This window comes from Bacillus rossius (assembly GCF_032445375.1).
Source record: "Bacillus rossius redtenbacheri isolate Brsri chromosome 9 unlocalized genomic scaffold, Brsri_v3 Brsri_v3_scf9_2, whole genome shotgun sequence".
Lineage (NCBI taxonomy): Eukaryota > Metazoa > Arthropoda > Insecta > Phasmatodea > Bacillidae > Bacillus > Bacillus rossius.
The window spans coordinates 30,915,978-30,988,066 of record NW_026962013.1 but is presented as its reverse complement, the minus strand read 5'-3'; the positions used below and the strand labels follow the sequence as shown (position 1 = coordinate 30,988,066).

Here is a 72,089-nt window from a genome sequence, read left to right as displayed (position 1 = left end):
CTTAACGAAAGTACATATGTAATATCACACGATAAACAATGGTTATTGGACAAAACAGGTAGAAACAACAATAGCGTCTTGTGTTCCTTTCTCTCTACTTCTCTAGCAGATAGAGAAGCATGTGAACCTGTTGAAACCAAGATGGCGTCTTGTGATCCTTTCTCTCTACTTCTCTAGCAGATACAGAAGCCCGTGAACCTGTTGAAACCAAGATGGCGTCTTGTGTTCCTTTCTATCTACTCTTCTAGCAGATACAGAAGCACGTGAACCTGTTGAAACCAAGATGGCGTCTTGTGTTCCTTTTCTCTCTACTTCTCTAGCAGCGACAGAAGCAGGTGATGCACGGTGCTCGATTGTGCTGTTGCAGGCCGGGACACAAGCACGGCACGGTGCTGCTGTCGAGGTTCGGCGGCGGCGACGACGAAGGGAGTCCGTCCTCGGTCGGCGGCAGCGGCACCTCCTCGGGCAAGGGCGTGTTCTCGTCGTCCAGCTCCGCCATAGACAACTCCGGCAAGGTGTCGTACAGCGCCCACGCCGGCAAGATACCGTAGGCTCGCCGCGTCCCAGTCCCCGCGTGCCAAGCGCTGAGAGAAAAAAAAAATGCACGCTCGGTGGAACCAAAAACTCTGAGCCAACAACACCTTCCGAGACCTACGTCTGACGTACGTTTCACGTAATGCAACTCATGGAACTGTTTAAAAAAAAAAAAAAAACTGCAGAACTTTTTGCAGGCGATACTGAGTTTTAGTTAGTATACTGCTCACGTAAACCCGTTTCAAAATCGTGTTCTGTGGTATTTCCTCCCTGCTTATTTTTCTCAGTGCACTACGGGTTTTCGGGAGCGGTTTTTACAGTGGAGAAGGATCATTTGGTGCTATACATGCTAATTATCAGCTTATATTATTCCTTCATAACTTAAAAAAATAATAATACACCTCTGGGTGTGAAAAAAAGAGAAGAAATCCCGGAGGCAAAGAAAACATTTTGAAGAGGATTAAGAGAATGGACGAAATCGTTCCTGGAGCTATCAATAGCTCGCATCTGCTTATGCATTGTAAATATTACAGAAATTATTAGTGTCAGGAATTGTGGTAAACGCCATACATTTATCTTGCTTGCTTGTTGTTCTTATTGTTTTTCTGAACACTTATTAATTGAGTATAGTTTTTAAATTGCATTTAGTAGAAATATAAATGTATTTCTCAAAAACATCTCCATCACCAGTCATCGGGGCGGCGTTTGCATGCCAATGCGAATAGCATGAGCGCCAACATCCGTCACGAAGACAGCGAGGGAGTGAAGATTTTAATCCACCATTATTTAGTGAACGATTACGTCGTTACGAACCCACTCGACGAGATCACTTGGTTTCACAAATCAATCTTCGTTGATTCGTTTGAAACAATGCTCTTGAAGCCATGTACTAACTGCTTTGCAATTTACTATGTCGTGCCTTTATGAAATGTGCTATGAAATAAACCAAAGTTCACCCAAACATTTGAGTAATATTTGTCTGATTTTCCTTCCCATTACAATTTGTGTTATGATGCATTAAGTTTTACCTTTCACTCTACGACACTTTTAATTCTTGTTAATTATTCATTATTTCAGTTAATAAAGCAGTAAAATATTAAACGTCTCATCCTGGTAAAAAAAAAAAACAAAAAAAAAAACAAAGTTAATTTCGAATTTTTATCTGTCGTTAGCATAAATGACTGTCTGAAGAATATTACAAAATGTTCAGATTAACTTCCATTAATTGTACCTTATATAATTATGATTCACAGGCATAAATAAAGTAGTTAACCAGGTCAAATTTCAGACTTTATAATGTGCATGTAAAAGCATACTTCATGACATTAATTCTGCTCTTTATAGCTGACAGTATTCAATGCTGTTACTAAATGTATGTACTTTATATTTATTTAAGTACAAATAATAAAAAAATACAGTTTAGTTTTGACTTAAGTCAAGTTTGTACTTTATTATACAGTTTACTGCATAATGCTATTGAGCTATCGAGATGTGGGAAGGGATTTGGTAGAGAAAATGGATCTACATGCTGTTCGGAAGAAAATTTTATCAAAATATTACTGGCGAATATGTTTATATCTATATTAAAACTCCAAAACTAATATTTATAATACAAAATTAATTATATGAGTAGACATTTATCTCCAATTTAACATCAAATACAGATAGAGCTAATACATTTATTGTAAAAAAAAAAAACGGCCACCATATTGGCTTTACACCCCCCCCCCCCTCCTCGCGAAAAAGGAATCGAATCGGAATTTATACTCCATCTGTAAATTTACCTAATCTCTGGTTCTTCGTTATATTCGAAAAAATGATAAATATAATATACACTTTTATTTTATTTGCATAAAATATTTTATAAAGATTCAATTTCTTTAATATTGAGCAAATAATAATTATTTCTGGTATATATTATACATATACACATATTTTATAGAAATAATTTACATATATACATATATACACATATATATATATTTAAAAAATAATTCTTTAATTTTTTGTTAAATTCATCATTTTTTAACGGGCGCCTTAGGCGCCTTACAATTAACTAGTATGAATATAGTAACGGTCGACCACGCATTTTTCTTGTGAACTTCGATTCGCGCCAATCGCCACGGATGGCAGCTCCGTTCCTTGAGTTCCGTCTTATTCGTGAAATTACGCCCACCAAAATCCACACACCGACCGCTGAGACGTTACACGTAGAAAAACAAAGAAATAACGGACTGCTCAGAGCTGGAAATTTTTTTAATTTTTTTTAAATTTTAAAACCAAATTTTTTCACGAAGGTGTTTGTTCATTTCCAGGATCGGCGACGTTGCACGGCCGTGCGTGTGGACCAGGCACGCGCGTGCGTGTGAGCCAGGCACGCGCGTGTGTGTGAGCCAGGCACGCGCGTGCGTGTGAGCCAGGCACGCGCGTGCGTGTGAACCAGCACTCGCGCGCAACTAGATGCCAGCGGGGCGCGGGCACAGCACGCGAGGTGTGATCTTCAGACCGTCGCAGCTGCCGCTAACCCCGGCCTGTTCGGCCGCGTGTCGCCCTGCAACGAGCGTATTGTGCCTGAACGGGAACACACACGGCGCGGCGTGCCGAACCTTCTGAACATTCCACGGGATTTGAAAACTGCTCGAGACATCCGAGTGGTGCCTGTTCACGAAAACCATTCAAGAATTCGCCGAGGGCCGTTGAGTAGTTTTGTTTTTCCGGAGATTAAGATTTTAAACTGTGTTTTTTGAAGAGTGAAAATGGCTAAAAGGCGTGTTTTCAGAGAAAATTTTAGGCATACAACAACCTGTACAGATTCTTGAAAGCACTTAAGGGACTTGAATTACACCTTTATCTTTATCTCTCCGCCATATGTTACGGTCACCGCTCAAATTTTATAGTTGTCCTATGCACGACGAGTACACTGCTCGCCAGTTCAGAGCCTTGCGCTCAGAGGCGATACCGCGATAGAAGCACCAGCGAGCGTCGCACTTATCATCTCGCCTCACCAACTCAAAAACACCCCTGATTAGGCGGGCGCCTTAACTGTGTACAAAAAAAAAATGATTGGGTAATATTCCTGTACATTTAATGGAGGTTAAAATCTGTAAATTTTATGGGATATTTCCTATTGATTTAATTTCTACCTGAACAAATATAGCAGTATATAGTATTTCGTTCTGTTGTTTCTTGTAACTAGAGACCTGAGAAATTAGCTATAATATTTCGAGAGGCTAGAATGCATACCATTATACACTTCAACTGCGTTCTCATTGGGCCAAGTGTATTTGTGACACGTCTCGAAAGACTATAAACCAGCGTCAACATTAAATTATTCCAATTACATGAAATCCGGCAGCAGCCAATGGATAATAGACACCGACTTATTTGTATGCAAGAGTGTAAATATTATCCAAAGTGCAAGAAAAATAACGCGAATTTTGCAGAACTCCACTTATGACTAGGGACTGGAGAAATTCGCGTTTTCAATCACCTCTCGGATAGACTCCACGATACTGTGTATACTTGTGTGAATTACACCTGATCATTGGCTACTAGCTCGAGACACCTGCTAATCGGGATGCCTGTGATTCGGTAATTCTTTTGTTCGGGGTTTTTCATCGGCTCAGAGTCCTTCAGGTGTATTTTTGTCCAATCACTGAACCAGAATGAATGTTAACGAGCTTGGATTCTAGCCTATCTCGAAATGAATCCGCGAATTTTTCCGGTCTCTACTTATGACTAAAAAACGAAAAAAAATTCACGATTTCTCTGACCTGTACGATAGACATCACAATCTCTTGTACACTATGGTAAAATACGCCTGATCATTGGCTGCTGACTTGAGACGTATGCACTATGAGCCAATAGCAGAAGTACACAAGTACACGTATTCGAGTTTTAAACTATCGTAAAATGAATCCAGTCTCAGTTTCTACTTAATAGGCCTACATCTGGTCATTAGCTTAAATAATTTTAAAAATATTTACACAAATCTTAAAGAGTGCATCTTTTTTTTTTTTGAGAATTTTCTCTCTCTCTCTCTCTCTCTCTCTCTCTCCCCCCCCCCCCCCCCCCCCTTTTCACCCTTTTTGACAAAGATCATTTTTCCATTACTTGAGAATGTTGCTGCTCTTACATTATTCAATGACATGGTGCTGCAAAAATCATCATATATATTATTTCTCAAAGGTGTTTTTTTTTGTGGCAACGCCATATCCACCTTAATTCTTCATAAAAATTAATTATTCAAATTCAAACATCATTTTAAAGCTTATGTTCCCTGCTATTGATGAAAAATAGACAAATAGTTTTAAATTAATGTTTTCGTAAAAAAATTATTAAAAAATTTATTATAAAAAGGATATTTTCATTAGGAAAATGTTGATCGCATTCCTGACTCTACCTATCCTATTCTTCCTCCGCCGTCGACACCTATGATATGTGAAATAATAGGGTGAGCTGGAGCCAAATGATCTGTGAGAGAGGTGGCTGTCTCTTCATATACAATGAAGAGAAATCTAGCGCACACGAGGGAAGTGAATATATTTCAATGGGAGCAGACAAGACTTGTTTGGTGACAAGTAATTGCTGAGGTATTACATTACTTCGTAATTATCTAGATAAGTGAATCGTCATGGAGACGTACCGTAAGACTCAATTAAAATTAAAAAAAAAACTAGATTGATGATGATGTGTAACGAACTTGATATGATTCTTTAAGATGATAAATAAAGAATATTTTGCATAACTAGGTGTAGCAGTTGCAAATTTATTGCAAACACACAATATCATTTTTAAAAAGTAAAATCGCATTCGGTTTCAAACTTAAAAACGTTCGGTAAAATAAAATAAAAAATAAAACTGAAACCAAGAGGACAAATTGTTCTTACAACTTTATCATACGAATAGATAATATAAATATTTAGTATAAAATGAACCTCACATTTCTAGAGAGCTAGTCAATATGATTAAAAAAAAAAAGTTTCCAATTGTGTGAGACCTGAATGTTCAATTCTGAGCGTGGTAATTCAAGATGTGCTCCTGAAAAAGTGATTCCGCAGAGGGTTGCCGTTGCCTTCCACACTGTGGATGTGGAGGACGAAACAACACCCGTGCTTAATTCGGGAAGGAAATCTTTCTCAAGTGAAATGTCCCGAACCCAGCCGGGAATCTAACCCGGGACTTTCATCCCACCAGCAAAGAATCCTCAACTCTAGACCAAACAGCTGGACGTAGATGACGGGTTCATGAACTTCGCAAGGGAAGCGACAGCGCAAGGACTCACCACGCTAAAGAACGCAGCAAATATACGATAGTTTATATAAAAAAAAATCACGCTAGTCGCAAGACATCGCTTATCCTACAAATTTGAAACTGTAGAAAAATTTTTCTCTTCGTTGGGCGTTTTTCCATGATTATTATTTTTTTTCACGAAAACATGTGAAATTCTTAATAATTCGTTATAAAAGCGTATTATATATACTATATATAAACACATTACGTCTGCATCTTCAAAAGTTTTCGGAACACTTCACTTCTTACATAGAAAGCGGAAACGCAAGCCGAAACGCAAGAAGATGAAATTTGGTCGATGCTTGAGTTGCGTTTTAACGTCTTTAATAATATATTATTAACGGGCCTTTAAAACATATATATATTTTTTTACTTTTTGTGCCTTGCGTTAATCTCCTTCTTGCATTTTGCTGCGTAGTTTATAAACACGACTTACTGTTATATACGTACCCGAAAAATGTGTATCTCTATTGTCGGACGAGTACTGCACACACTCGCGGTGACAGTTAGCCATGCTTTGTAGTAACTGTTGAAATTTTACTGGTGTTAAATGCCCCGACATGTTTCTCAATAACTCTAAAACACGATCCGAAGATTATTTGCTTAAAATCAAGCGACGTTTGAAAAAAAAAAATGCAGTAATTCTGCAATCGTGAAACTCTAACAAAAATTTCTCATAAAGAGCGCACATGTAGTCATAGAATCCACACTTGGCAGTAGCAACGGGCTTTGTTGAACGATTAAAACAGATTGTTGCCAAATTGCACAGTTTTAGGCCTATTTATTTCTATATTAATACAATAATAATGGTCTATCTTACAAGCACTAGCACACTGGAATCATAATATCCAGACTACATTGGTGACGTTTTGAAAAATGTCTGGTAGAATTCGCTGGTACTTACATTTATTATTACATAAATGTTACAACTATTTCCTTTCCCCTGGGGAAAAAATAAAGACTTTTGGATCCTGCACAAGAATAGAAAAAAAATATATTTTTAACTAACGAGGATGGATAAATTAAAATTAAAAGCTAGAATGGGAAAGCTGTTTTATGACGAGGGACTGAACAAGCATCATAGTTGTGCACAAGTCAAGGTTAAAATAAAGTAGCTAAAGTGATGGTGCTGCGAAGGTAACAGTTCTTTGCATAAACTGTACACAGCTTGCGTCGTTCTCGGAACCAGCTCATACACGATGCGGGGAAAGAATCCGCAGTTATGAGACCTAGAACTCATGGCAGTACTACGAAGAAAACATTCCATGACATCAAAACGTACTGTTGAAGCCAAATACTCTTTAACTTTAATTACGACATAACCATTAAACAGTACTAAAGGTGAAATCTTCTCAAGCCATAAATGATTACTATCATTTTAGTTTCGAACAATTACTGGTTACGCAAAGCATCGTTTTATAAAGCCATACACTGTGGAAAATTTCCATTTAAATTTTCGAAGAATACGTTGGTAAAACTTTATCAAGTATATTCGCAAACTTTCAAATAATGCCTTTAATTTATAGGAACTGAGTTTTTTTTTGAAGCTGCTGACTAGAACCATCTTGGAGTTTTAATAAAACCTTCGAAAACTCGTCACGACTACAGCAAACACACTCTTCGTTCTGCCGCGTGTATGTTTACCGAGTTTCATCGGAACAAGGCCATCGTGAGGGAGGGTCAGATGAGGCTTAATCTCCACGACCCGGTCATCAAGGGGGAAGGATTCAGTTTCAAAATTGTTTTTATTAATAATTTTATCCTGAGAATAGGACGACAATTAAAATATCTTGCTAATATCATTAATTAATATCCTACAAGTTATGCAATACACTCAGGTAGAGGTGGGTTGCAGAGTATCAATAAGATACTTTATAACTGATACACACCTGTATCAGGTACTGCAAACGAGTACACTATTCATGTATCAAGTACTTTAGTATCAGTTTAGAATTCACCTGGAACAACACCACGGCCAATGTGCGCAGAACCCGATCGCAGATGACGGTCACTTGGGCGGAGCTTGTGAAAGAGGAGGGAGCGGCACGACGAATAGGGAAAAAGAAGGGAAAAATGTAGGGGAGGGGGAAGCCTAAGATGTACATCAAGTTCTGTCCCTGTCCGAACACGCCCGAATATTCACCTTCGGCCAACCTCGGGTTTATTTACTTATATTTATATTTCTCTGTTTATTTTAATGTAGCTATACTAACCTAACTAACCGTCCATAGTGTTTTAAAGTGTTTTAATGTAGCTAACCTAACCGACGACTTTTAATATTTGAATTCATTTTTCCTGCGCAAAAATAAAAAAAAATCCCGAGGTTGGCCGAAGGTGAATATTCGGGCGTGTTCGGGCAGGGACAGAGCTTGATGTACATCTTAGACTTCTCATCAAAGTAAACTCAGTGCATAGTGCGTGCTCCTTGCAAAGATTGAAGACTCCGATTACGAAAGGCGTGGAAAGAGAACACCGATACCTTTTTTCGACTACGAAGAATGTAGAATGAGAAAACTGATACCTTTTTACGAAGAACGTGGAAAGAGAAAACTGATACCTTTTTAAGCTGGTGATGACGGCACGGAGGATGTGTAACCTGTAACGAGAATGCTGATACCTTGTTGCTTCCTGGGACCGCTACTGCTGTAGCTGATACAGAAGTATCAGCTACTTGTAACCAGTACAATACTGTAACAGTAACAGGTTGTAACAGATACCGAAAATTGCTGTAACAACCCACCTCTACACTCAGGTCACATTTACAGTTATGGTAGGTAACTGCAACGTGCACAGTCTTTAGATATATTATTATAGTAGTATAGGAAAGTATGTCCGAGATCAGGATGCAGGATGTGGTGCCGGTGCCGGTGTCCGCCATCTTAGATTTGTGACGTCACAGCGGCAAAAAATCCTCAAAATTCCTCCAAAATGACTCAAAATGACTCAAAATTTCCCGTTCTAAGAAAAAAATTCCCGTTTTCGAGGGAAAAACTCCCGTTTCGAAGGAAAATTTCCCGTTTTATTCCTTAAAAATCACAGCGGCTGAAAATTCCTAAAACTGGCTTAAGCATCCTTAACTCAAGCCAACGTTAAGCCATTTATAGGATTATGACGTCACCGTTGCAGTTTCCGTTACGCCCGCCATCTTTAACTTTTTTATTTATTATCCGATTTTAATATTTTTTTTTAAAAAATTAAAAAAAATTCAATTAATAAAATTTTAATAAATTTCTTATAAAGATATACTTTTACGACACGGAGTTCGGAGTCCTCGATTCGACCCCGACGAGGGCAAAAAAAATTAAAAATAGCGACAAGCTCCTTCCTCAATGGTGGATGCAGGCAGACTGACTCCTACCACTTTTTTTTCCAAAGCATGTATATCGTCAGCTGGTATGACGACACGTCCGCCATCTTGTCTTCGTCCGCTGGAGATCGCCATCTTGTTTTCGTCCACTAGAGTGTGCTGATACCATGTTAGTATAATTATCTGGTCACCACACCTTTGAACTTGACCTTGAACTTTTACCTTGACCTTTGACCTTGACCTTGATGTTTGACCTTGACCTTTGAACTTGACCTTGAACTTTGACCTTAACCTTGAAATTTGCCCTTGACCTTGAAATTTGACTTTGACCTCGAAATTTGAACTTGACCTCGAAATTTGACCTTGACCTTGAACTTTGACGACCTTGAACTTTGACGACCTTGAAATTTGACCTTGACCTTGAAATTTGACTTTGACCTTGACCTTGAAATATGAACTTGTACTTGAATTTGACCTTTACCTTGAAATTTGACCTTGACCTTGAAATTTGACTTTGTCCTTGAAATTTGACTTTGTCCTTGACGACCATCATGGATCCGACATTTTATGTTCAGTACATGCTACCAGGAGCTACCACCTGCTGGAGTACGACATATTGTGTGTGTGTACTTGTATTAGAGAGTACATTTCCATCTGGATAATTTTATTCTAACCCGATACAGTGCAGTTATCATTTATTATTGAGGTGCCCCCCGCCAACTTGAAATTCTGCCGGCATCTTGAAATCATGTAATAATGTAGCTAGAAAAGCGGGAAAAAATCCAAAATTCATTAAATAAATTTGTAATCCATATAATGATTGATTGGATCGACTAAGGTCCTTGGTTCGATCCCTGGCCGATACAAAACAACTTTAATTTTAAAAAAAACTAAAAAAGTGTTAGGTTTGAGAAAATAAAAACACCACAAGTTCTTTTAAAAAAAAATTATTACATAAATTCAATACACTACTACAAGTACAAAAAAAAACACTGACAAATTAACAAAGCCTTTTAGATTCCTCGATTCAAACAGTCTTCTTATTGTACGGACTAAGCCTTTTACATGACTTTAAATGTCTATCCGATCCGTTCATCACCACAGCCAGAGACGGACTGAAGTTCATAGCACTTATATAGTCTCATTAGCCGGTACAACACATGAGTCAAATCATTAACCATGTTCATTATACGTCTCGGAGCATTTTTTATAATGACGATGTAAGCTATCGAGACGTGAAATTAGTTTATTGCACTTATTGCACTGAAATTGTATTCTTTGAACATTATTAGAACAACCGCTTCTTTCATGTCTGCGAGCATTTGAGGTGATAGTAAATGATGCACCACAGTCTTTGCACTGATGCGAAGTACGCTCTTCATTAATTGAAGTATTCAATGCTGATGAAACTTCAGCTGATGGTGGAACAGCACATATCGAAGTCTCCTCCAGTGTTGTCAGAGACTTTGCCAACGGGATCTGCTCCAACATCGTCGGCGCCGACGTCATGATTCCCGTAGTCGATGGTATATCCTCCATCGTGTACGACATTAAAGTCGGTAAAGACGCCATCGAAGTCTCAAGAACAGACAATTACACGACTTATGCACCAGAAGAAACAAACTAGGTGATCCGTACACCGTCGACGGCAGTAACAAACTGAGCGTCCTGATGTCTAGGACTCGTTTATATACATTAACCGGGTTGAATAATACGCTAGTAAAATCAAGAACAATTTACTAAAGTACTAGAGTCAAAACAACATTAAAAAAATAGAAGCACCATCAACAAAAAAGGAAGTACATATGGAAGCACCTTCAAAAAAGGAAAAACAATAGGAAGCACCGACTACGAAAAGGCAGCACATTTAGAAGCACCGACAACGAAAAGGCAGCACATTTGACAGCACCGACAACGAAAAGGCAGCACATTTGGAAGCACCGACTACGAAAAGGCAGCACATTTGGAAGCACCGACTACGAAAAAGCAGCACATTTGGAAGCACCGACTACGAAAAGGCAGTACATTTGGAAGCACCGACGGCGAAAAGACAGCACATTTGGCAGCACCGACAACGAAAAGGCAGCACATTTGGCAGCACCAACAACGAAAAGGCAGCACATTTGGAAGCGCCGACAACGAAAAGGCAGCACATTTGGAAGCACCGACAACGAAATGGCAGCACATTTGGAAGCACCGACAACGAAAAGGCAGCACATTTGGAAGCACCGACTACGAAAAGGCAGCACATTTGGAAGCACCGACTACGAAAAGGCAGCGCATTTGGAAGCACCGTCATCGAAAAGGCAGCACATATGGAAGCACCGACTACGAAAAGGCACCACATTTGGAAGCACCGAAAACGAAAAAGGCAGCACATTTGGCAGCACCAACAACGAAAAGGCAGCACATTTGGAAGCACCGACTACGAAAAGGCAGCACATTTGGAAGCACCGACAACGAAAAGGCAGCACATTTGGAAGCACCGACAACGAAATGGCAGCACATTTGGAAGCACCGACTACGAAAAGGCAGCACATTTGGCAGCACCGACAAAGAAAAGGCAGCACATTTGGAAGCACCGACTACGAAAAGGCAGCACATTTGGAAGCACCGACAACGAAAAGGCAGCACATTTGGAAGCACCGACAACGAAAAGGCAGCACATTTGGAAGCACCGTCATCGAAAAGGCAGCACATTTGGCAGCACCATCAACAAAAAAAAGGCAAAAAGGAAGCACAAGTTACGAGATCTAAGTCTTAGTTAGAAATCAGAATACAATAAATAAAAACATTAAATTCTTATAATTTGAATTATTTATTTTATTGCTTTACATTATACAAATGCAAGTAAAACAAGCCATTATTGTATGTAGCCAGCATTCCTCAGTTCCTTGAGTAGGAAGGATATTTCTTTGATGCACGAATAGTTTCCTGCACAAAGCGAACCATGTAGAAGACTTAGCCGGTCAACCTATATGTTTGGATCTTTCCATGATGTGTAATCATTCTCTTCTACCACCATCTTCCTTGCACCTTTATAATAAATATTATGATCTCTGGTGTCTTCCGTTTTACCACCAACCTCAGGGTAACTTTCATGTTTGAGACGGTGATCATCACACGCTTGAACAGATTTATTTAATATATCACGTAGTTTCCACCGTTTCGGTCTCAGGACACCGCCACATTCTTCGATCTTGGCAGATTTAGGTGCTTCATCATAGTCTATGTCTTTGTCAACAGCCTCAGAGTCACTGTAACAATCACCGTAGAAGGAATCGTCTTCACCCAATTTACCGCAAGAATTCGATGTTGATGATGTTGAAGTGTCTTCATCGTCTTCATGCTTCCTTTTTAGGAGTCCATCATTTTTACAAAGTAGGAAAGATGTACTTGAATTCGGCTGGAATATATTCTCACTTTTCACGTTAAGGATTCTTCCATTGTCTTCATTCTTCCGTAAATCATCAACCTCCTTCAATTTAAGTTCTTTGTCGAGATCGGAAGAGCCAAGAAAATTATTGTCGTAATGCAGATCACTCTTCCTTAGGCTAGTAGATTCATCGTTGTCCTCTAGCTTGTACGCAGGCTTGGCGCTACAAGTTCTGCCATGTCTTTTTAGGCTCTCTCTCCGCGTAAACGACTTGCTACATTGAACACAACTTATCATATTGCGCAGTGGATTTTTAACACAGTCATTCTTCTCGTGTTGTCTTTTATTCTTTCTCAAGATAAACTCTTTACCACAAAACTTACACCTATGTTCTTTCGATACAGCGTCAGATCCCAAATCGGAATTCATATTAGTTACTGAGACTAATGCCAGATACCAATTGAGTGTTTTAAATTAGATCCAATACTTAAATAAAAAATTTTTCATATTTCATCAGCGAGAATTAATATATCTCATGCAAAAGTACTTTATGCATGTAGTTCTGCTTTTCAACAACAGATGTCGCCACATGTTGCTTGCAGATAAATAATATTTAGTTCCTTTATGCGGGATGCGGGATGCTCACTAACGATCGCAAAAGAAGGATGGCTTCGCTAGACTCCAAGGAAAAGGAAGTTCGTCTTGCATGTTGGTGCTCCACAGATGTCTCATGGCGTAATATTAATTTGACTGAGTAATGATATTTGTTAATTCCACCTGATAAAAATATTGCAAGTTTTGATTTAGTAGCAGAAATTATCGAATTAAATGTAACTCCAAATTAAATGACATGTCTCAATAGACCAAAAAAAATCCATGCAGAGAGCGGTTTCTCAGAATAGTCAGAAACACTTGAAGAAACCACAGGAATGATTGGAAGCACGCGGAAAAAACCTTCAAAATATTGACAAGAATAATCAGGAGCACACGGAGAAAACCATCATAATATTGACCAGATTAATCAGAAGTACTCGGAGAAAACCACCACATGTTTTATTTGATATCATAAAATTACAGGAAAAAATATTTAAAAATAAAAATAACAAAATAAATAAAAATAATTAGTAAAAAAATAAAATAAATAAATAAAATGCATATATTTCTGGCTTGTACAAGAACTCTATCTTTGCTCAACAATGATAAGTTTACAAGCTAGCAGAAACTGTTTATGCATTTTATTTATTTTATTTTTTTATTAATTATTTTTATTTTTTTTTATTATTTTTATTTTTAAATATTTTTTCCTGTAATTTTATGATATCAAATAAAACATGTGGTGGTTTTCTCCGAGTACTTCTGATTAATCTGGTCAATATTATGATGGTTTTCTCCGTGTGCTCCTGATTATTCTTGTCAATATTTTGATGGTTTTTTCCGTGTGCTTGCAATCATTCCTGTGGTTTCTTCAAGTGTTTCTGACTATTCTGAGAAACCGCTCTCTGCATGGATTTTTTTTGGTCTATTGAGACATGTCATTTTTTTTGGAGTTACATTTAATTCGATAATTTCTGCTACTAAATCAAAACTTGCAATATTTTTATCAGGTGGAATTAACAAATATCATTACTCAGTCAAATTAATATTACGCCATGAGACATCTGTGGAGCACCAACTTGCAAGACGAACTTCCTTTTCCTTGGAGTCTAGGGAAGCCATCCTTCTTTTGCGATCGTTAGTGAGCATCCCGCATCCCGCATAAAAGAACTAAATATTATTTATCTGCAAGCAACATGTGGCGACATCTGTTGTTGAAAAGCAGAACTACATGCATAAAGTACTTTTGCATGAGATATATTAATTCTCGCTGATGAAATATGAAAATTTTTTTATTTAAGTATTGGATCTAATTTAAAACACTCAATTGGTATCTGGCATTAGTCTCAGTAACTAATAAGAATTCCGATTTGGGATCTGACGCTGTATCAAAAGAACATAGGTGTAAGTTTTGTAGTAAAGAGTTTATCTTGAGAAAGAATAAAAGACAACACGAGAAGAATGACTGTGTTAAAAATCCACTGCGCAATATGATAAGTTGTGTTCGATGTAGCAAGTCGTTTACGCGGAGAGAGAGCCTAAAAAAAATAGAAGAACTTGTAGCGCCAAGCCTGCGTACAAGCTAGAGGACAACGATGAATCTACTAGCCTAAGGAAGAGTGATCTGCATTACGACAATAATTTTCTTGGCTCTTCCGATCTCGACAAAGAACTTAAATTGAAGGAGGAGGATGATTTACGGAAGAATGAAGACAATGGAAGAATCCTTAACGTGAAAAGTGAGAATATATTCCAGCCGAATTCAAGTAGATCTTTCCTACTTTGTAAAAATGATGGACTCCTAAAAAGGAAGCATGAAGACGATAAAGACACTTCAACATCATCAACATCGAATTCTTGCGGTAAATTGGGTGAAGACGATTCCTTCTACGGTGATTGTTTTAGTGACTCTGAGGCTGTTGACAAAGACATAGACTATGATGAAGCACCTAAATCTGCCAGATCGAAGAATGTGGCGGTGTCCTGAGACCGAAACGGTGGAAACGACGTGATATATTAAATAAATCTGTTCAAGCGTGTGATGATCACCGTCTCAAACATGAAAGTTACCCTGAGGTTGGTGGTAAAACGGAAGACACCAGAGATCATAATATTTATTATAAAGGTGCAAGGAAGATGGTGGTAGAAGAGAATGATTACACATCATGGAAAGATCCAAACATATTGGTTGACCGGCTAAGACTTCTACATGGTTCGCTTTGTGCAGGAAACTATTCGTGCATCAAAGAAATATCCTTCCTACTCAAGGAACTGAGGAATGCTGGCTACATACAATAATGGCTTGTTTTACTTGCATTTGTATAATGTAAAGCAATAAAATAAATAATTTAAATTATAAGAATTTAATGTTTTTATTTATTGTATTCTGATTTCTAACTAAGACTTAGATCTCGTAACTTGTGCTTCCTTTTTGCCTTTTTTTTGTTGATGGTGCTGCCAAATGTGCTGCCTTTTCGATGACGGTGCTTCCAAATGTGCTGCCTTTTCGTTGTCGGTGCTTCCAAATGTGCTGCCTTTTCGTTGTCGGTGCTTCCAAATGTGCTGCCTTTTCGTAGTCAGTGCTTCCAAATATGCTGCCTTTTCTTTGTCGGTGCTGCCAAATGTGCTGCCTTATCGTAGTCGGTGCTTCCAAATGTGCTGCCATTTCGTTGTCGGTGCTTCCAAATGTGCTGCCTTTTCGTTGTCGGTACTTCCAAATGTGCTGCCTTTTCGTAGTCGGTGCTTCCAAATGTGCTGCCTTTTCGTTGTCGGTGCTGCCAAATGTGCTGCCTTTTTCGTTGTCGGTGCTTCCAAATGTGCTGCCTTTTCGTAGTCGGTGCTTCCATATGTGCTGCCTTTTCGATGACGGTGCTTCCAAATGCGCTGCCTTTTCGTAGTCGGTGCTTCCAAATGTGCTGCCTTTTCGTAGTCGGTGCTTCCAAATGTGCTGCCTTTTCGTTGTCGGTGCTTCCAAATGTGCTGCCATTTCGTTGTCGGTGCTTCCAAATGTGCTGCCTTTTCGTTGTCGGCGCTTCCAAATGTGCTGCCTTTTCGTTGTCGGTGCTGCCAAATGTGCTGCCTTTTCGTTGTCGGTGCTGCCAAATGTGCTGCCTTTTCGCAGTCGGTGCTTCCAAATGTGCTGCCTTTTCGTAGTCGGTGCTTCCAAATGTGCTGCTTTTTCGTAGTCGGTGCTTCCAAATGTGCTGCCTTTTCGTAGTCGGTGCTTCCAAATGTGCTGCCTTTTAGTTGTCGGTGCTGTCGAATGTGCTGCCTTTTCGTTGTCGGTGCTTCCAAATGTGCTGCCTTTTCGTAGTCGGTGCTTTCTATTGTTTTTCCTTTTTTGAAGGTGCTTCCAAATGTGCTTCCTTTTTTGTTGATGGTGCTTCCAAATGTGCTTCCTTTTTTGTTGATGGTGCTTCTATTTTTTTAATGTTTTTTTGACTCTAGTATTTTAGTAAATTGTTCTTGATTTTACTAGCGTATTATTCAAACCGGTTAATGTATATAAACGAGTCCTAGACATCAGGACGCTCAGTTTGTTACTGCCGTCGACGGTGTACGGATCACCTAGTTTGTTTCTTCTGGTGCATAAGTCGTGTAATTGCCTGTTCTTGAGACTTCGATGGCGTCTTTACCGACTTTAACGTCGTACTCGATGGAGGATGTACCATCGACTACGGGAATCATGACGTCGGCGCCGACGATGTTGGAGCAGATCCCGTTGGCAACGTCTCTGACAACACTGGAGGAGACTTCGATATGTGCTGTTCCACCATCAGCTGAAGTTTCATCAGCATTGAATACTTCAATTAATGAAGAGCGTACTTCGCATCAGTGCAAATACTGTGGTGCATCATTTACTATCACCTTAAATGCTCGCATACATGAAAGAAGCGGTTGTTCTAATAATGTTCAAAGAATACAATTTCAGTGCAATAAGTGCAATAAACTAATTTCACGTCTCGATAGCTTACATCGTCATTATAAAAAATGCTCCGAGACGTATAATGAACATGGTTATTGATTTGACTCATGTGTTGTACCGGCTAATGAGACTATATAAGTGCTATGAACTTCAGTCCGTCTCTGGCTGTGGTGATGAACGGATCGGATAGACATTTAAAGTCATGTAAAAGGCTTAGTCCGTACAATAAGAAGACTGTTTGAATCGAGGAATCTAAAAGGCTTTGTTAATTTGTCAGTGTTTTTTTTGTACTTGTAGTAGTGTATTGAATTTATGTAATAATTTTTTTTTAAAAGAACTTGTGGTGTTTTTATTTTCTCAAACCTAACACTTTTTTAGTTTTTTTTTTAAATTAAAGTTGTTTTGTATCGGCCAGGGATCGAACCAAGGACCTTAGTCGATCCAATCAATCATTATATGGATTACAAATTTATTTAATGAATTTTGGATTTTTTCCCGCTTTTCTAGCTACATTATTACATGATTTCAAGATGCCGGCAGAATTTCAAGTTGGCGGGGGGCACCTCAATAATAAATGATAACTGCACTGTATCGGGTTAGAATAAAATTATCCAGATGGAAATGTACTCTGTAATACAAGTACACACACACAATATGGCGTACTCCAGCAGGTGGTAGCTCCTGGTAGCATGTACTGAACATAAAATGTCGGATCCATGATGGTCGTCAAGGACAAAGTCAAATTTCAAGGACAAAGTCAAATTTCAAGGTCAAGGTCAAATTTCAAGGTAAAGGTCAAATTCAAGTTCAAGGTCAAATTTCAAGGTCAAGGTCAAATTTCAAGGTCGTCAAAGTTCAAGGTCAGGTCAAATTACGAGGTCAAGATCAAATTTCAAGGTCAAGGTCAAAGTTTAAGGTCAAATTTCAAGGTCAAGGTCAAAGGTCAAGGTCAAAGTTCAAGGTCAAGGTAAAAGTTCAAGGTCAAGGTCAAAGGTGTGGTGATCAGATAATTATACTAACATGGTATCAGCACACTCTAGTGGACGAAAACAAGATGGTGATCTCCAGCGGACGAAGACAAGATGGCGGACGTGTCGTCATACCAGCTGACGATAAATATGCTTTGGAAAAAAAAGTGGTAGGAGTCAGTCTGCCTGCATCCACCATTGAGGAAAGAGCTTGTCGCTATTTTTAATTTTTTTTTGCCCTCGTCGGGGTCGAATCGAGGACTCCGAACTCCGTGTCGTAAAAATATATTTTTTATAAAAAATTTATTAAAATTTTATTAATTGAATTTTTTTTATAATTTTTAAAAAAATTTCATTAAAATCGGATAATAAATAAAAAAGTTAAAGATGGCGGGCGTAACAGAAACTGCAACGGTGACGTCATAATCCTATAAATGGCTTAACGTTGGCTTGAGTTAAGGATGCTTAAGCCAGTTTTAGGAATTTTCAGCCGCTGGGATTTTTAAGGAATAAACGGGAAATTTTCCCTCGAAACCGGAATTTTTCCCTCGAAAACGGGAAATTTTTTCTTAAAACGGGAAATTTTGAGTCATTTTGAGTCATTTTGAAGGAATTTTGAGGAATGTTTGCCGCCGTGACGTCACAAATCCAAGATGGCGGACACCGGCACCGGCACCACATCCTGCATCCTGATCTCGGACATACTTTCCTATACTACTTATTATTTTTTAAAATGTGGTGTTCGAAATTTTTTACACTTAATGAGGAAGGGGTCCGATATAATTATTTTCCCCAGGGCCCTTGGTTTATTTTGATGGTACTGCATCGAAACACAGAACCAGAAAAATCCATTTCAGCAAAGCCTACAGGCGCAGATATTTCTTCAAGAAGATTCTGGGAACTAAATACTAGAATTCCCAGAATCTTCTGGAACTAAATACTATTCAATATTACAAGATTGTTAACTAAACATCCACTCATATATCATGCTGCAAAATTGTTTAGAATAATTCTAATCAAACACATTCAGCATTGAAGAACTTAGCCACTAATTTCATACTATGCATACTAAGAAGTTGTGAATTTTTGGCCTTCAAATACTATGTTCCATACCTTGCACTAACATGTGGGTGGGTATCTTGGAGTAAATATAACTCTGGCAAAGATTCGTTAGCACTACTACTGGTTGAGGTCCTATCAGTATGGATAGGCTTGTTCTAAACAATGTTACACTTGTTCAGCAAGAAAAGGGCCACAGTACTGTAGTTATGGAAAACTGAGGTCCTACAATGTTGGAGTTCCATTTGAGCGGTTAGCATTGACATTGCTGAGCCATTTCCCAAAACTAAAGATGGTAACCAGTATATGGTCAGAGGCTTATGTTATTCCTAACCAGGAAGCCACCCCTACAGTGAACACACTTGTCAAGAACCTCATCTGCAGATTAAAAGTATCAATGGAGCTACACTCAGACCAAGGCCATAATTTTGAATCGACTATATTCCAGGAAGTTTGTCAGTTACCGGGAATAAATAAAACCAGGAATACAGTCAACATCCTCAGTTTGATGGCATAGTGCAAAGGTTCTTCAGGACCCTAGATGAACGATTATCAAAGGTTGTGGCTGACCACCAACAAGATTGGGATCAACACATCCAATTGTTCCGATGGCATATAGGGCTGCCATTCATGACTAGACTAGACAGGCTCCTGCAAGTATTCTGTTTAGACAGTTTAGACAATAAGTATGGCTGTTCTCACCAAGAATCAACAGCACCATCGATTACACCTATCTTCTGGAGGAGCATATAACACACATACATGATGAGGTCCATAAAAACTTTGATAATTATGAACTGATTGAAGACAAGGTATGATCTGAAGACTAATTTAACCAAAATTCAGGAAGAGAACTTGGTTTGGCTATACAATCTGCAACGACATGCAGACACCCATATGAAATGTTGAAAAAACTAGGTGATGTGGTCTACCATATTCAAAGAGGAAAGAGGGGACGAATGAATGTGATACATTTCGACTAATTGAGGGATTGATTGCTGAAAGAGATGTGTAACCTGTTCGGGTCTACAGCATATTTCTTGTCACTTTAACATATGTCTCATATATGATTTTTTAATATAATTTTAAATAAAGCTATGTTAGTCATGGACTGGTAGCATTGAGAGATTTTGTTAAATTATTCCCTCTTTGTAAGATGGCTTTGGGTAAAAGGGACTCTTTGGACTAGTTATGATAGGTTCAAAGAGGAGCACTGTCGCGAGGCTGCTACAGACAAGGCTTGCTCGGCACGCTCCAATGAGGGAACCCTGGAGGGACCCACCTCCTCTTTCTATTCTGGAGCAGGTGCAATGGAGGTACAACGAATATCCATTAATGTGGCCACTACCCCATTATTTTCCCTTCCCTGGTGCTTTTCCATAGACTCTAAGAGATTATCCGTGTGTCTCGAGGTTTTGGTCCGATCCCACAGCCTTGTCCATACAAAGTGGCATAACTAGGATGCAAGAGTTTTCACAGATTCGAGAGTTAAATCTAAGGATTATTGACAACACGAGACTTCGAAAGGCTATGAGACTTTTCCAGGGTGGTACTGAGAGGTATATAAACAGGGAGACCGACCTATGATGACAGTGAAGTGAAGGAGGCTAGTGAACCCTTAGCAAGTGATAAGCAAGTGATGAGCAACGAGTTTCACGTGCAAAGATTGGTCATCGGGTTTGGTTTTGCAGCACAGATGAGTGAGTAGCATGAATCAGTGTGTGAGACCGAATAGCTTGGCAAGAGATGAGCAGTAGAGAGAGCCACTGTCGAACCGAGCTCCAGTAGGGAGAGTAAAATGTGTAGACTGTCAAGGGTTTGATTGATTTGTGGACTGGCATTTAAAATGTAATTTAATCAATAGTGTAGACCTGTTTCCTCACTTGTAACATTACTATACTTGATAATTAACAGTACAAAAATGTGGCATCCTGTCAAAACAGCAGAAAACCAGGATAATATAATGAGCAATTGAAATGTAAAAATTTTGTTTGTGTGGGGAGAGATTTTAACATGTTCTCTTTACCCCAAAATTAGACTAAACTTGTTAGTTTGGCACACAAAAACCACAAAACATTCTCTAAACGATGATCTAGTTAATGTTACGATATTTTTTATGCAGAAAGCAGGTTAATGGAGCCATTAAAGACACAAGTTTAAATGTATCTTCTATTACAGTTCCTCCCTTCGGTAGTATCCTTTGGGACTCGCTCCGAGCCTCACCGACCTTCCCAGGAACCAACCATAGGGACATGCTCCTTCTTTCTCTCACGAAGCGACCTTCGGGACATACTCCTTTTCTCTCCCAGGTAGCTACCTTAGGAACATAGGTACTCCTTTTCTCCCCCAGGAAGTGACCTTCGGGCTCACTCCTACCTCCTCCCCTACTCCAGACTCCTGACAGAAATCTCAGGACATGTCAGTATCACCAATTTAAGGCTCACAGAAGCTTGTTAATGACTATAAGACTGCTCATCAGTTCGGTGCATTATGTGTAAAGGTCAAGTGATGAGCAAGGCAGTGTCGCACTTACCACAGCCTAGCTTATACACCTCGAGAGTTGAACCTCTTCAATATTCTTCGATAATCACTTGAAATGGAAAACCAATCAGAATGGGAAAAAGTCTCGGTCCTGTCCATAACATACTGACATTTAAAATTCTTTTCTTTTTTAATTCGGTCTCGAATATGCTATAATCTTAAAGATGTTTGGAGAACCACAGGATCGAGTTGCAGCTGAGGCCATGTCACTGCACTGGCTACTTAATTTAACCTATAAATGGTAGTTTCTCAGAATCCAGATCAAATGCTGTTTCCAGAGTAAATAAAGAATAGGCTGTGGCATTGGAAAACATCACTTTCGAAATTATATTGTTTTATATACGAAAAAGCAGCTATTCTTACAATATACTACTGAAGAAAGGAGAAATTTGACATTGACGCCAAACTAAAATGTATAATCTTTTGGCACTTGCATCATGCATTAAAATATGGACAAAACTAACCACATGGAGTAAAGAAAGTATAACTTGCTACCTTTACAGTTATGTGTTACCAGTGTTTTCGGCAAAGATTGCAAGCATTATCATGACAGTTGTTTCACAAGTTTATTTCAATGTTTCTTCTCTCGCTTCTCTTATCTATGGTATTGTCCGCAACTTTTTTTAGTTATTTGTGCTGCCATCTATGTGGCGTGTTCCTAACGTTTAGTTAATCCAAATACCAAGTTGCAATTGGTTAGCGGAATTTCACTTGAGATGGATAACCAATGAACGTGCTGGATACAGTTTCTCCAGTTCTAAACCTGAAATACAGAACGCATGAGCCAAACCCGAGTGACGTATGTAACCTCCGCAAAATTTCCCAGGGATTTTACCAGCTACTTCAGGGAAACTGAAGCGACTAGTCGCGCTCAACGCTTGCCATTCGTTAGAGTACGTCAGGTGGTTGTTTGTGTTGCGGGACGACGAGTTTCGAACGCAAACAAATTACATCTCTCGAAATAAAAAATGAGTGGAGTGGACAGTATTTTGAACTTTACGAGGAGTGGAGATGAAGATTATTATGCGATCTTAGGATGTGACGAATCTGCGACTGTAAGTACCACCATTATTTGCTGTGCTAGTATTGATTTCTTGACATTTCATCCGTTAACCATCATATATGTAGTAAATTGTTATTATTTTAAGAGTTTTATTTGTTGGCATAGCGCATTGTATCATAATATGATATAATATTATTGTGGAATTAACTTGGGTAAAGTTATCAACAATGATCAACAATGATTTCCATTAAACATTTTTTTCCCTTAAAACAGTTTTTTATAAAAAATAAATTACGAATATAAACTTAACAACTCTACTCCTAATTATAATAGAAAATGGGTCAGGATTAGCATGTTTTACATAAGAAATTTAACGCGACCTAAGTCATATTAAATTTCTAACTTTCATGTACTTACCTACTTCAGGCTTCAGTATTTTACTGTGTTATTTATTACTTACTTAGAAGACTTATAATTTACCAGTTTTAATGCATGCATTTAGAATTGAAAATAGGATATTGAGCCCACGACTTTTTCAATATTTTTGAGAAGTTAAATATTTCAGGCAGTAGACCAACCGTGTATTGTTGTGCAAGCGCATGTCATTTTTTAACCATTATTTTGCAGTATGATTAGTGGGTATAGTAAGTTTGCGTCACAGTGGTAAGAAGTGGTAGTGATGAAGTAATTAATTGAATTTTAAATGCCTATGTAAAATGTTGCTATTTTTAATACTAAACTTATATACCTACTGTTTGTTGGAAAATGCTGCTTCTATGTTGTGCAATTATTGAGTGCTGAAGGACAGTAAAATAAAATATTAAAATTAAAAGAAAATGTCAATACTGTTTATAAAAAAAATTATGGGCAATGTGCATAGAATATAAGTAAGTGTTCTAAAAATGTTATTTTTTTTGTGTACATGCAAATTTAAATATTTTTACAAATAGCCTAATAAAAAAAATTCTCCTGTTCTTAGTTTTGAAGGTAGATAAAAAATATTTATGATACCCATTTAATGTGTGGAGCTACTTAACAATACCTTGATTGGGAATATTTTACTAATGCATTACCATGGAGTTCATTACCATACTCTGATAAACTTTGACGTGTAAAATATTTAATTTGGGTTATTGTTTGGAATTGGAACTCATTTATATGGGGGGAAAATCACAAAAGTTATTTCTATTGTTCATCGTAGTAATTTGTGTAGCATCATTTGTTCCCAGGGCAGGGCCGTAGCTAGGATTTTGTGTTGGAGGGAGACCAGTGAATCCATTTTATAATTCTTTATGAGTAGATTTTCTTTATAATTAAATTTTAAAATAAAATTGATTGTCAGTAACAGTAGGTAGGTAGTGCTTACAAGATTTGACTGCCATGTTTTCGAACCTACTCAATTCACAATACTGCATAGAATGGTTGTGTGCATGGGAGAGAGGTGCGCATATTAGGGAAATTAATATATTTTATTTCTGTTACGACGCATGGCGCAACAACCAATGATAGAGTAGGAAGCCATTTTGGCAGAACTGGAGAACTGTTTATATTTTATCAATCGTATTGTGTAATAAATTGTCGAGATATTACAATGCTCATGTGTAATTACTGCTTTAAAAATTAATTAATGTTATTACTTACAGGTCACTAGCAAAAATTGTAAAAAAAAAATGGGTCATTAGAATGTTTAACTAAAAATTTTATATTACCCTTTTTTTTATGTTGAAAAATTGTGCTCACAGATTGCTGATCAGTTGTTACGGTATAATCATTTGGCCAGTGTTGCCAATGCAGCTGCTAATTTTCATCCTTACGTTAAAGCCAAAATACCAGCTCAAAAATAAAATTAAAATAGTATACTTTTATGCCAGGCAAAAGAAAATAGCCATTTCTTGGTGATATAACTTAATGATTGCTTAATGCAAATAAAAGAGTGGAAAATTATCTGTACACTATGTAACTTGTGACACTGTTTTGTTAGTTTTATAAGAACTGGAAGCTGTCAACGTCAAAATGTTAGTTAAAATAGCTAAAGGTTAAGAAGTTCAGTCATAGATATTTTTATTTAAATGATTACCACCTATGTTGAAATTTCAAACAATGCACATTGAACAAGGTTAGATCTGGAACATATACTTCCAGTGGTTATAGCAAAAACAGTTCTTAGTTTCTAATTTCAAAAGTGTTATTTATTGTGGTACAAAAATACTTTCTTTTACACGAAACCAAATAATCCTTGCAGTAGTATAAAATACCAGAAATTTAGAAATTACCCACAAATTGGCAACACTGTATTTGGTAGTTAATATAGTTACTAACACTGCCAACAGATATTGGATACATCTCGAAATTTCATTGGCTGAAATTAACAGTAAGATATCAATTGTGAATAAGGATTAGATTAGATTAAAAATACACCTGCAATTGGGCTACCACATAATATGTTATATGGATGTATCAGACTTTTGATTAATTGTTTGAAACCGATAAATTATCGGCTTGAAAATAGTGATAGTTTCTATTTATCACACTATTATAATATACAACTTTTTATCCATGCTTTAACTACTATAAAATCATTAGTATATGTTACATTGAGCTTTTGACAGAAGGAATTACGTAATACAAATGTAGCTTTTTCTGACAAAAGTAAATTAAATTAAATTAGATTTATTATTTTATAATTATTAAAAAAACCTCTATATTATTTATTAATAGTTTTTTCTTCAACTCTTTTTAATTTTAAGTAAATTGTATGGATTGTTTTTTATATAGACTTATGAAGATGTTAAGCAAAAAAGAAGCCAACAAATGTGTAGAAAAGAGAATATTGAACAATAAAAATTGGAAAAATTCCTTAGTTATATTTAATTTTGCTGGTAGGAGCAAAACCTGCTGTAGATAATTGAATTATAATTATCTGAAACCAGCATAAATATATTCATATATTTTGTCAAACTTAGAAGCATATGTTTCAGTTATATAAGCTTTTCTTCTTATTTTAACTTAACTATGGGCTCTGCAGGTTTATTTGCACACATACATATACTTATAAAGACATAGGTACATTTAATAATAACAGCTAAAATTGAATACCTCATTGATGACTCCAACAAAATACAACTTAAACTTATTGGAAAATAATGCATACAGAGAAAATCCTATTTAAACTTTGAGAAAGAAAAAAAAATGGGAAGAACTGCTTCCAATATTTTGATGATATTCCATTTAAAAATAAAAGTTTGGACAATAGCTTTCCACTCAGGCGGTTTCTTTTTTTTCCATGATAGTTTCCCTGCCTTAGAAACAAGTTTTTCAGCAGGGACTGAGGTGGCAAAAGGTCTTGTCTTGCTAAAAGGTACATTTTTGGATAAACATTTTTTAGATCCTTCCAAATTTCTAAAGGGTTGGCTTTAAGGTTGGTTGCAACTGGTGTGGACAAGTACAGTGATATTTTGGAGTCCAAATCAATAGGTGTCAACTGGGTTGCAGTAATTTCCTTTGCACTCTTCAATTCTAGGTTCTTATGATGTGACCATACCGTCACAGCAAACAACACTGAATAAAAAATTACTCCACCACATTACAACACCGAAAACACTGAAGAATGTGAATATAAAATCAGTTCCTAGACATATGTCCACATTTCTATTTTTCACTTCACCGACAACCGCCCTTATTACCAACAGTCACCCTGTCAGGAATTGAAATGCTTAAACTTACCAACCTATGAAATGAAATTCCCTACTATGAACTCCAACATTCCCCTTTGTTTTCTCCTTTTACACAATAATTTGTTCTTTCCGAAGCTTTCGGTCCGCTATTTTATGATTATTTTTGCCAAATTTATTTACAGATAATTTTAATAACTTTTTACTTTTAAAAATTTAATGTATTCAGAACAAAACACGTACAGATATAGAAAAATATTGACATTAAAATATTGGTGCTAAATTATCAATATTTTGAAAATGAAATATTGATATATTGACATATCGTTGCCATCCCTAATTGTGAACCGGCTTCGCACAGGTCATGCGCATAGTTGTGCGCGTGGTCTGCTATGCATTCGCTTATTTTTTAATTGGGAACCCAGACTTACACTTAACTTCAGTACTACGAAACTACAAAATATTAAATACTTCATTAACTTGTAATACTAACCTAACCAAACCTAATATCTTAAGAATTAATTAAAATTCAGACATTTTTGCACTGCTGAAGAACGTAAACTAACATAAGTATTCAAGTGTACTATAACACAAACTTTACATTGAGCACAGCTGCTGCTGCCACCATCTGTGTTCTTGACAAGTGTTTTTATGGATAAAATATGATAAATACATAAATTCTTGTTCCACATTTCGTTACTTCCTGAGTGTTTTTACTGTGATGACATCATCACCTCTACTTACCCTTAGTACTGGATGTAAAGAATTTTTGCTTCAAGGAAAAAATTGCGAAGGTACTTGCTGGATTGCAGAGAAAAACACCTGAGCATTATGCCACTTTACTTGGTTGTACCCTATAAGCCAAGATAGGTTTAATGATTTCTTTCTTTCTTTTACAAGGAGGAGCAAATCAATGCAGAGTACAAAGCAAAAGCACTTCTGTTCCATCCAGACAAGAATGAAGGTGACAAAGAAGCAGAAGCAAAATTCCAACAGCTGAAAGTAAGTTTTCCATTTTAATATATCCAATTGGGAAATAATTTTATTAATGTAATTAATTCTCACTTTAGGAGCTCTTCCTTCACCTAAATACATATCTTCAGGCATTCTAATGAGGAAGAATTTACTTCAAGTTATGTCTTTCTAGCAGCATATTCACCAGTGTAACTCCATTTATGATGAATTAAACATGTGAAAAAGAGCTATATACTCTCCTTTCATTTACAAGCAGATATTTGGAGATTCATGTAAATGCTAGAAAAAACCTGAAATAATGTGTTATTATTTAACATTTCAAAATAAGACATGATGTGGAAAATTATTTCAGACATTGATGACTTTATAAATACTATTTAAGATTAATGAACCATAAGTTAACAGATATTCTGTCATCTGTAAACTTTTTTCAAATAAGTAGTACCTATTATTTATATCTCTTTTCAAATTATTTCTTAGTTTTTTCACAATGTTAGTAGGTTTCTTCTCTCTTTGCTGTCTTTCACCAATGGTTACAAAATAGTATCAGAAATTTATATATTGTGCTAAAACTGAATTTATATATACCTATAATATATATATATATATTTACTATATTTCAAAATCCTTAAAGTGAACACCAATAGTTGCCAATCTGTATGTCTTTGTAAATAAATTTTTCTTGACCCGTCTGGCAAATGCTAGTAAAGCCACAACTGCTTTCTGGAGGGAAATTAGGTCTAGTCACAAAATTGCATATGCTGGATGAACTTAAAAACCATATTCTTTAAATAAAAATATATTCTCATAGTATTTGCTTTTAATGTAAAAAAGTTTGAAAATATGCCACAGATAAACAGTAGGTAATGAAGTGCTTAACTGTTTATTCAAACGTCTTAAAGTCGCTCAACAAATGATGTAAAGTTGGTTGACTTACAATTTATATTTACTTCACGATCAAATTGTAATTTTTTCATTTTTTTCCTTGAAAACCATGCAGAGTTCTTGATAAGTTGTTTAGAAATAGAATATGTTGTTGGGTTCATGTTCACTTCTGCCAAAATACTTAAAAATGAAAAATTTCTTCAGTTTAGCAATCAATACTTTGATTGATTTACTATTGGTGTTTACTGTTTTTAAATGTTGCTTTTAAGAATTAAAATATATATACTAAGCTCATCTATCCTGTGTAAGGAATATCATTAATGTGCATCAAAGAAATTAATTTTCCATTCGATTTGGGTTATGTTCACAATGTGTTCATGGTGTGTAGAAAATTGCTGAACTTAAAGGTAAATTTTTTCTTTGAAGAGTGCTGTTTTCTGCCCTCATCCAATTGGCAAATACTGCTTGACTACATAGAAATTTGTATTATTAAAGATAAATGAGAAAAAATCTCTACTCACGTAACTTAATATTGTTTTGTGCTTGCATTTCAAAGCTGCAAGGGGAAAATTGTATAATACAGCATTTATTTTAATTTGTTTAAAACTTTAGTTTACTTAACAGCATACTTTAGTTTATATAAACATAACATTATGCAATGACTTATCCACAGAAAGCCATTAATAATTAATTAAAACTAGAAGATATTTATCTATTGTTCTAGCATCTTTTTGCTTTGAACACATAGCCAATAACTAGGGGCGCAACAACTACATTTCCAAAGGGGGGGGGGGGGGGTGCAATATACCTTTTTATAAAGAATGATCAATCCCCCCCCTATTGAAGCGGGGGGTCCGGGGGTCCTCCCCCGGGAAAATTTGTATTTTAAGGTGGAAGATGGTGCTATTTAAGCAGTTTTATTATCTAAAAATTGATTACACAGCACTTTCTTTGCCCTCGTTTGCTCCCACTTCAAGGTTTCAGAGGGGGGGGGGGGGGGGCAAAATACCCTTCCCCCCCCTGTTGTTGCACCCCTGCCAATAACAGTATGGTGCACACACTTGTGTGCTTCTTTCGTAATAGTTACGTAAAACTGCGGCACAGCAATGTGGTATTAACTACCATAACTGGCATGTGCTGGGGGAACGTCTTATCATTCTAACCAACAAAAGGAAAGAATTTGAAAGCGAACGGCAGGCAGACAGGTTTTATAACCCCTCCTCCCCCAAAATGAAATTCTCGTATGCTTCTGATCTCATATGACGTCATAGATTGCTCGCAGGATATGTGGATGCATGCATGCACATGAAGGCATTGCAGTGAACATGGGTGTGAGAGTTTTATGTTAATAGTTTTCATGACATGCTGTTGGTTTTGAATAAGGATTTTAGGCAGTGAGTAGTTTTACTAGATGAGTTAGGTACTGTAAAAGGGGTCTTTCATAATTTATTTATTTATCAGTTTTGTTTATTGAGCAATAGGTACTTGTTAAAAAATGGGTCCACATGGTACATCTGCTTTTGGCAATCTAAAGACAGAGAACAAAGCCAATAAACTCTGGACAAACATTTAATGATGATATCACAACAAAACAGTTAGGTTATGCAAAAGCATAATGCAGTAAACTCTTTAAGTGACCATGACTGTTGCTCAGAAAGCAAATTGTCTTGAAACAGTAAAAATGGTGATTGTTTGGTCTTCATTAACTTGCACATTGGTGTTAAAATATTCCTATTGAATGTTATTCAAAAAAATTTCAGTATGCACCACTGAAAACATAGAAAATAAATATGTATTTGGATTTTTGCGTAAAACGTTTTTCATATAATAGCCGACAAAATTCAAACATTTTTGCAGTGAAATTATTGACAGTAGTTAATGTGAGGAAAAGCAATTGGAATGTTTTCTAAACCACTTGGAGCATTGCAGGTCCCCTCCCCAGTTTTGCAGAGCATTTCTAAGACAGAATATTTTTCGGTAAGGCTGGATGATCAGCTGATTATATCATCCAAGGTTATGGTGACAGAGGTATTCATACTTTTAATAATATTAATATTCTTGTAACTAATCTTGATATTTAATTATTTTGTTTAGAAGCCATTTAACTTTAATTTTACTTGTTTTTCACTATGTAAGTGTGTTTTTCAAGGTTTTATTTCATTTAAATGTCCTTTTCATAGCTGTAATTTTTATGATTCATAATGTGTTTGTGACTTTCTAGAATGTAGGACAGTGGATTCTGTGAATGGAAAGAGAGATGTGTCTGCCTGAGGCACCAAAATGATAAGATGATACTTTATCGCTTCCTGTGTTAGAGACAGAGTTGTTTGCCAGAACCGTGGAAGAGTTCTCTGACTGGGGAATCTGAAAATAATAGTTGTAAGAATAATATTTGTGGCCAATAGGAAGTCTCCAGTTGGTTTGTTTTTCTGTGTTTTTTATTGTGCCTCATTTCATCAGTCGATGGTCAAGTACTGTGCCGAAAGACATGTGGGGTGGTGGCTCCTAAACAATATATAAGATTGTAAGGGTAGAGAATTTTACTTATGGGGTCAGACTCATGCTGCAATTATGTATTTAAAACTTCATTTTCATAATTTTTCTGATGTTTTATTTAGAAATTAGGCCTCAGATGTGCAGTGTAGGCCCAGGTGGTTTGCCAGGATTTTTTTCCCCATGTATCTTCGTACTTAGATGATTAAGTTGCTAGGGACATTATTTCATTAAGACACAGCACTAGGAGTAACGATAGGCAAAAGTGAATGTTTTCTGTCCGCACCTGTTTTGTAAAGAACATGCAAATTTGCGATGTGAGAAAAATAACTTAAAGTTTATTTAAATTTCTATTTATTTCAATTATAGCACTAACATTCATCCAAAAATATCATAATCATTAACAAATTTTACACCAAACTACCTGTTATCTTCAACGAGAGAATTTGTTAGTGTTTCTTTTGTATGAGCAACAAAATATTCTTCTTAGCGGGCACGATTGTGACTGTTAACACACTGTTTTGTGTGTGACTATAGAGTCAAATTCTGTGCTATGCACATATAGTTGTAATGTTTGTGTTGTGTATCTGCTATTTTGAATGTAGTCCATGCTTTTCCATCAAATTGTCTGTGTTGAACTTATTTATATGTTTGTTAAAATAAGTAAAGTGCTTAATTTTTAAAACTTACTATGCAGGGAATTATCTTAGTTCAGATTTTATTAAGAGGGTTTACTGTAATTGTTTATGTCAAAATGTAGCTGCATAGCTGTGATTCTAGTTGACTAATTTTTGTCTAATTTTAGGGTTTTGTAATTGAACTTGAAAGATGATGGGAAGATGGGATCTGTACTTGAAGATGCCTGCTGCAATGAATGTTGAAATATTTGTTTTCTCATTAAATCCTGTGTAATGTTACTACCCTTTGAAATGCAAGATACTCATCCATATCCCTGGTAGAACTGCATCAGGCTATTGCTTGATATGAATTAATATTTGTTGGTCTTAATGAGTAAGTGCCTTGAAGACTTAATTCCAGAAAACCAACAACCACACACTTTTAGGAAGAACATGTTTTTGAAGCTTGTTTTTTTAGGTCTTTAGACTGACTTATTGAAATCAAAATTTGTATTGTTTTAGGAAGCGAAAGAAATACTTTGCGACCCTGAAAAGAGGAGCAACTACGACAAGTGGCGAAACAGTGGAATAGCAATAAGTTATAAGCAATGGGTTGGCATGAAGGAACATGTACATTCGGTAAGTAGTATGAAACTGATCATGTTAAGCCAATCTGGTTTACACTTTATATTAGGATATTCCTGTCCAGTAACAATTTAGTTATTATTTTGTTAATACATATTGTACTTACAAAAAATATTTGGGCGTAGTTATAAAAGTCTTTAGCAAAAAATATGTTGTTCATCCTATTTTGATTTTTAATTTTTAAAATAAATTTATATGAAATAATAATATTTTTAAAAATTGCTTTTAAGTTTAAGTGTTCATTTTCAAATGTATGCTGTTCTGGGTTCTATAAAACGGTAAAATATTTGTATACTTTTTAAATCTTAAACTAACAATGTGGCGTGGAAACTTGCTGATTTGTATTTTGCGTCAAGAGGTGAGATGGGGCCGGGAAAGGGTGGGAAGGGTCTCGTTCGAAAGTGCAGTCCATGACGTGTTGTCACCCGCCTAGTCAGTTGCTGCCATGCGTTGGACCAACGAGCAGCGCGCGTTTGCTGTCGAGGCTTACTTTTCTAATGGCCGTTCCATTATCGCCACTCAACGAGTGTTCCGTATTCGGTTCAATATTCGTCCTGCAGGTCCAGTGTCTGGTCGGCAATCGATTGTTACGTGGGTGGACACATTAGGGCGGGTGGAAGTGAGATGAAAAGTGGGACAGGAGGTCCGCGGACTGTCACCACCCCCGAAAACATTGAGAGAGTGAGGCAGTCATTTTTGCGCTCTCCACGGCGTTCAGCACGTAAACACGCTGCTGCTCTGGGGATTTCGGATCGCAGTGTGAGACAAATTCTTCATAATGAACTCAACTTTCATCCCTACAAAATGGTTGTGACACAAGTGCTTAATGAATGCGATTTTATTGCTCGCCGAAATGCATGTGAAGTGCTCCGTGAAAACTTGCCTCATGACGCACTCGTGCTATTCAGTTATGAGACTCGCTTTCACATTTCAGGTAGTGTAAACAAGCAAAACATGCGTTATTGGAGTTTTAACAATCCGCCTGAACTTCATCAGCGGACACTTCACTGTGAACGAGTAACTGTGTGGTGTGCAATGTCAAGAATGGGGATAATTGGTCCTTATTTTTTTGAGGAAAATGAACGCGCAGTCACGGTGACTGCGGCTCGTTACACACAAAGATTGAAAGATTTTGTCTGCCTGCACTCGCAGAAATGAATGTTGGGGATGTCTGGTTCCACCAGGATGGAGCCACGGCATACACCATGTGGTGTTCAATGGATCTTTTGAATCAACATTTCGCAGAGCGCCTTATCTCATTGAGATGTGACCTTGTTTGGTCTGCTTATTCCCTCGATTTGGCTCTGTGTGACGTTTTTATGGGGTTATCTGAAATCAATTGTTTACAATGACCATCCAAGGACCCTACCTCATCTGAAAAACAACATACGCTAAGCTATCGCCAACATACCCGTCAATATGCTTGAAAGAGTTGCACAGAACTTAAGAAATCGGGTAACTCAATGCATTGAAAATGGGGGCCATCATTTGATGGATGTCATCTTTAAAACTATATAATGAAAAAATTTCAGTGTGTGTGTGTGTGTGTGTGTTTGTGTGTGTGTGTGTGTAACAAGAAAAATTAAATTATATTTATATATCTACTACTTTATTTTTTATTGGCCTTTCAAATCAGCAAGTTTCCGCACCACACCCTGTATTACTGATTGAAACGTCCAGATGTTTTTTATTTTTTATTGAAATGGAGAAACTTAAAGACCTCAGAAATGTGGTGCATCTATCAGGGTTTTATATTATAAATCTCATTTATATATCCAGTTGGCTGTTTGCTGCGTGTATGGCACAATACATTTTGTAATATCTAGTTGGGTTGAAACCAGTTCAGTTTATAGCTTATTAGGTGTCCTGTACAAACAGATTTACTCTGAAAGAAATTTTAGTAGCCAAACCTAAACTTAAATATAAATTCTGATAATTATTTTTGTTTTTCTTAATATTAAGTGTATTTAGTGGATGGATTAGATCATTACAAAATTTTAATTAGAGTACATTATATTTATGTTCATTTTTTTTGTGGAGTAATTTATTTGGTGTAAACTTTATCACGGTTGCTTTACTGAGTTTTATTGTATTAAAAATAGTGTTTTTCTGTTGAGTGTGGCTGGAATTTAGCAGTGTGGAATGAGCTGAACACATTGTTATGCAAGTAAGAAGGATATTGGTTTTATTCCATCGTGAATTTGATGCTACGTGCCGCCAGCCAGTCGTCAGTAGCCCACCATTGGGCTGGTTGCTTGCTTTTCATGAAGCTTGTTCGAGACTCGAGGGAGCAGAACAAGGAAAGTGTGGTTGGCTAGTCGAGGTGATGTCGTTTGTCCAATGCCTTTGTTCTGAATTGAGAGCTCTAGCAGCCTAGATGAAAAAAGGCATTCATTAGCCTGGAGTCAAGTCCGCTCTATTGTAAACATTGATGGATATTGATGAGATCGTCTGAAAATGTAATTTTTCTCCTCTGAAAGTTACAATTGTAAAATAGTGGTGGTAGGAGTGGGGGGAAGGGCTTTAGCCCTTCAAGACCCTTCCCCTTCATCTCTTGGATTCACCATTGAAGGTAACACAGTAAGAACTACTAGTTACTCCCAGCAAATCCACTTGTTGTGAACAAACTCTTAGTCTTACTCGAGGTGACTAGTTAACATATACTGCCTGCTTTGCTCCGGCGAGTGAATCCAAAGACCGTCCTTCTTTGCTCACTACTTGCTTATCATTGCTCTGATTTGATTGGTCATTGAAATCTTATATTAAAAAAAAAATTAAAAGTTCTTATTGTTTCATATTGTTGCGAGTGGGGAAAACGGGTTTGTAAGGATAGCCCAATTAATTTTATCCAGTTTTATTTGCTACTAATATTTACATTACTAGTTAAATAACCACACTGAATGTCTGTTCACAAATCACTAAGTATCCAGTCCACAGTTCGCACTAGTCACTGGAGCTAGGCTCAACAGTGGTTCACGCCTTACCCCGCACCTGTTTTGCACCACTCGGTCACACACGCACTGTCCCGTCGTTCCGCATCGTGCAGCTCGCAAAGGAGGGTCTCTCGTCCTCGCCACTTCACTCAGCTCACCTCTTGGCACTCCTGCGGAGGCCGGCATCTTCGCTTTTATACACGTTGGCCGGCTTGCTGGAACTGACTGGAGTGGTTGTGATGTGTCGCGTCATCCCGGGCCGACCCGACACTTGTGTCCAGAACAGCGGCGATATCCACGCTGTGGCCTCAGTAAGCTCATGGAATTCCCAGGCCACTAAAGGATATATCAGTGGCGGATTTACCAGCAGGCTGAGTAGGCTTGCGCCTAGGGCGGCAGATTTTTGGGGCGGCAAATTTGGGGACAGAATTTTTTTTTGCTACCTCATAGAAATAAAAAACATTTCTGCATGACGGTTTTCTGTTTTCTGATGTTTTACAGATAGAAGTCTGCTACAAATTTTGCCGATGACTTTCCCCTCTCCCTTGTCATTGTACGTTCCGTGAATCCATAAAGCAAACTTCCATATTCTTGAGTAAAACAGCTAGTTCGCTGCCCCCCAACCAGTAATCGGCCTCTGCGCCCTCTGCCCACACTTTGAATGAGAGAGAAGAGTGAAATTATAGAAATTGTATTTCTCTGTTCCCACTATCAACCCATACATGCTATTCCTATTACTGGTTGGAGTCTGTGAACCGGATGGTTTGTATATGATTTTGTGATTTTAATTTGAATATAGTAAATAATTTAGTGAATAATTTTACCGATTTAAATCTTATGTATCGACTATTATGTGTTGAATTTGCACTAGATTTAGGAAATTTTATTGGAATTCTAAAAAAAACCTTGAGCAGCGATAGCGAAATAGTCTTAAGTCAAAAAATTTTTTTCCCTGAATGCAGTATTTTTTTTAACGCTACAATGTTATCAATGACGTCAATGTTGCACGTGGCGAGGCCCATTCTCCATTCCAATAACCATGTGGGTTACCCCGGTTACCCGAACAAATCTAGGCGAAAAACGAAAACAACATCAAAACAAAAAGAAAATAAGGCACGAAACTACAAAACCACGAGTTGGCCTCGGTTGGTAGCGTCCTGCTATAATTGCATATCAAATTGATAGTGAAAATTGTAGAGGCAAGAGCGGCAAAAACTTTACAGCCTATACCTTGAAAATTTGTAAATCTGCCACTAGAATATATGACAGTATCATGGAAAGAGGGTAGGGGGGTGGTGAAGCTGGGCTGCTTTAATCCCAGTAGATATGCGCACGTGACGTCTGGCCGTGCTGGATTGCCAGGCCACTTAGGTACCTGGCGCGTGTTGCAGCCATGCGCCCCACATATGATTTGAAATATGATTCCACAATACAATTTGAAATAAGTTATGTAGTTAAATTAAGTAAAAATAATTAGAAAACTGACACATTCTGGGATGAAAACGGGCCCTCGCTTGAAACCTATTGTGAGAATGTAAACAAGTATTACATTTCCTTGTGTACCTGACACTGAGCTAGTCACAAGGCTTTAGGCATACAAAACTTTTTTTATCTTATTTGATCTTTAGTGAGCAGTTAATCTAAGAGCCTATAGCTTGGGAGCCTCTTATTGCTATGTGATTTTATGGTCGGGCGTTTACTGTTTGGACTGTATTTACTGAAATCATAGGGTGATCTTTTAGAACACAAAGGTACATATTTGCTGGAGAGAACTAGTACATATTTTGAATCCATAGTGGATATTTCTGAATATCTTCAAATGGCCAAATTTATTTGTACATGATGATGTCAGTGCTCTGAGATAAACTTTATCTTCACCAACAATTTAGCAACAGTTATTTCTTTGAAGTGATACATCTAAACTTAGGACTAAATTTGCGGAATACAACTAAGGTTTTCATGAAAGTTATGTAATTCCACTAATAAAGACAATAATTTAGTTTTAATTGTTAAAATGTTCTTGTTAATCTTAAAATAACAAAGTTTGAACATTTAATATATAATGTTAAAATAAATGTCCATTTTGTGTAAAAAAAACATTTTAAAATAAAATACATTCAAGGGGAATAAAAAAAACTATATGTCTCGATTAACCAAGCTTCAGAAAAACTGAAATCCCTTATTATCTGAGCCAACCTAAAGCACTATTACAAGCAAAGACAGTTCAAACATTTGCTTGAGGACCTATAAAATGATCTAACTGTTGTTGAAAAGAAGATAATTAACCTCAGATATGTTATTAACTGGTTGGGGAAATCATAGAGTGATGTGAAAGGATCCACACAAAAGTAGCTGAAAAAATATCACCCTGAAAAATGATACCATCGGGCCGATAAAAATGCAACATGTTTTTGTTGATATCCATGTTATCCGAGATTTTCCTTATCCAAGGTTGCCGTGGTCCACATTAAAGTGGTTAACCAGACTCTACTGTATTAGTTTGCCCAAGCAGTCATGAGATATAATCAATGGCAGATATTTACAGTGTTTGCTTCAGTTTACTTGCGTCTGCAAAAAAGACAGTGGAGGTCCGTACAGAAAGTAGTTGGTTTGTAGTAGACAGACATCCCTAATTGTGGAGTGAGGGTTGTGATGTGTTTGCTGCAGTCGATGCACTGGTCGACCCTGAAGACGAAGGACCGCATGCTGCCAGAGACGGCTGGCGCGGGGGGGAGCACCTTGCTCGGGGGCGGAGGGGCCCCGGGAGCCCACCGCCGCGCCTCGGAGGGAGGGGCCAACATCCACTGGGGGGCCCGGCGGGACGTCAAGTGGGACTCCGACGCATCCAGCGAGGTCGTCAGCAAGTTCCGCAACTATGAGATCTAATGCCCTCCTCTCCCTGGCACGTCTTCGCGGAGCGAGAATATACCAGCCCCATGCCACCTGGACTACAGCAGTAGTAGCGGCGGCGACCAACCGTAATGCTTCGTGCAAAGCAGCCATCTTGATTCTAAATTTTTGACTTGGAATCATTTTTCAAACCAAGCATGTGGAAATTCACGCAACATATCAGCTTAAACTAAATTACAAATTCTTCTCTAATAGTTCCTACTAAAAAATTAATACAATATTTTGGAAAGGAAATTTTTTAATGGAAAATAAGAATTAATTTTTATTTTATTTGTATACATATGTATTTATGAATCTTGCCTGTACTAGCTCCTACTGCAGCGATATAAGTATATTCAGTAAAGGGACTAAATTTGTTGTTTGTGGCATTTATAGTTAGAAAGAAATGTTTCAAGAAAATCTATGCTGCAACTCACAAAATAATTTGTCAAGGTCAGTGGTATCATGTTAGGGAATTTTGCTGGATTAATCGCGGGGCCCTGTTAGTTGTGTAGATTGTTGTGAAACATATGTAGTAGTTAATTTTATTAGTGGATGAGTTCAAAGTGTTTTATTGAACACTGTAGTTATATCAGCAAAAAAAAATTGTTTTTTTCAACCCATAAAAATAATCAAGTTGGTGAAAAATTACAGTTTAGTAAGACATTCTGAAATTCATGTTATTGTCAAAAACTTACTATACAGTGTACCTACTTGTTTATTGATTGATAAATTTCTTATTACAAATTAGAGGTGTTACACTATAATTTAAATGTTATATAAAAAAATTCAGAACTTGTACCAAAATTATGTGAACTAATATGTTTCACCCCATCAGCTGAAGAGGGACCGAAAATGATGTATAATTTTAAAAATACATATTCTTCTTTTATATTGCACTTCTGGTATATTCTTGCTCAGTGTAAAAAACTTAAAAAACAAGAAATATACATTCTTTGTTACCCTATAGTTACACACTAGGAACTTTAAAATTAAGTGTAAATAAGGTAGAAATATCTTGATGTGAAATTATAGTTTGTGTGTGCATATTCAGTGAGTCGTATCTGAAACAGGACAATAGTTTAGTGCATAAATTCATTGTTTCCCATTACAAGATGTTGCATTTAAGAATGTAAAAATCTTTCCAAAAAAATTGATAAACCATAATTGGCAAAAAATATATGGAAGAAGTGTGCCCTTTACTTTTAATTGTTTAAGATCTTAAAAGATAATGTACAGAAATACTGCAGTATGATAAATTAATTATGGGTAATATTTGATTGTTTACTGTATACTATTCTAAAAATTTTTGTTGGCAATGCAGTCTACATTTTCACAAAGTAATTTAATGCTGTCTACAATCTGACATTCTGTGTTGTATGAATTAATTGGAAAAACATTAAAATTTTGTTATTTATATTATTAGTATCTTTTACATGATAATACGCAGAGGGTGTATACTTGTACGAGGATGGTGATGAATAGTGATTAATTAAATATTGGCCATTACTGTTATTGAAAAGAGGCAGGCAATTTTATTCAGAAATAATTTTCATGTAAACTCTTTATAAATTTTGACTCGACAGTTTGATAACCAAAAGAGTGCAAGTATGTAAAAACAAAAGTTCATGATTTTAAATATTTTATTTACAATATTCACAGAAACATAAAATAAGCTTTGATTATGTTGCATTTCTTGTTGAGCTGAACTGTAGTCCACTAATGGAATGGTAAATATTTTCAATTCACACGGCTAGGCAACACAAATTTATATTTTTAGCAATATGTACTTTGCAAATCATAGTAAAAGTTTTATTGGATTCTCCTTCATACAGGAAAGATTTTTTTCCTTTCAATAATTTCACTTGTTGCAAGCAAAATGCGTTGGTTCAAACTTAAACATTTTCTTCTCACTGTTTCTAATCTTTTTCACTCAGGTACATTAAAGGGTAACTAAGTTTCATCGTCATCACATGCCATACTTTAAGCAAATGGCAAATGCACCAGGGACCAATATCTGATAACTCTACTATCAACAATATTGTTGATTGTATATATGTGTGGTTTGTGATTCCAGGTGTTGAACAGTTCAACTTTCTTCATCCAAAATAACATACTGCCATTATTGAGATCTCACATTTTTTTTTTTTTCCGATAACTACAGGGGGAATTGCTAGGTTTTTCAATGAAAATTCTTCCCCCCCCCCCCCCCCCCCCCTTTATTTATTAAGGATTATCTGCAGAAATTTAAAAAAAAATTATTTTAGGTAACTACATACTGTAATTTTTTTTTGACTAAATAAAGTTTGCTACCAACTTATTAAAATAAAATAGGTTAGTTATTCAACTTTATTTCCAAGCTATTTTTTTAGGTGTTTCATATTAAATTATTTTACTCCTACCATCAGTTGAACCATTTGTTCCAAAAGTCTAACATGTTCACTATGGTGTCATTAATTTAACATAAATCTCTTTAAGTTGTAGCTCTGCTTTTACCAAGTACAGCTAACAATCAGTTAATTAGGTACTACTTTCAAAATTTTGTGGACTTTAAAATGAGGAATGGAGAGTAATTAAAAGGAGAGTAATTAAAAGGAGAGGGACTAATTACATCAAGTATATTTTTACCTTTTTGTTGTGTAGGAGTTTGTATGTCAGTTTACACTGTAACTTAAATACAAAGATATTGATGTTCATTTTTTTAATGTGCATTAATATGTAGCCATAGCACTCATGTTGTTTATGATGTACTATGAATTATGTGTTTTGAATTTAGATGTACCACTCGCACCTTAGACAATCGATAAGTGTTTTTGCCATTGAGTGCACGTCGTGTCTATTTTGTAAATATGTAACTATAACTTGGCGATACGTAATGGTACCAATGACATGGACTTTTAATTCCGTCTTCCTCGAAAATATGCTGTGTGCTATTGCTCTAAATGACATTCCAATTTTATTGTACATCAGAAACTATACATACATATATATGTAAATATTTTTGATGTTTCCTATTTATGAATACAAATATTTTATACTTTGTGCTGTATACATTTTTGATGTTATTAAGATGGGCCAATTCTGCGAATTTTAATTGGTAAAACTAGTTTACAGTTTGTTTATTAAGTTTACACACTTTGTTTATGAGAAATGTATCTGCAGAGTATTTTTTTTGTTTATACATACAAACCATAAGTGGTAAATGTAGGAATTATTTCTGACTGATTTTGTGTAGTCATTGTTATGATCTGGATTATAGTGGATTATGAACTGGAAAACAGTAACGACAAGTCTCTTGGGAGGCCATATTGCCAACTGCTTTAATTCCGGAAGTGCATAGATACATGCACTAAACACATAGATACATAACATCTCCTCTCTCAAAATATAAAGTTAGAACAGACATGTCTTTATATCAAAGTGCAGTTTAGTGCACCTTTAGGATGCTAATAATTAATCCACACATTTAAAACAATACAGTTATTAACACACAAGGTTTACAAAATGGTAACAAATTCTTTATATTTTACACACATAGTCTTTTAAATAATTTGGTAACTTCACAGTTCGCCCTGAACTTGACTTAACTACTCTCTCCCCATTTTGAACAAAATTCCTTTGTGTATCATGTACATTATTGCCTAGCCTATGTCTTTCTTCAAATCCTCTAAACCCTTCTTGTGAATTATCATCACCATCCTTTACTAATTCACATGAGAGTTGTTCATGCACAGGTGGGGTTTTTGATTCATATTTATCAACTGTTTGAGTGTCTCCACTAGGTTCTTCTATGTCACCTGCAATGACCAGAGGCTGATTTATGCTATCCCTGATTATATCTTTTCGATTCCTTTCTACCTCATGACCAGTGTCAACCCTTACGCGATACGACCGTGGTCTGTCCAAGAGTTTCACAATCTGTCCACTTTGCCATGAATTCCTGTTCCTAACTTTTACTAGACTCCCTTCCTTAAGAGGTTTCAGCACCCTCGAGTGGTAGTCGTAATAGTGTTTTTGTTTTTGTTGTCTAGCATACAAATCCTGCACTATGTTAGGCTGTATTTGAGGAATAAATCTGTCAGCTGTAGAGGGTAGCAAGCCTCTTAGGCGTCTGCTAAATAACAGCTGGGCCGGTGAAGGCATTGTGGTGTCAATTGGTGTATTACGATACTCCAAAAGAGCTAGCATGATGTCCTTGCGATCAGCAACAGACTTTTTTAACATGTGTTTGATAGTTTGTATATGGCGTTCTGCTAGTCCGTTGGACTGCGGGTACATAGGGCTCGAGGTTTTATGTTTAAAATCCCAACGCATGGAAAAATCCTTGAACTCTCTAGAGGAAAATTGAGGACCATTGTCACTGTAGAGAATTTCCGGAATACCGTGTCTAGCCATTACAGCTTTACAGTGTGCAATTACTTGAGTTGATGAGAGGTTTGGAAGGTGGCTAAATTCAGGGTATTTCGAGTATGTATCAACTAGCAAGAGATAATCTTTGCCCTGGAAGTGAAATATGTCAATAGCTACTATCTGCCAGGGTCTGCCTGGAATTTCTTTATCAATTTGGGGTTCTTTAGTATTAGCATGCTGTGCTGCCCTGCATGTAGTACAATTGCCTACTCTGTTTTCTATGTCTCTTGACATGCCAGGCCAAAAAACACATTCACGAGCCCGTAGCTTACATTTTTGAATCCCTAAGTGAGTGTAATGAATTTTATCTAGCAAAGCCCCTCTCATGGATGTGGGAATTACGATTTGGGTTCCTTTGTATATTAGGTCATCCTGTATAGTCAAATCTTCCTTAAATGAATAATATTCTTTTACGCAGGACGGCAGTTTTTTACTTGTATTAGGCCAACCCTTTAAGATGACTGCTTTGAGTTGGATCAATGTTTCATCCTTAAGTGTTTCAGACTGAAGGTTTCCCAAAGTTTTGTTAGATGCTTGTATGTGGTGTACAACCAAGCCTTGTTGAGCTGCAATCTCTTGTTCATGCAGTTCAAAGTTTGTATCTGGGCCACTAGCTCTAGACAAGGCATCAGCTATTGCTAATTCTTTACCTGGAACATATTTCAGGGTAATGTCATAATTTTGTAACTTGATTCTCATGCGCTGTAATCGTAATGGGCACCTATCCAAGGGTTTTTTAAATATTGCCTCCAATGGCTTATGATCTGTCTCAACAAGAACAGTACGCCCAAAAATGTATTGGTGAAAACGCTCACAGCCGTAAACTACCGCTAGCAGTTCTTTTTCAATCTGTGCATAGTTCTGCTGGGTCTGTGTCAATGATTTTGATGCATATGCCACTGGACCCTTAGACTGTAACAGAACTGCTCCCAAACCCTTTTGGGATGCATCAACTGAAATGGTTATAGGCTCATGAGGGTTATAAAACTGTAATACAGGTGTAGTGGCTAACAAAATTTTCACTTTTTCAAAAGCATTTTGATGTCGTTCTGACCACTGCCAGATAGCCCCTTGTTTGCACAATTCCCTTAATAAGGCAGTGTGTTCAGACAGATTGGGAACAAATTTTCCAAGGTAAGTTATCATCCCGAGAAACCTTTGCAAGTCACTCACTCCCTTGGGTTCCAAAAAGTCAGTTATGGCTTGAACTTTACTCGGGTCAACTTTTATTCCTTCTTTGCCGAAGATATGTCCTATGTATTTGACCTCGCTTAGGCGAAACCTACATTTATCCCAGTTAAATGTTACATTTTTTTTTAATGCCCTTTGAAGGACCCTTTCCAACCTCTGATCATGTTCATGTTGGTCCTTACCAAAAACAATGATGTCATCAATATAAACTTGTACCCCATCAATGTCCTGAAACAATGTGCTAAAAACTTTGAAGAAAATTTCTGACGCACAAGACAGTCCATAGGGTAGGCGTGTGAACCTAAGCCGTCCCTGTGATGGTGAGTGAAAGGTAGTCAGCTTTGAGCTTTCCTCAGTAAGCTGTATCTGCCAAAAACCTTTATTGGCGTCTAAAGTGCTAAAGTACTGTGATCCTTGCATTTTGAGAGTGACCTCCTCTAGTGTTGGTAATCTACAGTGTTCTCTTAAGATTGCATTGTTTAATGGTTGAGGGTCTAAACAAACTCTCAATTCCCCAGAAGGCTTCTTTACGACAACAATAGGGTTCAACCATTCAGTTGGTTCATCCACCTTGATTATTACCCCTAGTTTTATCATTCGATCCAGCTCTTCTTGCAGCTGGTCATGTAGAGAAAAGGGTATTCTTTGAAAAGAAACTGTCGGTGGTGCACTATCTGGTTTTAGCACAAACTGATGTGGTTCCACCCTAATGTTGCCTAAGCCTTCAAAAACAGCCTTATATTGAGACAACATTTTGTGCATTTGCGGTTCCTGTCTCGCATCCACCGTGTCTACTCTCTTAAGTATTCCAAGTTGCTGAATGCCAGGTAACCCTATTATAGGTGTAGAGTGATCAACTTTTGTCACCTGAAATTCTAATTTGTGCGAGGTCCCTAAGTTAGTCCTACAGTCAAGAAAACACTTTCCTAAGAGTTGTATTTCTGACCCCGAATAGGTTCTGAGTGCCACCTGGGACTTTAACAATGCAGTATTAGTTAACTTCAATTTTAAGAAAACACTTTCAGGAAGTACATTAACTTGTGCCCCTGTATCAACTTTGAAATTAATATTTACATCAGAGTCAGTTATATATAAACTATAAAACCATTCATCCGTTAGGTTTGTTGCTATACCATCAACAGGCATAAGCATTTTAGATGTAACACAACCTAACAACAATTCAACAGGCTTTTCACTACCTACATTACTTTCCTTATTTAACACTTCATTGACAGATTTCAATCTACACATTCTCGAATAATGACCCCTTTTATTGCAATTATAACATGCAGCATTGATCGCAGGGCACTGTTGGTAAGAATGTTTATGTCCACATTTGTGACACATCTTATCAAAAGATTGACCATACCTTGAAAAGCCTTCATTGTGTGTGCCATGTTCCGGATGTAGCTTACTTGTTGATGGCTTGTTGTACTGCTGATGCGTGGCCCTTCCATCTCGTGGACCCTTAAAGCTGTTATTAGAGTGAGAAGGGTATGCTGCTCGTCCCATGGGTTTTCCTCTTGTCCTGTAATTTGAAGTTCTCTTCTCACAGATGTCTTCATCTTCTGTACTTCTTTCTGACGACTTCATACTTTTTTGATTGCTACGATACACTGTATGTACTACCTCGAAAATATGATTCTAAGCATGCCAGAACAGAATCATATTTTTTACTGTTTTCTTCAGATATATCCATGGTGAAGAATAAATCCTGCCCTTCTTCACCAAGCACGTGCAGCAATGTAGCTATTTTAATACCGTCGTCTTTACCGTCACCACCTGTGGCTTTCATATATATTAAAAATTTTTGCTTCCAGCGCTTCCAATTGTTAGCCAGATCTCCATCAAAGGTGAAAGGTCCCGGTGGTTTCAGTCCCTCCATTACGCGTGCGTTTTAGGGTAACACTTAACACATCACAAAACCAAACTATTCGTCAATATCTATTACAGTCCAGTTACCAGAATGCGACGGAGATATTCCGCATCGTACACATACCAGAAACAGTCCGCAGCGCCATGTTATGATCTGGATTATAGTGGATTATGAACTGGAAAACAGTAACGACAAGTCTCTTGGGAGGCCATATTGCCAACTGCTTTAATTCCGGAAGTGCATAGATACATGCACTAAACACATAGATACATAACAGTCATCAGATCTCTTTAATGGTACTAGGAAGAAGTGTTGCGAAATGCACAAAAGTGTTAAATAAGAGATCACTTATTTATTTTTTAAAGTTCTGAAACAACCACATGAAACTTAATCTAACCTCGAGGTCTGCATTTAAGAAACAAGGACCCGGCAGAGACTGTCCTTCAGGCCTGTGTGGAATGGTGACTCGTAACGGTCTCAGTGTTGGGAACACTTTAAGATGTTATTTACTAAGTTGGCACTGCTCTTATAGATGTGTGGTAATGTCAGGACTCCAGCTAGTGTATTACAGTTAAATTAAACTAAACAGTCAAGCCCCGAGGTAAACTAAAGAGAATAATTAAATTTGATTTAGATGATTAAACTATACTGTAATGAGGAAGATCAGTTGACATAAAGAAGTTGAAGTCCTTGGAGTGCAGATGGCTATGCGATGCGGCTTGTGCGAGAGTTCAACATTGGACGGTGCACCCATGCCACGTTAAACTGCCCATTCAAAAAATTTGTGCCATGGACGTATTAAAGTAAATTATTATAATGATATTGAAGCATAAGAATTAGGTTATGAATTTATGTGTTGAGATTGCTGTTCAAAGTTATAATTTCTTCAGCAAGTAACTTTCTCTGGTTAATATAATTTTTTAAAAATAAATATATAGAATTTTTGCAGGACCCTGAAAAAAACACATAACTCTTGGGCAGGAAAAAAAGGTTTACAATCTGAATTGTTAGTTCATAAAGGGAATTAGACACTGACTCTTGCGTAAGTTAGTGGAATTAGTGTTGATTCAAAGAGCACATGTTACCTGCATATCGCTGGCGGGAGGTTTGAAAAATGGAGTTGGCGGATGGAGAGAGAGAGGGTGATGAAGGATGTACATGCGGCTCACAGGTGGGGCCTAGCCCCTGGTCGACGTCATAGTGTTTTTTAAAAGGTTGATCATATCTGAGCTGTTAGAAAATGAAAGGGTTCATTATTACTGAAGTACTAGATGGAATCCAATTGTAAACATTGCTGGCAGGTATGTTAGAGGGAAAGTGATAATTTTTCTTAACTTCTATTACCATTGGCCTCCAAAACTTAACTTAACCATGGTTTAACATTTTAGATCCTACATACATTCATATATTGCCTTTTAACAGTGGGAAGGAAATAGTAATATTGAAACAAAAGTACACGCTGAAAAAAATAAGATATTATGAAAATGTTTGAATATCTTAACTGTTAGTATGGTTTTATCATACACTGGTCTATAAAATAACGTAGAATGTTACTTAACTAACCAAAACTTAAAATTTTGCTTCTTTACAATTGTTCAGAAAATCACCCTCAGGTGATTAAAGATATTTTCTATTGCACAAATATAATTGTGATCACACACCTATTGTCTGGTAGAAAAATTTTTCCAGAGTTTGAAAATTTTGTGCATAATAAGTTTTAAAAACTTAGCTCTTGACCTTTAAATACATAAAATTGGACCCTTTTAATAAGTTTTGCTTGTTAATAAAGTCTCAATTTTTAAGTATCCTGAGAAAAATTTTTCGAGGATTTACCTTCTCAGAAAGCGATAGTTATTAATTAATTATTATACATGTACTAATATATTATTATTATTAATTAATTTGTTACTCTTGAAATCACAATTATGTTATAGTTTCCTTGAAACTAAAGCTGGAAATAATTGTCCAGTAAAAATAACATACAATTTGTACCTTGCTGTTTCAAACTGTTTTTGAATTTCAATTACATAACACTGATTACTTATTCATTTCAAGGAATTTCCAGCAGTTTTATAGTGTAATTTATTACAAAAGAAATGTGAAGTTGCTACATGAAGTAATTACTTATGCAGGGAGGAAAGTTACTCTGCACTTATCGTAATGTGTTAATGGCATGTACAGTGCTTTGTTTTATGTTGGTACTAGCCATTATTTGTCACATAAGAATTATGAAATCTGTAATTTCTGGAATCAGAAATGGCCCATCAATAAATCTTCTTTAAGATCAAATATATTTTGTACATTTTTTGAAAAATTCTTTTTATTGCTTGAATCTCCTATATTTTTGGCACATTGCAATGCTGTTGATGCTTTTGTTCTTTTATGTTTTAAAGTTCGCACATTTTAGTGATAGAAACAATACATTTATGCCTGTGTTTTGTACTTAAGTGAATGGGTAGTTAATATTTTTACATCTACTTATTTTTAACTTGTGCATTCTACACACCTTTTTTCTTACACATGTAGCTCAAATAGCATGAATTAACACACATTTTATGGTTTCATGCATTTTCAACATTTTTCATAGTCCCTTAATATACTTAATTTTGGGGTTGTCTCAAATTTATGTGAACTGAGATAAAATATTTTGCCTTATCTGTTCATCTGAGAATTAGCAGCAAAATATTGTCATTATTGTAGGTATTTGTTGAAAAGTATGTCTAATTTTAGGTTGTTCATATTTAATGCTGTTGACATGTGTAAAGAGTTTTTTTAACTCTTTGCAATTAAGATGAAAATGTTTGCATTGCAGTGTGCTGAAAATTATTTTTATGCTTATATATAATTCTATATTTATCTTAATATGGGGGGAAAATCTGAACTGAAAAATATTGTGAACATTCTATATTCACATGACAGTTTGATACGTATTTTGATATAAAATCTCACTTACCTGAAATGTATCCCGAAAACTTACATAGTCTTGTGTAAGCTGTGTGACATAGTAGTTCTGAAACTTTTTTCTGTGAACTGACCATCAGCTCTGAATATTCTGAAGTTTGAACGAGTTACAGAACATGTTTGGCAATATCAAATAATTTATTAGATGTGTTTTGTCGCTTGATATAAATTTGAATGTGTTAATTAATGTCTCGATAAATGTCCTTCAGATAGTAAATGTAAATTTTTTATGTGAGCAGTTTAATTTTTCACTGTCAGCTCTTGCTATGCAGACTAAAAGACATTAGGTATGATATGTTATTTATGACTGTACCTGTTTTGTTTTTTTTTAAAAATTGGTATTGTTCGTAGTACCTGCTTCATGTATAAGTGTTTGTATAGGTGCCAGAAGTATTTTTGGCAGGCAGTGACTGTTTTAAGGAGAGTAATTCTTAGTACCTACCTTACATATTCTGTGATGTTCCTTTTTGTCTATATGATACATGTTAGAAATGGGTTCGTAGTTACAACTCAACTCAGAGAGTGAATTGCACATATTGTTGTCAAATCCATTAGATGAGATTAAAACTGTTACAGTAATAACGTAATAACTAATGGGTGGCTAGCCATTTGAAGAATTAAAAACATTCATCTACTGCATTTAGTTGTAATTTTTCAATCATTTGTTGTTTTATTTACCCCTGTCATAATTAATCTTATTCATTTGTTAAACTCTTACTCTGAACTTTCTTTGGTGGTGGTATCAAGCATTGTCATTACAGTATTTCGCTCACTCTGTGATTGAAGGTTGTGTTTAAATGTAGAATATCTTTTGAAGTACAAGTAAGTACTTACAATTTGGGTTGGTGTTATATTTATATTTGCTTTTTATAGCTTTATTTTTTATTTATTTATTGTTTTTAAGTTATAGGATATAGGTCGTTCTGTCTGACTGTAGTGGTTTAAAGCAGATGTAATGAGATACATATACATTTTCATAGCCACCACCAATAATATTTCAATTAAAAATATATTTTTAGTGGATTTTGAAATAAATTATATCTTTGTTAAAGCTCAAGTGATCATGCTTGTAATGTATGTTTACTAAATTAAAATTTAGATAGTTCAGTGCTTCTTCAATTAATGAGTTCTATGTATTTAATGCATTAAGTTTTCAATCCTAGTGGTAATTTTATGTGTAGTTCTTTTTAATAGTAATTATCATACCCTAGCACACAATTTGTACGCATCTTAAAAACATTTATTTTTCATGTTCCTTGTCATTAATGTTTTTTAACTTTTTTTTTATTAATATTGTGCTATATACATGGTTTTTTATTTTTAATTTTTGCTTCAGAGAATATTAAATTTATATGTGTATTGTTTGATGGTAACTCCTGTGATAATGCACTGTTCTGTATAGATTTATCATCGGTGTGTTTGTGTGTATGTTACTTGTTGGATGATATATTGTTAGGAAATACATACATAATAATAAATTTCAGCACGTTGGTGTCAACTTAGTTCCTTAAAAAAATTATCAAAATAATTGTGTTTTTGGTATATGTATATGTGTATGTGTTTATGATGGTACATACCTACATGTTTGTGTAAATGTCATCTTGATGGTAATGTTACATCTTTATATGTGTGTTAGATGTATTACGTGTCCGAACTGACTTCCTACAGGGTTTCCAACAAAGTGTTTGGAATTATTTTTGTATGTGATAATGTTAAAATGTGCAAAATTTTGTGAACCCAAAAAATTATTTTATTTTTCTAGCCATTCTTAAGATTATGATGATACAATTGTGTGTGAATATTAATATAAAAAAATTATTTACATTGCTAGCGTACAAAGTTTTGTGATAATGTGCAATATTTATTTTAGTCTGAATACAACTAATTTTTAATTTTTATCCCTAAGTGTTTCTTATTTTTAATTAACAATATTATTTTAACTATGCTGGTAATTTGAAGTGAATTTGAGCAAATATGCTTAAATATTTTAGTTTTCAATTGAAAAAAAAAACATAGTTTTATTTTACATGTTTGATATTAATTTACTGTGCTAGTATGCAAAAATAACTCATTTACTGTAGTAAATTTTTATCCTGTTTTAGTACATGAAAAATATTTAATTAAGAAAAAAAAAATATGGTCTCTCATTTAAGGCCAGTTAAATCATGTAAAGTAATCTTTTTTTGGCCATAGTCATTGAAAATTATCATTTGCATGTGTGTGGTACATACATAAACATTTAATAGTGCTTGTATCTGTTGTCACAAACAATATATATATTAATTATTAACAGTATCCAATTTTGTTTGCAAGAGAATGTAATAAGGATTTTCAGCATTTATTGAAACATGTGATAAATCATGTCTAAGTTGTTTGCTGACAATTATATTTATGTTGTGTAGGAGAGCAAAGCTTTAGTGTTTTAATGTTTTTCATGCTCCATCATGTTTGTGAATATGTGTGTACAATAAATGTTTTCAATAAAAAATAATTATATTTTCTGACAATATACAATCACACTGCTTTTGCATATTTGAAGATAAACTGGATAATAGCAATTATAGTCCATTATTCAAGAAGGAATTGAATTAATGAAATTACACCCCAATATGTTTGTCAGTTGAAACATGTTTAACAGGCTATGTTAAAGTTGATTTAGTGCAGTTATTGACAGGAATGACATATCAGGAACAATTCTAATATGTTGAGCTTAGGTGGCATACACTACATTTCAATTCTGCCACAATAACAATAGAGACAATCTGTAGAAGTTAGTAAGATACATAGTTTATCACTTTGTCCCTCATAAATGTGTGGAAAATTATGAGAAATTATTTGAGTATGATCATAATACATGTTTTATACACATTTTATCACTGTATGACTTATAAGAAGGGATTAATCAATAATGAATGGGACAATTGTAATATTGGTTATACTTGAATATAATGTGTTTAACTTTGAAACTCTTCTTTATTTAAGTGGTGTCTGTCAGCAAGAGATATTCTAGTCTCACTTGACAGGATATAAAGATTAAATGTCTGGGCTTTGCTTAAAACTAGCTACTCTCACTTAAACATATTCTACTAACCACTAAAGATCTAAGGCCTCAATCCGTCATTTTACAAACTCTTGGAATAATTATTTTTACCATAAAGACAAAATGAAAATTGTGTCTATGAGGTTGTAAATAATTCTCTAAAGCTTATAATAAATTCAATTTTTTATCCAACCATAATTTGCCAAAATATTGTAATTGAAAAATGTTGAAACATGTTTACCTTAAAACACCTACGTAAGTGTTATTTTGCACACAATATAAAATAAAGATGGTGAATGAAACTATTACAAAACACTTTCATGCTAAAACATGATTTAATTTCTTTTACATATAAACGTTTTAAATAACCAATACATGCATTACATCAAAATAACTTACTAGAGGTCAGACATGAATATCGACAAAACGTTAGTGTGTAAAATTGATGGAATAATGCCAAAATATTAGTGCTAAACTCTATACGAAATTTAGGGCCTATGAACATATTTACTGCAGGTGAATTCAGTTATGAAGTTAGCATCAAAATAATTATTGTATGTCATAATATGTAGTTAAATTATTATTGTTCTTTCCATACTCCCTTTTCTTTGCTAGAGTGGAACTCAAGATTTCATCGTCTGGCAGAGTCGGCGCTATGTGCCTCCACGTGTTGTTCTCTATTAGTCTCTGGAAATATTGAGTATCTCGACCTTAAGAGTAATGTTGGCAGATTGGAACAAAACTTTTTCGCAAAATGCAGCGCTCTCATTATTTATGATTTAGTTATTTCAAGGTAAGCATAGTAATAAAGGTTACATACCTGAATTCTGTCTGCCTTGCCCTTTTGTAAGTGGCAATAAGTGTAAAAAACATTTTTCATATTCAAGTTGGGACTGAGTTTTGTTGGCTATGATGTAACGTTTTGAGAACGTCAGTGAATGTAATATTAAAACAGTTCCATTTGCAAAATTGTAATATTTTTTCTACTGCAACTATGTACCATCTTTAGCATGGTACAAGAGAGTTATGCAAAAAATGGAATTGATTTTATCAATGTTTTGAAAATCCAAATATCATAGACCTTCTTGCAGGATGTAGGTATTCAAGTTTTGTTTTGTTTGCTTGGTAAGTTTTTTGTCACCAATCATGTTGCTCGAAACACTTATTTGGTTCAGTATAATGTGCTGTTACAACACAGTGTTTACATATTTTTCCACACAGAACAGGGCAAGAAAATATAAATGTTTCTGATAATGGTTTAACATTAAAGGAAAACCATCATTGTAGAAGAAAGTGGATATTGTGGCCACATATTCTCCTATCCCTTATCAAACATTTGTCCAAAAGATATGGCATGTAACATAATAGAAGCCTCATAGAGTTACTGCCAGTAAATATTTGTGGTATTTTTCCCATGCAGTATGTCTCCTTGTCATGCTGGCTGTTTTGTTGCAAGCTAGATCCTAACCAAAAGCGTCACTATTTTATAAGCAAAAATTAAGTATAAGAAAAATTGGTTTGGAGCCCACAGTAATCTTGGAGACCCCATCTCTTATCCTTTGTATTTAATTGTGCAACTTTACATGAGTTAGGTTTTTTTTTTTCTATTCATTACTGTTATTAAAATATACTGTTATTTTATTCTACAATAATTATTTTGTTGGGTCAAATTTTTACATAAAATGTTTTCTAACATTTTTTTTAAGCTGTTAAAGGTCATGCATATGATCATAGTTACTAACAATTGCAATACGTACCACTGTTAGATAGTACATATTTAGTAAATATCAGTCAACAATTTTTAAGAAAAATGATGTATCTATTCTAATAAATTTACAAGAAAAACACTGAAATAGTAATGATGAAATAAAATAAAAATAACCAACATAGCATATCAGATATAACTTGGAACATTTATTGAGTTGCAAAATAATAATTACCACCTGCTTACCAGAAAAAAACAATGATTTGAGCCTTCTGGGTACCAGGGCTACATAACATGAGGAGAGGTGTGAAAATTTATTACCCACTGCTTACAGGCAGTTTAATTAAATGCATTGAAAACAATGATTTGAGCCTTCTGGGTACCAGGGCTACATAACATGAGAGGTGTGAAAATTTATTACCACCTGCTAACCAAACAGTTTGATTAAATGCACTGAAAACAATGATTTGAGCTTTCTGGGTACCAGGGCTACATAACATGAGGAGAGGTGTGAAAATTTATTACCCACTGCTTACAAGGCAATTTAATTAAATGCACTGAAAACAATGATTTGAGCCTTCTGGGTACCAGGGCTACATAACATGAGGAGAGGTGTGAAAATTTATTACCCACTGCTTACAGGCAGTTTAATTAAATGCATTGAAAACAATGATTTGAGCCTTCTGGGTACCAGGGCTACATAACATGAGGAGAGGTGTGAAAATTTATTACCACCTGATTATCAGACAGTTTGATTATATGATGCACTAAAAACAATGATTTGAGCCTTCTGGGTACCAGGGCTACATAACATGAGGAGAGGTGTGAAAATTTATTACCCACTGCTTACAGGCAGTTTAATTAAATGCATTGAAAACAATGATTTGAGCCTTCTGGGTACCAGGGCTACATAACATGAGGAGAGGTGTGAAAATTTATTACCACCTGATTATCAGACAGTTTGATTATATGATGCACTAAAAACAATGATTTGAGCCTTGTGGGTACCAGGGCTACATAACATGAGGAGAGGTGTGGAAATTTATTACCACCTGCTTACCAGACAGTTTGATTAAATGCACTAAAAACAATGATTGGAACCTTCTGGGTACCAGGGCTACATAACATGAGGAGAGATGTCAAAATTTATTACCCACTGCGTACAAGGCAGTTTAATTAAATGCACTAAAAACCATGATTCGAGCCTTCTGGGTAACAGGGCTACATAACATGAGGAGAGGTGTGAAAATTTATTACTCGCTGCTTACAAGGCAGTTTAATTAAATGCACTGAAAATAATGATTTAAGCTTTCTGGGTAACAGGGCTACATAACATGAGGAGAGGAGTGAAAATTTATTACCCACTGCTTACAAGGCAATTTAATTAAATGCACTGAAAACTATGATTTGAGCCTTCTGGGTACCAGGGCTACATAACATGAGGAGAGGTGTGGAAATTTATTACCACCTGCTTACCAGACAATTTGATTAAATGCACTAAAAACAATGAGCTGAGCCTTCTGGGTACCAGGGCTACATAACACGTGGAGAGGTGTGAAAATTTATTACCTACTGCTTACAAGGCAGTTTAATTAAATGCACTGAAAACAATGATTTTAGCCTTCTGGGTACCAGGGCTACATAACATGAGGAGAGGTGTGAAAATTTATTACCAGCAGCAATCAGGCAGTTTAATGAAATCAGCTGCAGAATAAGGTTAAAGCCTTCTAGGTAACAGGGCTACATCATGCTTGAACCCAGGTCCTGAGTGACCATGGCTTCTACAGCTTAAGCCCGTGTGTCAAAGATCACAGGTTTGTTTTATCACGATATCATCACCTTGAGTCTCTGTGCGTAGTTAAGCACTATAAACCCTACTTTAACCATTTTACAGTAAAAATGTCTCTATTCCGGCATGTTTGGTATTACGACCATGGGCGTGGATCTCGGGAGGATTTTGGGGGGGTGGCCCTCCCTGGAAAATAATAAGCCCCTCACTGAGGGAGGCCTGCGTGCACATGCATAAGGTTGACTGTGAAATGGGTTTTATAACAAAACTATGCGCTATGATAAACTTTCTGTATATTTTAAAGTTTTCTGCTTATTGCATGCATGTAGGCCAAAATATGGGTAGTGTACAACATACAAGCACCGTATCCTGAGGTGACGTGTCGGTTAATCCACGTGCAAAATGCTGGGGCCGCACATGGCCCGCCTTGCAGAATTGCACCCCTGATTTCATCCATGCCAGTTAAGCAATTTCACTGGATTATCAAATGTAAATTTAGTGTTCATACCAACAAAAATAAATCTATGTTTAAAACAGTTGTAATAAGCAATTGTGTGGTTGTCCACTGTGTGCACACAGTTTTAATACTGTGCAAAGGTGATGGATGTATTACAATATGTGCATGAAATATCACTTTCTTGTGGCATTCAAACTTTTGTCGACAGGGGAGTTTTATTCGCTGTGAATCATGTCTGTGATTGAACTAGTTTTTCTTTGGTGCTGTCACTTGTAAAATTCATACCTCGAAGTCACTTGTCATTTTTTTTTTGCTCTATAGAAATGTGTATTTACATATTCTGTGTGTTATTTCTTTGTTTTTTTTTTTTTTTGCCAGCAACCGCTGGTGCTCTGCGCTGTTACACTTTCTAGGTAAAAATCCCATTTCATTTTTTTTCCAGAAAAAGAGTTAAAGAGCTGTATTTTCACTTGCATAATCATGCAACATAAAATGCTACTTTTTCTATTTTATTATTACAACCACAGTTCAGTACTGTTAAAAATGGTTTACATTTTTGTTAAGTGTAATGCTTAATGAGATGTCAATATTCAAATAAAAAACTTAAGAAAACAATTTTTTTTAAAGTATTTTATTTACAGTGCTAAAGTTAGTGAAAGCTTATGCATCCACTCATTTTGTACAAAAATGACAAATTTTTTTACAGCAACAATACAAAAAGTGAAATTTGTAAGTAGGTATGTCCAAGACTATCTGAAAAAATGTAAAATATTTAGGAAAACCTACAAAAAATTCTTCATTGGCTGTAAAACTCTTGAGTTGCCTTCTTCATCAGTTCAGATCATTTAAGTAGTTCATAAAAAAAATTCTTCACTGGCTGTAAAACTCGAGTAGACTTCTTCATCAGTTCAGATCAATCTTCAGCGAACAACAATAACCCCTTAACAATATGTATATGCCACAACTGTGACCTGCATTTAGGGTTTCACAGAACATACATTTTTACAGACGTATTCTTACAGATAATAAAGATCACACCACAGGCTCTGACGGCCATTGTCTGGAGTTGCTTGGCTACTGGGTTACAGCAGCGTTAAAGGCAAATATTACACAGATGTTTTGTTCCACCTTGCAGTCACCAACATCAGAGCAGCATTTACAGAAATTTTCATATCACATTACTGAGACAATTCTTCAGAAAACCACTATATAAATAAGAATATTTTATTTTGCTAGTTGTTAACAAGTTCTCTGTAAAAAATAAAACAATTACTATAAGTAAAAACTCAAGCACAATTTACATGTAATAAAACAGTTTCAGTTTTATCTTCAAGCAGTTAGTTAATTAGTTTGAATGACAACAATGACAAAAGTTATTCTCCACAATTACTACTGTTTTATATTGAAATTCAGCTACAATAAAACACAAATGGAACTTAAATATTGAAAGCTCTTTACAACCATTCTTGTACCATAAAGAAATATTTAGTTTTACGATCAATTACAGAAATAAATCAAAACTAGATGCATCAATGTTTTGCAATTTCTAATAGCAAATGTTTTCTTTTAAAGAAAAAAAATATTAAAAAATTCAATAAATATATAAAAAAATAATGACTAGCATCTTTTAGAAAGGAATTTTGATTAGGCTTCTAAAGAGCTTTAGAAACAATCAAATAAAATTTAACTTTGTAAAAAAAAAAGTGGTTTACAAAATAAGGAACTACTATTATTTAAAATTTTGTGTAGTGTTATTAAAGTATTAACCATGAAGAAAATCAGTCCAAAATTCTCAAATTTATGTTTAAATGTGTGCATTAATTGAATCAAAGATAGCTAGCTGTTCAGAGGGACAAAACTTAGAGTGGCGGCAATTGAAAAATATCCCATACAAAAATAGTTAACATTCATAACTCAGCAAACTCACCACCAGAGCCAATCCACTTCTTTCACCCATCGAGGAGTTTCACTGGGCCGTGACATTTTACTGAACTACCAGACATCACTACGCCAATACACAACTTGCTGTCTCAATTGCAACTGTTGTATCTACCAGCACTGTAAGAAGTTTCATTACCTACTAGTAGTAAAATATTAACGGATGCAATATTACTGTACTTATATGTAAACAATACATTAAATTAAACAGGGAACTTCTCTATACACACATATTCACACGGTGGTCACAATCCATTTGTTTAAATGTTTATGACACAATCCCTCTTAACAAACTACAGTGATAAATTTTTCTCATTTTTCGTTGTATGACATGGTACAAGAATGAGTTCATATGTATGTGTTTTCCAAAATTTTACTGTGGTTCAGACTGAAAAAAAAGTTAAATAATTCAAATAAATGTGGTAGTATTTTCAAAAGAGTCAAATACTACGTAGTACATACGATGTAGTTAAAAAAAACATGAAAACTTGATACCGCAATTTAAATGTGTGTGAAATAAAAGTCTAGTGAGAACATTTATAAGTGGTAAATTTTGCCACAGCTAAATTTAGTTTAAAATTAAATTTTTTTACAAATTTTTACAAATATGGGTAACAAAAGTGAAATCATGATCAATACAAAATATAATAGGAAATAGTTTAAAATAAATCTCACGTTATTTTTGTACTTTGTAATTGAACTTGATGTATAATCTCAAAGTAATGCTGCAGAAAATTCATCAAATGGCAAAGGAAATAAAAAAAAGGCACTGACATGTGCCAATAAAGCTTCACAACTTGAAGGAAGGAATGTACAAAAGTCATTAACATTAACTGTCGAAGTGGTGCGCTACGTCAGTCCGCATCTTCCGTAAGGCCACAAGGTCTCCTGAACTCCTGGCCTAGCTCGTGGATCCACTTGTTGGACACTGGAACAACAACAAGAAAACATTTTAAGTAATAAAATCTTCGAGGTGTTCTTAAATTGAAAAAAAACTCAAAAGATGTTCGTGAAAATTTAAAACCTTGGATTTACATAAATTAATTTGTCACGTGAATTGTCTGAGGAAAATATGGTTCGAAACAAAACTTACTCAGCAAGCGTTAAAGTAGTAATTTAAATAGATTTGAGAATCGGTAATGTAAAAAATATAAAGAAATAAGAGTTGTTTTTATCAAATGGGAGAATATGAGTAATAACCATTATCCACTGTGTATGTACATTTGGTTACAAAATACGAACGAAAATAATGATATGCCTTGAATGTTGGATGTGCAAGAAAAAAAAAACTAAGTAATTGAAGTACAGTTTTGCTTAACTTGAGGCTTGTTTCACGGAAGTGTTGGTTGGGGGAGCGTTGACACTCACCCCACTTGGAGCCCGTGAGGACGGGGCAGGCGGCGTGCCGGGTGAGGAAGTCGCCCTCCCCGCTGGGGTGCAGGTTGTGCCAGAAGGCAGCCGTGCCCTTCCTGGGCCACAGGGCGAGCCTCAAGGCGGGGAACACCGTGGCACCCCCTTGCTGCACGTCGCTCATCTGCAACGCAGCACTACTCCCTGCCAGGGTGTCCACAAGGAAAAAAAATTTTGTACCAACTTAGGCGAGAAAAAAAGTACTAGATTTGAAAAAAAAAGTACTAAATTATAATTTGTTACGGTTTTTTTAACAATTTAGGAAGTTATTATGATATTGCAATGCTCGAACTTAAATATCACACCACACACATACACAATTACGCTTAATAATAAAGCATATTGGAGTTACTATAATATTATAATATTAAAGAAAAATGTACTAGATCTGTAATAGACCACTAAAAAAGTTATAAAAGTACTAGATCTAGTACGAAAGTACTAACTGTGGACACCCTGCTCCCTGCTTCGTACCCTCTTGTGGTGTCAAACACTAACGAGTTTTTAAGGACACCGTTACTTTATCGATCACCTTTGCCACTATCAAGAGGTAGAAAACAATTTGTAATATCACAAATCCCTCAAGAAAATAACTACCGCTATGTTAAGTAGTTAAAGTACGAAGAAATTTTGTTGGATAGTTCAATTATTACACTTAAGCCCCTACTGTCCAGAATTATCTTTGGAACACATATCTAACCCAAGCATAGTGTCTATCTGAAATTTGTAGCCCTAATATTTACTTTACCATTACCTACATTTACTTTATAAGTTCAAAGAAAGATAGCAAAACACACCTTTTTAGTTTAAAGGTGAGATACAAAATACAAAAAATTAATTCAAAAGGTTTTATTACATATAAAATGGCCTGAAATTCACCAACAGCACTGCACAAAGTGTTTACTGCCAAGTTAGAAACAAAAGAACATTAAAACACCCGCACTTATCTATTACTTGTACACTATCAGTCTTTATTATGAAGATTTTAAAGTTACTAAGTGAAATTGAAGGACTGTTAAAGACATTAAGGCAGTGTACGAACCCTGAACTCCCTCACGTGGCTTGCCCCACAGTGACTTTTGCCTAACTTTCATTTACTGTTCAAGAGGGTGAGAAGTATTATTCAAAATTGGACCTCATTAAGGTATGGTATGGTGGAATCTCATCTACATATCATTTGCTTTGAATGAAAACCTCTCATCTGAGAAATAACAAATCTTACTTATTATGCGTGGTTTTCTCACTTAACAAGGTTGCCTAGCAAAATACATGGTTCTTTTTTTTCTGCTCCAGATACAAGATTTTATACCTAATGATATATATATATATATATCTTCTCACTGAAAGGTATATAGCCCAGTCATATTAGGTAAAAAAAGGGGTCAACCTCGGAATGAAAGATAATAAGCTGTAAATTGGTATAAACCTTTGTTTTGTTGTTCTAAATGTTGTCTCAAAAGTCACAAATGTTATTGTGTCCGCATCTTAAGATATTGAAGGTATAGTTAAATAGTTAAATATAAATAATTAAGTCACTTATTTTAATTAAATATAAATAATTAATAATTAGTACATAAATAATGGGCATTGTTTAATAATTATACTGTATAACCGTAACTCACGCTTGACCTTGCATTAGGCCATGACTGTACGCGGCGCACTCTTCGCGGTCTACCGCAAAAACAGTTGATCGTATGAAAAAAAAGTTCAATCAAAAGTTGTAGATAATTTTATACTCTACGACTTTTATAATAGGTGCAAATCTCATTTAAGCAATAGAAAGCGAGATATTTGTGAAAAACCGATTTTTATGACCTTTGACCTTCAATATCTTAAGACGCGGACACGATAACATTTGTGAATTTTGAGACAACATTTAGAACGACAAAACAAAGGTTTATACCAATTTACAGCTTATTATCTTTCATTCCGAGGTGAAACCCCTAATATGACTGGGCTAATATATTTTCAGATCATTAAAAGTGGTTTTTAAATTTATTTTTAAGATATCAGTCAGTGTAAAGTTTGTATTTTAATTAATAATAACTAAAATTTTAAGATTTTGCACATACGTTGTATTGAGATGTACATTAACTTCTAAACCGTTCAACCAATCAACATACAAAAAGTAATTGTGTCATTTCTCTACGTCCATCACACTGTCATATAGCGCTATCCATTTTGCTTAAACTCTCGGACAATATATCACTCTGTGTTCAGCCCGGGAAACGCCAGGTACTGCAGCTATGAATAACGATTATTATTTTATTTGTATCACACACAACTAAATTAACTTTGGATGTCTTATTTGTCACTAAACAGTAAATATTTTTGTATCACATGCACCTAAACTATCTTAGGAAGTCTTATATGTCAATTATTTATACAATATCTATTTTACTGTAACTCAAGGAACACATAACAACAAATAATAACAAATACTGAATGTAACTGTGATTAGTTATTGGTGACTAAGTTTAATAATAACATAGAGTGATTGTGATTTTGATTAATAATTGGTAAGCAAGTAGAAAATGTAAGTGCTATATGAATAACTATTATTATTTTAATTGTAGGCAAATGACATTTGTATCACACACAATTAAACTATGTTTGGACATCTTATCCACCAATAAACATTAAATACTAGCAATTTTTTGAAAACAAAATAAAATAAATATGTCTGCTGGATTATGCTAGTTTTGTATATATGACAATTTTATTTGCTTATATTTTGCATCTCAATCATTAAAAAAATAAATTTTACCAATCAAACCACATAAAGCTTTGATCAATTTGAAGCCTAGTGGTCAATAGAAAAAAAGATTTAATTGTACATGCAGGATATTATAATATTTTTTTTACATCCTTCCTTAAACTACTAAAAGTTATTATAAACATTTAGTGTACTCACATAAAATAAAACTGTAGCAATTCTGTTTCCTGTACCAAGGCTTTTGAATGCATTATGTTCTTCTTTCTGAAAACAGCAGGGAAAAAAAAAATCATTTATTCATCTTGCTTTCTTGGAACATAAGACACTGTAATAATTAATGAAGGAAAAAGTTTGAACAATAAAGAATATAATGTAAAACAGTCCTATAGGTATTTCTTGAAATAAAAAAAAAAAAAAGAGGGATGGGACAAGAGAAATTTGCCCCTACTTTTCCAAGTAAAATTTGAAATTCATGTTAGATACAAATATAACTGATACATAATTAAACACTATTGTACAAATTTATCTACTAAAAGTTCAAAACTTTTAAGGAGGAAAAATGGATAAAAATGCAATGAACTTACATGTATTTAATATTGAAGCAACGTACTAAATCTTAATATATATAAATCTTGTGTCACAATGTTTGTCCTCAATGGACTCCTAAACCACTTAACCGATTATAATAAAATTCGCACACCATGTGCAGTTCGATCCAACTTGAGAGATAGGATAGTTTTTATTTCGATTAATGGTCTTAATAATTTATAATTAATAATAAACTGATTATCCATGTTGATTGGTGTTTAAGCCCGGGAAACAGTGGGTACTTCGTCTCCATGACAACGTTGTGTGTATTGTTGTATTAAGTTTTTGTCAAAATTGATTAATTTTAATTTTATTTCATTTATTATAACTGTAAATAAGAGATTTCGTCTCATTTTTTCCCCCCATTAATACAACCGTGCGAAGCCGGATCGGGCAGCTAGTATTATAATATAAATTCATTGCCTTGGGTGAGTAATTTTTTCAACAGGATACATAAATGCTGAGAAGGGTCCTTTGAATGGGTCCTGAGTATGCCACTGAAGAAACTTGAAATAGAAGAGAGCACCCTTAGAGCAGGGACGAGGCTGACTGCAGTAACAGGCCTCCGAGACAGGCCCCGTGCACCCACACACCACCCCTGGACGTGGCATGGACGGAAACCCCGACATAGAGCAGTGATGGGATGCAAAGGGGCGGTGGAAACTGAAGTAACTCGGAAAACAAAAACCCATTGGCGAAGGCCAGTGGCGTAGCATGCCATCTCGGCGCCTGGGGCGGGAGACCAATTTTGCCGCCCCCATTCTATAGGTGCTTAATTAAAATTAAATTTCACATGCAATGAGGTACCTTTTATTGAAGTTAAAATAGGATGAGCGGTTTTACAAGCGGATTCTACGGGCCTTATGAACAGCAAAGTCAGAAATAACTTTGTCAAAATCAATATTAGCAGCCAATTCTTGTTCAATCGACAATATAGCCAAGTTTGATAGTCTAGCGGAGCTCATAGTAGATCTGAGGTAATTTTTTATTAGCTTCAACTTCGAAAAACTTCTCTCACAACTTGCAACACTAATCGCCAAAGTCAAATACTTATATACGAATCAAGATGACTATATTTGGAACCGAAATTCCGAGATTCAGTTTTTGAATGAACTGGAGGAGCTCCAGTGGTCCTTTACCACTTATATCTTCCTCTGATTCAGAACAGGCAAAAACAACAAACTGCTGCAGACGCTTCCGCTCCATCTGAAACTCGTCCTTGTCGATGTCTTCTAATACATGGGAAAGATCACACTCGAACTTGCTGTCCAAAAGTTTCGCTGGCATCAAAAATCCGAACTTGTCCGATATTTCTTGAATTTGCTTGAATCGAGTCGTCATTTCTTGAATGATCTTGTCGAATGATGCGATAATCTCTCGACGGATTTCCTGTTCGTGAGACAAAGCTGCATCTTCAGAAGATTCATCGCCATGCATGCGTTTTTTCCTGCGAATTCTCGTTTTGAGTTCGATTCCGAGTTTTTCGCAGAGATTCTTAGCAAAGTCAATTGCTTCTTGCACGAAACGGTCTCTACTTTCCACTAAGAGGGTTTTCAAAGTGCAGAGTTTCTGAGCACACTTATCCACACTTAGTCCTCGTTGCTGCAGGTAAATCTGTGCGTCATCTACTTCAGGTAGCACTGCAGCCCAAAAGCCAAGAAAAGTTAGGAAGTTAAATGACTGCATGGCTGTCAGGAGAAGACTGGCTACCGATCTTGTTTTGGAAGTTTCAGATGAATCTGTTAATTGTTCCAGTACCTCAAGAACTACCTCAAACTTATTTTTAAGCATCTTGACAGCTACATGTCTAGCGCTCCAGCGTGTTTCAGTGACTCGTTTTACTGCTTGACCTGTGATGGCAACCAAAGCGTTCCATCGAACAGTTGATGCGGAAAAGAAGGCAAACAGCTTCTCCAGAGTTACAAAAAACGTCACGGAATCCACTGATTCAGAAGCAGTGTGTACCCCAGCCAAGTTTAGTGAGTGGTTTGTGCATGCAACGAATATAGCTTTCGGATTCAGTGTTTTAGTCCGGGCTTGAACTCCATTGTGAATCCCTGACATTGTGGCAGCATTGTCATAAGCCTGTCCTCTCAGATTCTGTATGTCCAGTCCGTCTGATGTTATCTTCGCGATTATATCGTTGCTGAGATCTTCTGCATTTTTTCCTTTTGGTTCGAAGAAGTCAATGAAAGATTCTACCACGGCGACTTTTTCTCCTTCGATATGTATGTATCGCAGAACTTGGCTCATTTGGTCATTGTGGGAGATGTCTGGTGTACTGTCGAAGATTACGTAATAATATTTAGCTTCTTGAATACGACGGATGATGGTGGATCGAACTTGCTGTCCCAGTAAGTTTATAAATTCATTCTGGGTTTCTGGAGATAGATACGAAACTGAGACTCTTGCTCCCAGCTTTATCTTTGTCAGGTGTTCCATTAGAAGAGGGTCGTATTTAGCTAGGAGGTGCACTAACTCCAGAAAGTTCCTGCGATTGCCACTATCATCTCCTCGAATGTCTTCTCGATGTCCTCTGAAGGCCAGCTTCTGTTTGGCTAAGAACTGGATAATATTCAGCAACCTGTACAGTACATCCCTCCACTTCTTCTCCTCACTTTCGAAAACTTCTTGTTGTTTCTGATCGATGGTTGCTTTACAGTTCAGGCGAACTTCCAACTCCTTCCATTTCAAGAAGCTCTGTTCATGGCCCTGGCTATTTTCATGGTCTCCTATTCTTGGATTTAGCTTCCACCATTTGTTGAATCCTTCTTCAGATGCGAAGTTAGAGCCGGAATTGCCAAACAGCTTGCAAGAAAAACAATACAAGGATTGCTTCAAAGGCGAGTACACCATCCATGTTCGGAGAACCTTTTCGCCGTTAGATAATGGTTTGTAGAACCGCTCTTTGGTTAGTTTTCGGGTACCGCCTTTCGTTGAAGTCCCTGAGCGAACAACATCGGCAAATTTGGAATCGATGTGCTGTACTGAGTCAGATCCGCGACGTACTGGAAGCGTTCTTACTTCGTCGGTCATAGGAGAAGGCCAGCAACCTACATCGTCGAGATTCACATCTTTGATTTCGGCAGGAGCAGAAGGCACGATTTCAATTATGTCTTCTTTGGCAACATTCACTTTTTATGCAGGCTTATGACTAGATGCTTGAGGTACTTTTGATGAGTCGACTTCGTCTTGACCCTGCTCTGTGGTGGGACCAGAACTACTTCCAACTGCGACGGCAGGTACGTCTTCTTCTTGTACCTGTAAAATAAGTTATGTATTCTCATGAATATTGGCCGGAGGACACGTTAGAATTTCAAATAAGTATTTTATCTATCACAAAACAAAAGTGGTTTTGGTGACGGCGCGGTTTGCCGGACTTATAGGAAAATTTACAAACAAAATTGATTTTGTATGGCAGCTACCTTTTTTTAGAGTTTCCCGGTAAAAACTGACTGAGTAAGCCATGTTATAGATGTTATTAAAAGATAAAATGACCAGAAATTTGAGAAAAATCGTTGGCGCCATTTTTGAGCTAAATGAAAAATTATGTTTTCCTTGTGACAGGTACCATAAATAATCAAGTTATCCAAAAACAAAAACATAATTCCTAGACTACTACTAGATTTACAAAACATCCCCTATTGAAGTTTTAAATTCAAGTAGCAGGACAAAATTCAGTCGTAAACTTAAAAAGATGTACCTTAACTCAATGTAATTTATGTTAATATACTCCATACTTTTTAAACAATAATCAATGTTCAAACAGCTATTAGAGCAATTTTAAGTGTATTATAAAATAAGATTTAATGAACGAGTGTGACTCCGTACTCGCAGACAAACCTAGATGAATAGGTTTTGCGAGACTAATGTAAGAAATATTGTAACTTTTGTAAACAATAAATAAATAATAATAATAAATAACTGGAGTAATTCTAGGCCATGCATGATTCTAGATGGAGGAATCATATAGGGGAGGACGGGGCAAGTTGGCGATGTTAAGAGTTCACCATTTTTTATAATTTTAATTTTGGAAATACGATTTCCTTCTTTCCAGACACTATTAGAATAGTCTTTTGTCGTGGTGTAAATACATGAAAAAAATCTATATTTCTATATTATCTCAAAAATTCTGCCCTTTTAAAAATATAATGCAAATGTGCCATCTTGCCCCGTTACCGGGGCAAGATGACTTTGACTACGGGGTAAGATGACATTTTTGACACAAGTTTAAACATATTTATTCTTAGAATGCAAACTACTGTAAACTAACTAATTTAACTTTGTTACATGCGTTTTTACATATAAGGCATGTTATTAAAGGCTTGGTTTGTTGAAAATTACAATTAATAGTTAACTTACATAACTAATTCAGAGTTGGTGTTTTATAAACAATAATCGCACACAAATTTTCCTCCTTCAAAGTTCGAGCAATCCTCGTGCCACCATGTGTGGCATTTGCAACACTCGATCCAGTCTTCTGATGGAGGATTGACATAAATCTCATCACACACTGGACACTGCACTTCGGATATTTGAGCTGAAGTCATGCCTGTCGAAAGTTGAAGCTTCTTGGATTTTTCTCGAGAATCGAGCTTCAGTTTCTTAGTAACAGTTCCTTTTTTGGCTTTTCTAGACTCTTGTCTTTGTTGCTTCAAACGTTCTTGTTCTATCCTCTGAGCTCTCCTCTGAACCAGAATCGCTTTCATGGGTGAGCTTGTGATGACACTTGCATTTTGCTTATGAGATTATAAAGCTCAGAAAATCAAACAAAAGTTATAAAAGAGTTGTATGTGGATACCACAAAAACCGTATAAAGCACTTGGGGCAAGATGACGAGTCGTCATCTTGCCCCAGTCAACTTGCCCGGATCAGCAATGTTATTAGTATTGGATTTTTTCGCTAGGAAAAAAAATAAAAGGTTAACAATATATAGTGGTTAAGAAAAGTATATAGTCTAAGGTAATAATGTGTGGCATTGAATATCCAAATATCTTACCTGTTTGTCCATGAGATATTACTTCGAAGTTCTTGAAAATTACAATACGTCAGACCAAATGTACGAACATCATCTAACAAACAACTAAATGGTGGCAGCGGCTTCACTGTGCGATTCTTTAGTGCCCACCAGTGTGGAGCGCTAGTAGTGTCTGTTAGGTGGTGCTATCTAGTGCCATGACGTGGAAATAAGTCATTCGTCATCTTGCCCCGCTCGTCAACTTGCCCCGTCCTCCCCTACCTACTTACACTGGAATCACTTCCGCTGCTGCAGGATGCCACCGAAGACGTTAACGTGGCTTTCGAACCAGAACTGGAACTAAAATATTTCAGTAATGCACCTTGAGACTTCTTCGCATTTGATTCTTTCTTAGCCTTTTTTTTTTTTTTTGCGGAATTCCGCACCGCTTTCTTTGACTCCTTTTCATTTTCAAAAACTAGTTCAAAGATTGGGTAAAGTTCTAAATGTTTAGTTTTAAAAGATTCAACAGTATTTAAAAGATCGAAACACAATCAAAATGACTTTCGTTCCGTATCCGAAACTCTCGCGAAACAAACATACGAGTAAAGCGTGATTGCGTAACGGTACTTCACGATGCACTAAAACAAACAAAGATCAGTACTGTAGCATGTGTGCTACAGCTGCTACCTTTGATAATGTCAAACTTTACAGTACAATGCGTAGTACTAAATTCAATGAGTGCGAAAGAGAGGCATTGACACGGGCCGACGCGTGAAACAAAAGATTTTGTATGAGTAATTAACATAATAAGGAGTGCCGCTCAACTCGCTCGCGCGCGCCGGGCGGCTCGGCGTGATGCGATGTTGCCGTTCGTATGTAAACAAACAAACGTTATAAAGAGCTCTGTCAGTGATTTCGCAGTTTTTCTTTTAAATAAATATTAAAAAATAGTTGGTGCGCAAAATTTTAGATAAAAATGGAACATTATAGTGTGTCTGACACATGTAATGAATGAATCATAGATCAGGTCACAACCCGCTTCACCGGCGACCCGCCCCCGCGGGCTGCCGCCCGGGGCGGGCCACCCCCTCCGCCCCACCCACGCTACGCCACTGGCGAAGGCAACGTCCTCAACATTTCACTATCGCAGGAAGTCCACGTCAGCTAAAATTCGAACCCGCATAACCTTTGCTGAGAGACAGAAAGCCTGATCTCTGAACCACCACATGGCATAACATAAGAATAGACTGCTTTCTGTTGTCTGGGACAGAACATAAACTAGTAATAGGTAAGTGAAGTATGCATAACCCACCATACTGATAATAACATGTACAGTTTTTGACCCTTGTCTGCATTTTACATAGGCTAACTCTTTTGCTGTATTATTTATAACTTGCAAATTTCTCACATTTTCACTTCCCTCCATTTTTAACAGTTTACTTCTGGTCCCTTGGAAAATGTATCTAAAAAAAAAACTGTTTCACTATATTTATCTGAAAAACTAACTTGGTAATTTCAAGTCAAAAAATCAAATAAAAATTTCCTTTGCTTAAAATACATAGTGTATTTCGTCGTTCAAGAATCCACAGCAGTAACCCAATATGTGGTCTTAGGAACTGTTAACAGTAAAACAAACTATTTAAATCATAAAAGTGTTGCAAGGGCGTATCCAAGGGGGCAAAGGAGAAAATATTAAAACAAGGATCAAGAAGCTACAGTTAAGTGTCTCAAACTATTGTTAAAAAAATTAATTTTATTAAAAGATTTTTTTTTTATTATTTATTATTTTATGGCACCATCGACCATCCTACCCTGTGAAAATACGTTGAATTTCGAAATATGTTCCTCTTCTGTTGAATTCCCAAAAATGCTCCCCCTTCTGATTTGAGCTGGATACACCATTGATATTAGGGTATTTGTCTTTTTATATGGTGTTGGCAAGTGCCAAAATAGTTGTGTTTGGGAAGTCAGTAACCAAGTTGTGGCAGAGTTTGTTCTTGTCTGGTGATGTGATAGTGATGTAACGCTCATGTGGAAAGGTGACTCCACGAGTTGGTTGTCACAGGAACTATGAATAAATATTTTTGTGAACATTCTCAAAAAAAAAATACAACAATTAGTTACTTCTAACACGAAAGTCTTTAATCCAGCATTCTGTGGTTCAGCACATTCTGTAATCCATCACCAATCCAGCCACTCACATTCAGATTTTTCCAGGTGGATTCCTGCTGTTGACATTGGTCGCCATGTTGCATCACTGCGCTGCCGGCATTTATAGTTTTCTCTGAGTTCTTCCTTACTGTTGGTTTAATTTCAGTACAGACTTTCCAGTTTTATGGGTTACATTTATAATTTGGCATTCCCATTAAAACTATGATGATTATCAATAATCCAAAAAAGTATATATTAATCCGTCATGACCATAGTCCCAAACCTGCCAGATTAAGGAGCCTGCCTAGTCAGGTGTGTACGTATTTGTGTTGGTGAGGCGGGATGATAAGTATGATGCTCTCTGGTGCTTCTAGAGCGGTAACTCTGAGAGCGAGGCTCTGAACTGCCCTTCAGCAGCAACCATAACATTATATGGCTGAGAAATGAATATGAAGGTGTAATGCAAGTTCCATCAGGGGTATCATGTCTCTAAAATTACTCCGAAAAACATGTATTTAGCCATTTTCATGCTCCTTAAAATACAGCTTAAAAAAAAAAATTCCGGAAACAGAGCTACTCACACAGCCTCAGTGTATTCTTAAATTATTTTTGTACACAGGCACCATGTGGATATCTTGAGCAGTTTTAAAATCGCGTGGTTTTTTCCGAAGCTCTGAACACCGTGTGTGTGTGCCCAAGAAGACATAGGCCTTAGTGACAAACACACCAATATTCCTTTTTACCCCCATGCATTCGAAACAGATACCTCCTCCCAGGGACGTCGGAGCGTTTTCATGAGTGGGGGGGCGAAAAGATGTATCACACTAACCTCAGTCCTAGAGCGGGGGGTCCCGGAAAAATTTGGAATTTTAGATGCAAAATTGTGCTATTTAATGAGTTTCCGAACCAAAATATTAAATATGCAATTTCAAGAATTTGATGACGTATTATGTATTAAATATGGATTATAATGCCGTGGGTAGTGGGTGACAAATAACCTAACCCATGTGATCTACCCCTTAGCTTCGTCCTGGAATTTAATGTCAAAAGATATTTTTTTTTGGTTCCTTAACCTGTGAACATTGGTATGGCTTGATACTCTGACAGTAGATGTAGTACAATTTAAATAGAATACCATCTACGAAATTGCAATCATTTCACAGTATATTGACAATCATAAAATAATTTGATTTTATATTCAATGTGATCACCAATGCAAAGTTTGTAACTACTCGTCGAGAAAAATACTACTAGGACCAAACATTTATTCTGGGAAAAGGAGGAGGGGGGGGGGGCGAAATGCTACTGTCGGCCCCCCCCCCCCCCCCATGCATAACAGCACGGGGGCGACTCGCCCCTGCTGCCCCCCCCCCCCCCCGTTCCGATGTCCCTGCCTCCCCCCCACTCTGACACTCGGCAGCGACCAGCGAGAGCCACGCACCCTGGCGAAGTCGAAGTGCGGCTCGTAGTGGCCGCCGATGCCGTAGTTGACCACCTGCAGCTCCTCGGCCGTCTGCACGGTGAGCGAGGACAGGTCCTCCACGCGCCGGTTGACGGCCGTGACCACCCGGTGGTCCTCGTCCTTGAGCCACGCTGACTTGCTGATCCGGTAGTGCGCCACCTCCAGCTGGCCCGTCTGGTAGTTCTGCACCGTCGCGCGCCGGAACTGCAGCACGCGTCACACACGCCTCATGTTAACTGTTTATAGTCAATTTCAACAAGATGGACAGTAATTTAACAAAATCATTGTTGAAAATCAGGTCCAACACCAGGGTTCAAAATTTTTTACAAGTCTTTTCAGCTTTTATCGGAGCTGTTTCATTATACAGTTGAAAATTTCGCTCTGCAAATCGAATGATTGCATGGTCAATGTAGCTGCTCTGGCCATGAATTATAGTAGGGCGTCCAGACACTACCTGTGATTTGAATTCCAGAAATGTAGGTAAAAAACACAATTTTGCATACATTTATCAAACTTGGCATTAATTTAAAGAATTCTACTTAAATTTTGTGTTCGAGTTTCATACTATAAGTGTATTTTCAAAACATGAGAACACATGAATTTTTTCGTTACCGAGTACAGATGTTACACATCACTGGCAAGTACTAAAAGACTCGCTCACTTTTTTTTTTCACTGCAAGCCATATCGTTTAATTTCTTTGGTACGGCTAAAACCCTGAATCTCTACTTCTATGTGTCTAAACATACATACATTTGAGTATCTACGGAAGGTCATATGCAATGTATACCCCATATTGATTCACCCTTGCTACTTGCCACTGAACTTACAAAACATCAAGTGATGCTACATCATGCTTTAAATTAGAGCTGTGCTGATGCGAATCAGCAGAAGCCAATTTTTGCCAATATTCAGTTTCTGCAGATTCACGATAAGCTTGTTAATTTTTGGCCGAAATTATTAAAAAAAAATAAAAGTGCCTGTCATACCCTAAAAATCTCTGTTCTGAAGTTGAAGTCAACTGGTTATTTGACAGCAAAGCCAATTGTTTCTTTAAAAAGGCTAATACGTTTAATGGCTTGAAAGAAAAACTTGCTATAAAGAATGGTAAAAATGCCATCACACAGTGGTCACGCGAGCAATGCCAGTGGCTGACGACGGAAGGTGCACTGCGGTTACCCTCGGCTGAGCCAGTCTCTTGATGACCTCGATCTCCGAGTCGTACAGCACGTCGTGGTAGATGACGATGCGCGGCCGGAGGTAGGCCTCCTCCTCCTTGATGCGCGCGAGCTTCAGGAACGGCACCCCGCGGTCCACGTAGCGGCACCTGAGCCGCGACAGCACGGACTGGGGCGGCATCACCTCCCCGCGGCACAGCATCTCGTAGAGCTCCCTCTCCGGGGGCTCCGTCTGCCCGGGCGCCTGGGCTGGCGTCGCCGGCGTCTGCTGGAGCACGCGTCCTCCGCCATTACATTCCGGCGAGTGGTAACTGGTCAGTTTACTTACGAGCAAACTTTATCATTTTCAAGTACACTGGAAGGTCTTTAATCCAGCAATCTATGGTTACGCACATATCCAGATCTAATCGAGCCGCTCACGTTCAGATTTGTTTTGGAGGATTCTGGCAATTCATCTTCGCTGCCAGTTCACATGCTCTTTAATGCAAAGCGAATATCAAATAGCATGTTTAAAATACTTGCGGCGAAGTCGAATTGAATTGTGATGTATTA

The 72,089-nt window shown here is 36.4% G+C and overlaps 3 protein-coding genes across 5 annotated transcripts in view; 2 read left to right on the top strand and 1 right to left on the bottom strand.

Annotated features, from left to right (window-relative positions):
• LOC134543337 (loricrin-like) overlaps window positions 1–1,495 on the top strand; it is a 9,299-nt gene extending 7,804 nt beyond the window's left edge. Inside the window, exon 3 of the mRNA XM_063388294.1 lies at window positions 368–1,495. Within this exon, the coding sequence (XP_063244364.1) occupies window positions 368–551 (184 nt within the window). The 3' untranslated portion in view covers window positions 552–1,495. The remainder of the gene's footprint in view (window positions 1–367) is intronic.
• A 20,807-nt stretch (window positions 1,496–22,302) lies between these two features.
• On the top strand, window positions 22,303–49,021 carry LOC134543152 (J domain-containing protein). Its single transcript, XM_063388012.1, has 4 exons — window positions 22,303–22,651; window positions 27,171–27,272; window positions 31,763–31,879; window positions 37,486–49,021. The coding sequence occupies exons 1-4, from the start codon at window positions 22,565–22,567 to the stop codon at window positions 37,702–37,704; spliced, it is 525 nt and encodes a 174-aa protein (XP_063244082.1). The 5' UTR covers window positions 22,303–22,564; the 3' UTR covers window positions 37,705–49,021.
• Window positions 49,022–57,389: 8,368 nt separating this feature from the next.
• The window catches only part of LOC134543151 (prolyl 4-hydroxylase subunit alpha-1), a 119,228-nt gene continuing 104,528 nt past the window's right edge, over window positions 57,390–72,089 (bottom strand). For 2 of the 3 annotated variants that reach the window (XM_063388009.1, XM_063388010.1), the window contains exons 7-11: window positions 71,539–71,805; window positions 70,341–70,565; window positions 61,399–61,464; window positions 58,443–58,608; window positions 57,390–58,002 (exon numbers count right to left, since the gene is read on the bottom strand). In XM_063388009.1, the coding sequence (XP_063244079.1) occupies window positions 57,929–58,002; window positions 58,443–58,608; window positions 61,399–61,464; window positions 70,341–70,565; window positions 71,539–71,805 (798 nt within the window). In that variant the 3' untranslated portion in view covers window positions 57,390–57,928. The remainder of the gene's footprint in view (window positions 58,003–58,442; window positions 58,609–61,398; window positions 61,465–70,340; window positions 70,566–71,538; window positions 71,806–72,089) is intronic. The other variant, XM_063388011.1, reaches the window with a different exon arrangement.

What these genes read in the sequence shown, in the direction of transcription:
- LOC134543152 (XM_063388012.1), top strand. Translation starts at nt 22,565, where the DNA reads ATGAGTGGAGTGGACAGTATTTTGAACTTTACGAGGAGTGGAGATGAA. An exon ending in GATGTGACGAATCTGCGACT is followed by an intron (nt 22,652 to 27,170) that starts GTAAGTACCACC and finishes TTCTTTTACAAG; the next exon opens with GAGGAGCAAATCAATGCAGA. An exon ending in TGAAGGAACATGTACATTCG is followed by an intron (nt 31,880 to 37,485) that starts GTAAGTAGTATG and finishes TGTTTGCTGCAG; the next exon opens with TCGATGCACTGGTCGACCCT.